We start from the raw sequence: 70,696 nt of genomic DNA, 5'->3' as shown, positions 1-70,696 counted from the left end.
TCATTTCAGCATCCGAAAGCTCCTGGTCTGTTCTCAGCGACACCCCTCCTCCAAGTGCATTGACGCCCAAGGCCAGGGGTGGAAGACCAGTCCTTCAGCTGGGTGGAGGAAGTCAGGCTGCCACACATGACCAGGGCTGGAGAATCGGAATGGAGAAGCCCACAGGCTGAAGCATGCCCCCCCCCCAGCCCCCGCAGCCCCAACACGATGGCAGAAGACTTGTTTTCTTAAAAAAAAAAAAAAAAAAAAAAAAAAATCCGAAACTCATGTCAGGGCTCCCCTCACTACAGGTTCATGAAGGTGTCTCTGGATTCATTTACCTGTTGCCTCCTTTCTGTTTTGTCTTTTGGAACTGGGGACGGAACCTACATGCTCCCTCCTGCACACCACCCCTCTGCCCACCACCTTTATGCACCAGTTCCCCAGGACACATATGGATGGCCTCCAAGTTCCCCTGAGAAATAGCCCCGGGAGCCACAGGTGTGAGTGTGATTACACTAGGGCTGGCCCCATGGGGCTGCACCGCCTCAAGGCTCCCTCCAGCTGGCACCAGCTGCCCAGGACCCACCTTCCTGCTGGCACTTTGAATTCCACAGGTCCCTCTTTCCTATGTGGCTCTGCCAGTCTGTGGGGGTCGAGTGACATCTGCTTGCTTTGGTTTGCACCTCCACAGTCGGAGAGAGAGCTCCTGTGGTCTCCCCTGGAGCTCCCTGTGAGCAGCTTCCCCTCCATCTCCTCTTGCAAGGCCCTCTTATCCTTGTTGATTTCTCAGGAACTCCTTGGGTATTCTCAGTTTTTTGCCCAAAGTGTCCTTTCATTACATTGCAACCAAATCTACCCTCCATTCCCCCCTCCAACCTCCCCCCTCTTTTTTCTCCTTCCCTCCCTTCCTTTCTAAAAATTGTACTATAGCTGTGACACACACACACACACACACACACACACACACACACACACACAATAAAGCCCTCCTATAGTATCTTCTACTGATGTTAGAATCTTACTCTAAAATTCGCATCTTGCTGGTGGGGGTGTAGCTCAGTGGTAGGGCACAGTTTAGCTATGCTCAACTAAAATATAGAGAAAGAGAAAGGAAGTTGATTTTATATCCTGCTACTTTGCTGAATTCATTTACTAGTTCTAGAAGTTTTTTGGTGGAGTTTTTGGGGTCTTCTAGGTATAGAACCATATTGTGAGCAAATAGTGCTAATTTGAGTTCTTCTTTTCCTATAGGTATCCCTTTATTTTCTTTCGTGTAATTGCTCTGGCCAGTGTTTCAAGAATTATGCTATATAGAAGTAGCGAAAGAGGGCATTCCTGTCTTGTTCCAGTTTTTAGAGGGAATGCCTTCAATTTTTCTCCATTTAGAATGATGTTGGCCTGGGACTTAGCATAGATAGCCTTTACAATGTTGAGATATGTTTCTGTTATCCCTGGTATTTCTAGTGTTTGAACATGAAGGAATGCTGTATTTTGTCAAATGCTTTTTCTGAGTTTATTGAGATGATCATGTGATTCTTATCTTTAAGTCTATTGATGTGATGAGTTACATTTATTAATTTCCATATGTTGAACCAACCTTGTATCCATGGGATGAATCCCACTTGATCATGGTGTACTATCTCTTTGATATGGTTTTGTATTCGATTTGCCAGAATTTTATTGAGAATTTTTGCATCTATGTTCATTAGAGATATTGGTCTAAAGTTTTCTTTCTTTGATGTGTCTTTACAATGAAAACTACAGAACCCTAAAGAAAGAAATAAAGAAGATTTTAGAAGATGGAAAGATCTATTTTGCTCTAGGATAGGCAGAATTAATATTATCAAAATGACTATACTACCAAAAGCACTATACAGATTTAATGCAATTCTGATCAAAATCCCAATGGCATTCCTCATAGAAATAGAAAAAGCAATCATGAAATTCATCTGAAAAAATAAGAGACCCAGAATAGCTAAAGCAATCCTTAGCAGGAAGAGTGAAGCAGATGGCATCACTATACCAGACCTTAAACTATACTATAGAGCAAGAGTAACAAAAACAGCATGGTTTACTGGCACCAAAAACAGACTGGTAGACCAATGGTACAGAATAAAGGACACAGAGATAAATCCATAAAATTACAATGATTTTATATTAGACAAAGGTGTCAAAAACATGCATTGGAGAAAAGCTAGCCTCTTCAACAAATGGTTCTGGAAAAACTGGAAATCCATATGCAACAAAATGATATTAAACCCCTATCTCTCACCCTGCACAAAACACAACTCAAAGTGGATCAAGGACCTAGGAATTAAACCAGAGACTCTCCGTCTAATAGAAGAATAAGTAGGCCCTAATCTCCATCATGTGGGATTAGGCCCCAACTTCCTTAATAAGACTCCTATAGCACAAGAATTAAAATCAAAAATCAATAAATGGGATAGACTCAAACTAAAAAGTTTCTTCTTAGCAAAAGAAACAATCAGTGAGGTGACTAGAGAGCCTACATCTTGGGAGCAAATTTTACCCCTCACACATCAGATACAGCACTAATCTCTAGGGTATATAAAGAACTCAAAAGCTAAACACCAAAAAAATAAATAACCCAATCAATAAATGGGCCAAACACATTAACAGACACTTCTCAGAAGAGGACATACAATCAATCAACAAAATATATGAAAAAATGTTCATAATCTCTACCAATTAGGGAAATGCAATTCAAAACCACTGTAAGATATCATCTCACTCCAGTCAGAATGGCAGCTATTATGAAGAAAGACAACAATAAGTGTTGGCGAGGATGTGGGGAAAAAGGCACACTCATACACTGCTGATGGGACTGCAAGTTGGTGCAGCCATTATGGAAAGCAGTATGGAGATTCCTTGGAAAACTTGGAATGGAACCACCATTTGACCCAGCTATCCCACTCCTCGGTTTGTACCCAAAGGACTTAGAAACAGCATACTACAGGGACACAGCCACATCAAAGTTTATAGCAGCACAATTCACAATAGCTGAACTGTGGAACCAACCTAGATGCCCTTCAGCAGATGAAGGATTAAAAAAAAATGTGGCATATATACAAAATGGAATATTACTCAGCAATAAAAGAGAATAAAATCATGGCATTTGCAGGTAAATGTATGGTGTTGGAGAAGATAATGCTAAGTGAAGTTAGTCAATCCCAAAAAAACAAATGCCAAATATTTTCTTTGATATAAGGAGGCTGACTCATAGTGGGGTAGGGAGGGGGAGCATGGGAGGAATAGATGAACTCTAGATAGGGCAGAGGGGTGGGAGGGGAAGGGAGGGGGCAGGGGGTCAGCAATGATGGTGGAATGTGATGGACATCATTATCCAAAGGACATGTATGAAGACATTAATTGGTGTGAACATACTTTATATACAAACAGAGATATGAAAAATTGTTCTATATGTGTAATAAGATTGTGATACATTCTGCTGTCATGTGTTTAAAAAATAAAACCAATTAAAAAAAAAAGAAAAAGAAAGAAAGGAAGGTGTGTGGAGCCCACCGTGGTAGCAGCGTTAGGTAGGGAATCTGGGGGTGTTTGCTTGGGTTTGGTGGGTGAGTCCTCCCATCCCATGCAGACCGTTGTCCGTTCTCTCCCCGTGAAGCTGTGGGGACCCTCCGTGGTCTCTTGGATCCCCACGTGCGCCCCTAGCTCTCTGTTCTGTTCCCTGGCTGGATGAACGTTTTTCTTCCTCACCATTGTCACTACTACACCTTGAGAGGGGAAAGCATTCTCTTTTTTTTGACTCAATTCTTTGTGAATTTTTATTCTTGCACAGAAATTTTAGAATAGGTTTATGAAAAAAAAAAACTAGCTGCAATTTTGGTTGAGCCTACCTTGAGTCAATTAATTAGGTTCGAAGGACAGCTTTAAAACAGCAAGGGATGCTGTTCAAGTCTGTACGTCTGCTATCCGGATATTTCTGATTTTGCCCTTCAGTGTCAGATGCTCCACTTTTCTGTGAGTGTCCTGTGCATCCGTTTGTTCATTTTTGGTTCTTACCGATGTTGTGAATTGCATCATGGTATTATTAGGTTGTTTACCTATTGCTATGCTTGATTATTTATGTTCTTACATTTTCTACTTGGCTGTTAATGATGTAGAGAAATGCTACAGGTTTGTTAAAGTTCGTCTTTTCTCTGGGTTCCATGATCTCTTTTAGTTTGGTTCGATTCCATTGTTTTTCTCTGAAGATGACCACTTCTTCTGGAGTGGGGAAACCCCTTACAACTATATCATTCATTTCTTACTTTTCTTTTCCCTCTTTCTTTTGAGTTTCTTGATTGTTTTTTTAAACCTTGGCCAGATCTCCTGCGGCAGAGAGGGGAGGGGACAGACACCTTGCGATGTTCTTCCCTATCTCAAGTTCCAGGCTAGCCTCAGCAAGTTAGTGAGGCTCTGGCTAAAAATAAAAAACAAACAGGGTCATAGATGTGGCTCAGTGGAAAAGCATCCTTAGGTTGAATCCCCAGTACTGCAAAAAACAGAATTTAAAAGTTACTATAAACCTCAGGAGCAAGACTTTCACCAATTTCAGAAATTTCCATTTTTTTGCAAAGTGATTTTATCATAAGCAAGTGTTATGCTTCCTGATATGCTTCTATCGGAATTTTTCAAGTTGCCTTGGTGTCTTTCAAATGCCTTATTTTATATTAAGCCACCTTTGCATTCCTGGTAAGCTCTATCTGATTATGATGTGTACCTAGCGCCCATGGAGGATCCTTTCTGAACTGTATCTGCAGATGTTCAAGTCCCTTATATAAAGCAGCACAGAATTTGTGTCCAACCCCCGACATCCTCCCCTGTACTGTGTGTAAATCATGTCTTGATGACATGTAATACCTAACACAATCCAAGTGCAATGCAAGTAGCTGTTGTACTACATTACCTAGGAAATGCTGACCAGAAAAAGTTCTGTATGTGTCCAGTTCAGATGCGATTTTTTTTTTTTTTCTGAGTATGTTCAGCCTGTGGCTGGTTGAGCCTATGGATGTGGCACCAAAGATAAAGCAGGCCGACTCTGGCATTTATTTTAAATATATGTTGTGAATTGTATCATGGTGTTATACATATTTTAGTTGTTGGTGGACCTTTATTTTATTTATTTGCATGTGGTGCTGAGACTCAAGCCCAGTGCCTCACACATGCTAGGCAAGTGCACTACCACTGAGCCACAATCGCTGCCCTCTGGCATTTATTTTCAAAGGTTTATTTGGGATATTGTATCTACATTCAGTAAAATGATGTCTGATTTATTTCCTTGAATTTTTTTAAAAATCTAGTTTCAAAACCTATATTATCCTGGTTTCATAAAAATGAGTTTTATGGGCAGTTTCTACTCCTTTGCATTTTCAGCAATATCTTTTAAAAGATCAATACTAATCATTCTTTTTAAAGTTTGATAAAATTCACCTATAGAAACATCTGGCCCTGAAACTTGGGGGAAAGACGTCTTTGATTAGCACTTCAAGTTCTTCCAGAACTCTCAGTCCATTCAAGCTTTCTTGTTTTTGTCTTCTTGTGCCAAATACTGACATTTTGTAATTTTTTGAGCTATATGTTCATTTCATCTAAATTTTCAAATCCGTTCGTAGCAGATCCTCATAATAATCTTGTCCTCTCCTCTGTGGCCCTGTGTGGTCACCGTTCCTCCTTTGTAATTATGCATGTTGATTACTTGCATCTGTCCTCTGTCTGTCTATGCAGTGCTGCTCCTCTTATCAATATATTCGAAAAACGGACTTTATTCTCATTACTTTTCCCTATGTTTCTCCTCTCTCTCTCTTTCTCTCTTGCTCTCTCTCCCTCTCTGTGTCTCTCTGTCTCTCTCTTCTCTGTCTCTGTCTTTCTCTTTTTGTCTCTGTGTCTCTGTCTCTCTCTCTGTCTCTGTGTGTGTCTCTCTATGTCTCTCCTCTCTCTCCTGTCTCTCTCTCCCTCTCTGTGTCTCTCTCTGTTTCTCTGTCTCTCTCTCCTCTCTGTCTTTCTCTCTTTGTCTCTGTGTGTCTCTGTCTCTCTGTCTCTGCGTGTGTGTGTCTCTGTCTCTCTCTCTCTGTCTCTCCTCTCTCCTCTCTCTCTCTCTCTCTCTCTCTCTCTCTCTCTCTCTCTCTCTCTCGAGCTGGGGATTGATCACAGGGCCTCTCACATCCTAGGCAAGTGCTCTCCTATGGAGCTACGTCCCCAGTCCCATTTAATTTTTATTCAGCACATAACACCCGCATGATATGTGATGGTCAAATCAGGGGGTGCTCGGCATTCCCCACTCTTCAAACACGTTTTACTTCTATGTGTTGGGGACCGTCCAACTCTCCCGGTTTGCACTACGTGAGCAGTTACTGCAGACTATGGCGACCTGCTGGTCTCTTTCCTCCTGGCTCACTGTGTTTGGATGTGGGGTGTCCCCCACAAGCTCACGTGTGAGACATTGCAAGAAGGTTTGGAGGAGAAATGATGGGGTTACAGCCTGAACCTAGGAGTTAATCCCTGGTGGGTGGACCTGAGTGGCCATGGAGGCAGGTGGGGTGTGGCTGGAGGAGGTGGGCACTGGGGGCGTGGCTGGGGGTGTGTAGATATATATTTGTGTCTGCAGTGGAGACCTCTCTCCTCCTGCTTGCTGATCACCATGTGAGCTGCTTCCTCCTACCATGATGTCCTGCCTCACCTCAGGCCCTGAGAAAGGAGCCGCCTTCTACGGGCTGAGACCTCTGGAACCCTGAGCACCACACAAACTTTCCCGCTTCTCCGCTGTTCTGGCTGAATCCTGCAGTCACAGCCGTGAAAGGGTGACTAAAGCACCCACCTCTGTGGCTGTCATTCCTGTGACACAGAGCTGCGTCCCTGTGCCTGGACCGTGGGACCTGCAGTGAGTCGCTCAGTCTTTCTGGATTACCAGCAGAGCCCCATGACCCTGTGTCCTGGGGCTCCTGGGGACCTCCGCGAGGCAGGGCTTCAGAGGCCCCTGGAAGACGGCAGGTGGCGGTCTTTTTCCCTTCCTCTCCCCAGAGCTCATGAGAATCCCACACCACAGACTCATGGAGCTCTCAGACCTTAACCCAGGGTCCCTGAGGCAAGCCTGTCCTGCCGGGGACTTCTGACAATACCTCAGCACGTAGGTGTGACAACTAGAGGGAGGGGGTGTACCCTGGCATCTAGAGGTGCCATGACCCCGGGGCAGGAGCTGCACACACTCAACCTCCTGCTGAAGATGTGCGAGGCTCAGGACGAGCCCCTGCAGCAGGAACTACCTGGGCCCACAGTCAGCAATGTCAGGTGAAGAAGCCCCTCCCTAAGGGACCCGGGGTCAGACCTGCGCTCCTGGACAAACGGCTCTCGCTTCATTCTGACCCCTCACCTGGAACCTCAGTTTCTTCCTCAGTAAAGTGGACAAAACATCTAGTGGTGAGGATGATACACGGCATGTCATCACAGCCTTCCCTCCCTCCTCCTCCTCCTCCTCCCCTCCCTTCTCCTCCCATCCCTTCCCTCCCTTCCTTCCTTCCTCCCCTCCCTCCCCTCCCTCCCTTCCTCCCCACTCCTCTCCTCCCCCCTCCCTTCTCCTCCCCTCCCTTCTCCTCCCCTCCCCTTCCCTCCCTTCCCTCACTTCCTTCCTTCCTCCCCTCCCTCCCTGCATTCCCTCTTTCCCTCCCTCCCCTCCCTCCCTTCCTCCCCACTCCCCCTTCCTTCCTTCCCTCCCTGCTTTCCCTCCCTCCCCTTCCCTCCCTCCCTGCCTTCCCTCCCTCCCCTCCTCCTTCTCCTCCCCTCCTCTCCCTTCTCTTCCTTCTTTCCCTCCCTCCTTCCCTTCCCTCCCCTCCCCTCCCCTCCCCTTCCCTTCCTTCCCTCCCTCCCTCTCCCCCTCCCTCCCCTCTCTCCCTCCCTCCCTTCCTTCCTCTCCACTCTCATCCCTTCCCCTTCCCTCTCCCCCTTCCCTCCATCCCTCCCTTCCCTCCCTCCCTCCCTTCCCTCCTTCCTTCTTTTCTTTTTGAGACAGGGTCTCACTAAAGTGCGCAGTCTGGCCTCACATTTGCAACCCCCTGCCTCATCTTCCAGATTACCTTCAACTACAGGCGAGCACCCCACGCCTGACTTCTCAATTCAGAATTACTCCATCTCAAACTCACTCTATATTAGAAGATGGTGTGGGAAGAAATGCTGAATCCCTTAGGGACATACTTGGTGGTGCCCCAGTGAGATCTCGGTGGCCCCTAAGAGCTCTCAATTTGACAAGGCCGTGCAACACCCTCCTGAGGTTGCAATGAAGCTGGTGTCTACCTGCAAGGACAAGCATGGCCAGGGTGACCTCCCAAGGGGTCCTCCAGGGTGGAGCCTGCTGTGGTTCAATTCTGTATCATCCTGTTCCACTCCATGCCTGGACGTCCTAGTGGACCATCACTAGTGACTCCTAGTGGACCATGAGCCTGAAGCCCTGGCCATCCAGCCCTGAGGGCTTCACTTTTTAAACAGTACATTCAAGTATTAAAAATGGATGTAAAGAAAAACCCAGCAGACCCTGTAGGTGTAGGCCGACGTGTGATGCGGGCAGCTGACACTTGCCCAGACAGTCTGAGAACAGCACTGCGGCTTCCAAACCAATAGTTCCTCCCTGGCTGGGCTTCAGGGTCCCCTGGAGCTTATTCCAAGCCACCAGCTTCTCCGGGGACTGGAATTCCGTGATCTGCTGAAGCCGCCTGGCTTGAAGTCTTTTGCCTTGACTAATGTATCCCATTTCAAATCCTACAAAATGGCAGGGAACACGATGACCAGGACAATGCCATTGGAAGTCAGACGCAGGAAAGTCCTGGTAAGTGAGGAGCAGGCTCAGGTGCCGCGGGTGAGCCTTCTCAGGAGTGTCCAGGCTGCGGGGGACCAGCCTGCTGTCAGATGGGCACCTCACTCTGGTGGGATGTGGGCTTGGAGCCCTGGTGTGGATCCAGGGGACCGTGGGTAGAATGACTGGCAGCCACGGCTTCACCCTGCACACCCCAGGGTGACACGCTGCAGAAGCAGCAGGAACCTAAAAACACCTGGAAAGGGCTTCCCAGCTCATTTCCCTCAATCCCAGACCTGCACCCAGAGTAGGATTTCTTCAAGACCATCTCCTCGAAGCCCACACTCCAGCTACAGGGAGGTTCTAGGCTCATGGGTACAGACAATGACTGGACGTGCTTCAGCATCAGTGGGAATCGCCAAGCTGAATGGCCAGATCAAACACTGGTGTTGGGATTCTGACTCCCAATCAGTGGCCTCCTGGAAGAGTGGGTGTGTCTGTTGGGGCAATGTGTGTGATTTTTAAAGAAACAGTGTGGCTCCTACTCTTGCAGTACCCAATGACGACTTGAGTTGAGATATGTAGCTCAACTTCCGAAATAAAAGGCGAGGGTGGAACAGGCCTATAATCCCAGGGGAGGGATCATAGGGAGGCTGAGGCTAGAGGTTCACAAATTTGAAACCAGCCTCACCAACTTAGTGAGAACCTGTCTCAAAAATAAAAATAAACAAATAAATAAAAAGGGCTGGGGATGTAGCTCAGTGATAGAGCACCCTGGGTTCAATCCCCAGGACCTCAAAAATAAATAAATAAACAAAACCTAAAATCTAAAACCATATCACAGGAGTCCTTATTTATATAAATAATGAAGTTAAATAAGCAGGGACAAGAACCGAGACTCCCTTACAAGAGAACTTGAAGTGACATCTGTGAATTTCCCCCCTTACAAGATGGAAGGAGGCTGGGCTAGACCTAGTGACCTGCTTCCTGGAAGGGAAGAGAGGAACACAGTGGGGGGACCTGGCAGATGCCACCTTAGCCACGTCATGGAGGTCAGCAGCACAGGGATGGGTCTTGTGGATGTCACAAACTCCGAGTAGGAGGTGACAAGGAGGGCATTTCCTTTCTGTGGTAAACTTTCCCAAAATTCACACCTCGGTCCATTCATTGGACAGTCCCAAGCTGGGGAACGGATGGGAGGCCTTCCTCAAGACTGTCAACAAGAAAGGCTCAGAGACCATCGCAGACCAGAGGACACTGCAGGAACATGGTGTCCTGGAACGGACAGCCACGTGAGTGGAGAAACCGGCGGAACCCAAGGAGAGCCTGCAGCAGTTAGCCGTCACCTGAGACTGCTGGGGTCTTACTTGTGACCACTGTACCACGGTGAGATGTGGCATCAGACGCTGGCCGTGGGGACATCTGGGATATCTAGGACTCTGCGCTATTGTCTTCGTCTGCTCAGGCTGCCGAGGCAGAGTGCCGGCTGTTCTGGACACTGGGGAGCATGAGATCGGGGTGCCAACAAGGTGCATTCTGGTGGGCGCCCTCTTCTTGATGTGCAGATGGTCATTGTCTCCTTGTAACCTCACATGGCAGACAGCGGCGGGGGTGGGTGTCTGTGTCTCCCCCTCTTCTCACAAGGCACTAACTCCTTCATGAGGCTCCACCCTCGTGACCTAATCACCCCCCCAGGCTTCACCACCTAACACCAGCTCACTGGGGATCGGAAGAAGTTTGGGGGGACACAACCATACAACCCATAGCAACTCTGTATGTTTCTAGTTGCTCTGAAAAAAAACATTGAAAATAACAAAGGGACAAACTAAAAGTAAGTAATAAAGTTACAGATCTATAAGATCTATAGATCATGCCAGTAATCACACTAAATGTTAATGGTCTAAACACTCCAATTAAAAGGCAGATTGGTCAGAATGGATGAAAGAGACCCAATGATATACTGTCTAAAAGAGACGCACTTTAATTCTAAAAACAGATTAACTCAAAGTAAGTGGAGGATGACTATAGAAATGTGTAACAAGTACATACATATGTGGATAGGTATGTAGACAAAATATTTTTGTCATTCTTTTAGGATATATGAGGTCACACCATGCACACTTTACTTCAGCCTGGTTTTCTTTCGTCCAGGCAGACTTCTCCAAGCCCCAGATAGAGTGTTAATTCATTATTTTGTTATTAAAAGTATCCATTATTATAATTATTAGTGAATTAATAATTATTAAGAATTATCCATAACTCACTCAACATGGAACCTCTACCCTTCCATTATTCCCATGGTTCATATGATAAGAACTCCCAGGTGCGGGATTCTGGGTCACAGGGGCATTTGTAGTTATAATGCATTTTCCCAGGTCACTGCCCTAAAAGGTTATATTGATCTACACATCCAGCCATTGCACATGTCCCTTCCTCCCTGTGCAAGAAGGAGACCTCCCCTGTTCAACCGGCAAACCATCCTGTCCATAGCGAAGTGGGGCACACAATGTCACTTTGCTGATGTTCTTCCAGCTCCTGCCCAATCTCCCTCATGTCCCAAATCCTAGGAAGAACCTGTTCAAGTTCACTCGGGTCTGGTGCCCTTGCAGAGAAGCATCTAGCCCTCCTGCAGCTTTCCCAAGGAATCTGGTCATCCATTGGATGGGATGACAGACCAAGGCAGGATCCAATGGACAGTGCCCCCTGAGTTCCAGGCTGACTTGGCTCCTGACCACCTCCTTCCCCAGGGCCTCAGACCTACAACAGACAGCACACTCTGATACAGACTGTTCAACCACTTCCTATAATGGTATGAGGACTAATCAATACTATAACATTGTATTGAGGTTCCCAACCAATATTATAATAGTTCCTGGTGCTGCGTCCCTAATCTATTGCACCATGACTGTTCTCAGAGCAGTTGTGGCAAAGCACAAACTGATGGCACCTGCCAATGTCAGCCCCTGCTGTCTCACTTCAATGCTGGGAGCTCCTGTTCTGCCTAATTTAACAAATTGAAATTTGGTGCAGTTTTGCAGCAAGTCAACAAACATGGATTGAGCACCTACTCTCTGCTCAGTGTGAGGCCTGCCTTCCACATAGTGATAATCCCCTTTTATAATGACAAAGAAAAGAAAGATCTTGACATGAACTTGAACTTGTGATCCTTCTGTCGCACCCTCCCAAGTTACTGGGATTGCAGGAGTGTGTCATCATGCTTGGCCTGACATAAACATTTTTTAAAAGTAGTTTTAGTATTAGTTTTTGTATTTTTCCCTCTCTCTCTATATATATATATATTTAGCACTAGATATTGAACCCAGGGCCTCAAGCATATTTACCACTGAGCTACACTCCCCTCCCAGCCTCTTTTATTTTTTTTTTTAAAGAGAGAATTTTTAATATTTATTTTTTAATATTTGGCAGACACAACATCTTTGTCTGTACGTGGTGCTGAGGATTGAACCCAGGCCGCACGCATGCCAGGCGAGCGCACTACCGTTTGAGCCACATCCCCAGCCCATAGCCTCTTTTATTTTTGATGCAAATAGACTTTCATTGATGGACAACATGACCCCAAGCAACTGACAGCTAGTTTCCAAGGCTGTCTTTTTAAAAAAGAAACAAATAAGAAAGACTTTCCTACATTAACAGGACTCAGCATCTTCAGAATTTCAACAATAGTTTTATGAACTTGTACCTAACACCTGGCTTTGCAGCTGCTGGAGGGCATTCTTTGTGGCACTGGGGACCTTGCAGATCTTAGGCAAGCGCTGTACCACTGAGTTACACACTCAGCCCCACTATTTTAAAATAAAAAAGTCAGAAGCCAGGTGCGATTGGTGAACACCTGTAATCCCAGGGGCTCTGGAAGCTGAGGCAGGAGGATTGTGAGTTCAAAGCCAGCCTCAGCAACTTAGGGAGGCCCTAGCAACTCTGTGAGACCCTGTCTCTAAATAAAATGTTACAAAAAGGCTGGGGATGTGGCTCAGTTAAGCACCCCTGGGTGCAATCCCCAGAACTAAAAAATGAATAAATAAATTCATAAATAAATAAAATTTAAAAGTCAGGAAGATGGAGTAGCCAGTCCTGTCCGCCCCACAGGAACTTGACTTTAACTTTTAATGCTCCACCATCAAAAATGGGGTCTAACTGCCTTCCCTTTGAAAAAGGGCTGTGCTTAGTGACTCTATTGGAAGTGACCCTCTGGATTTCCAAGGGAGGCCCAGACACAGAAGGTGATAGAGATTCTACCTGGCCCTTTTCCTCCTTCTCTCTCTCTCTGGGGACATGTGTACATGGACTCCAGCCACCTCAAAGGCACCATGTTGGAGTCCACGTGGAAACACGAACACCGGAGGAGCCCGGCTGTGGAGCCCCAGACACTTGAGCCTTCTCAGCCCCAAGCCAGGCACGCACATGCTGCGGGTGGCCACCCAGCAGATGACGCCAGCCCCCGCCACCGCCTGTGTGTGAGCGACAGCGCAAACCCCCCCGGCGAAGCCCGGAGAACCCCTGCACCACGAGACATGAGAACGTGTTATTTTAAACTGCGAAGTTCTGGAGTGGTTTGTTATACAGCAGTAAATAACTGGAACATTCTGGGCAAAGAAATAAATAGCACAGTGGCCCTGGCCTCGGCACTCAGTCCAGAGGGGGACAGACGCGCGGTTTGAAACAACCCCTGCGCTCCGTGGAGGCATCCAGGCTGGGGAGAGGCCAGGAGAGGACTGGCTCTGACTTCCAGACCTGATCACCAGGGGTCGCGCAGGCTGTATTTTTTTTAAGCTATTTTATTTAATAGCAGCTCTAATCTGCAAAAAAGCTAAGAGACCAGTCACTCCTGAAGATGACCATGTCCAGCTGGCTCATGGCACAGAGTGCCCGCCCCTGTCTTAGGAACAGCCCCACAGCCTGCCCCTCCATTTATGTGCCACTGTGTGCACTGAGATTTTTTAGCACGGGTCCCATTTGCTGCAGAATCTCTTCCAGATACTGCAAACTGGGACACTTGGGAGACTAAATAGTCCGAATCCACACTCTGATCTGAAGGAAGGAGAAAAGGCCAGCACTGTTAGCCACCTGCTCTAAGCCCAGCACGTCACACCGTCTCGCTGCCCCAGGTCAGTCCTGGGAGGCAGGTCCCTTACAGTCCCCCGGCAGGGGCAGGAAGGCAATCTCAGGGACAAGGCCTCCGCCCACGGCCAGCAAAAGACAGGACTGGGATGGGGACCTATGTTTTTGCCCTGACCCTGTTTATGGATTGAATCATGTCCCCCCGAAGATAGTCCTCGGAACCTCAGGATGTGACCTTCTCTGGAAACGGAGTCATGGTGGCTGTAACCACTAAGGTGAGGTCATTCTGCAGCAGGATGGGCCCTTGATCGAGGACAGGAAACCCTTGTGGAAGGAGACCCGAGCAGGGGAGAACAGCCTGTGGAGATGAGGCTAGATGAGGGGAGAAGCCCCACCCAGCGCAGGACCAGGGAGGGCAGCAGCCAGCAGGATTCCCGGAGCACCGCTGAGCACCCTGACCCCTTGCTCTCAGACCTCAGAACTGAGAAGTTTCTGTTGTTGATGTTTTCTGTTGTTGAAGCTCAATGTGGGGTGCAGCTGGCCCCCCACCTCTGGGGGTTCCATATCTGCTGATTCTACCAACTGCAGATGGAAATATATTGATTAAAGTGGCCTTTTACTGAACACATACCTTTTTTTTCCCTTGTCAGTATTCCCTGAGCAATTCAACCATCCACAGAGCATTTTAGTGTGTGATTCTGTAAGAATCTAGACTTGATTGACATGCAAAGGTTACTCTAAGACCCGGGGGAGGGGTTGGTACAGGGGAAGGAACCAGGGCCTCCCACATGAAGCAAGTGCTCCCCCACTGAGCCACATTCCCAGCACTTTATTTGGAAACAATGTCTTGCTGTTTTGTCCAGACTGACCTTTAATTTGCAATCCTCCTGCCTCAGACTCCTGAGTAGCTGGGATCACAGGTGTGGCCACGTGCCTGGATCCAGAATACTTTTCTGAAAAAAGGAGCTGGGATTTGTTGTGGTTCTGTCTGTGTACCACGGGAGTGCCTGCTTGTCCCAGTGATGCTCCACGGGAATAAAAACATTTGCAACTTGTTTAGATTAATCAGGTGGGACTAATTTTTCCTTCTGAACAAGACCTGTCACCAAGGGCAGGCCTTGGAGCCACCAGAACCCTGTGCATAGACCTTTGTGGTGGGGGGTGGCTGGACATCTGTGGTACAGGGAGAAGACGGGAACAAGACAGGAGCCCAAAAACGTGAGAACCACGGGAACAATCCCCTAAAGATGTCACTAGACACAATGACACAAAGGTCACCCGAGAGAAAGAAGTTTAAAATCTAGGTTACCCAGGCCAAATCCAGGGATTCCTACCTCCTGGACTGCCCATTCCTTTTGATACACACACACACACACACACACACATATACACACACACAAAGACAGGGACACAAATGGACATAGACACACAGATGCACAATACAGACAGACACAGACATGCCCAACAATGACACACAGACTTGCATAGATACACATAAGCACACACACACACAGCACATATGCAAATATGCACACGCATACCCATAAAGATACATATGCACATAGCCGGGTGTGGTGGCACATGCCTATAATCCCAATGGCTGGGGAGGCTGAGGCAGGAGGATCACAAGTTCAAAGTCAGCCTCAGCAACATAGTGAGACCCTAAGCAACTTAGCAAGATCCTGCCTCAAAAAAAAATTTAAAAAGACTGGGGCTGGAGCTCAGTAGTTAAGCACCCCTGGGTTCAATCAATCCCCAGTATTAAAAAAAAAAAAATGAAAATAAAGACACACACATCACATACACACCCACCCTTGGATACAGGGACAACAGCAAATCATTGCAAATTGATGTAGAAAATGCTGTTTGTATCACGCCCCGTCCCTGGCGAGGAGCTCTCAGCCGCTCTGGGGCAGCTTTCTTCTCACAACTACCCCCAGGCAGTGGTACTATCCCATTTTGCAGATGGGAAAACTGAGCCCCGAGATGTTAAGCGTTCAGGACTCCATGGCCGGCTGGCTGGCTGGCTGCCCCCTGGGAATGCTCATCCCTCTCCCGAGCTTCAGATCCCGGGCCCTCTTCCCACCTAAAACTCAAAGCCACCCGCACTCCCAAAACACAGTTTAAGGTGTCCAGGGAAAACGGTGACGGACCCAGACCCAGCCCGTCCTTCACCCAGGGAGTGCCCCTTCCTCATCCTCGGGGAGCCCTCCCTCCAGGTCAACACTGGCTAACCCTGGATGTGCACAGAGGTGCCCAGGCTCTGGGGTTCCTGTGCTCATTGATTCAAGCGAGTTCCATTCCGTGGGTGTGAGGCGGGGCCGGACTCTGTGTGTCTGACCAAGTCCACGGCCCTGGGGAGCTGACCAGGGAGTTCAGAAGAGACTGGCAAACACGGCGGATGGTTCCCAGGGGGGGCACCCAGCTCCAGTCCCCGGCCGCCCCCCTGCAGGGCCTGCCGTCCTGGGTTGCTCTTGCCTGGCATAAGTGCCCCTCCTGGCGTGAACTTGGAGGAAACCCTGGCCCCAAGACACTGGCTACGGCCTTCGGTATCGCCTGACCAGAGTGTCCACTTCCAATTCGCTTTACTCTCTCTTTCTTAATCAGTTCCCAGTGATTCAGGGAAGAGTTATTAGGGCTGAACCACGTGAAACTGCCAATTTGTCCAGTAATTTTAAAATAGTAGCATGTGGGTGGGTTGATCAGCTCAACATAATAGTTCCTAGCACTCTGGCGTCCTGACACCAGTGATCTACCAGTGGTGTTCAAACAGGTCAGACCAAAGGCAGCTGGGAATTTGGTAAAAACACAAAGGCCCAGGCCCTGTTCCACCTCAACCATCTGAGCCTCCTGGGGCCTCCCCTACCAGAGTTTGCAGCGCCTGGTGAGCTGCAGGCTGATCCCCTTCATTTGCCTCATGCAATCTCTAGGATAGGCCCAGAGCATGTGCCTAAGAAATTTCTAGAAACTGAACTGTTAAATGCAGTCATTTTTAAACATTAAATTATATGAACTTATAATGAAATAAATCATATTAAAAACATAGATGATACATAGTCAAAACATCACTCCCTGGGCTGGGGACGTGGCTCAGTGGAAAAGTTCCTCCTGCCCAGTGTTTCATCCCCTGGGTTTCATCCCCAGTACTGCAAAATAAATACATCATAAAACCAGGCATCACTTCCTATTTCAGTCTTACCCATGCGCTCAGGGCTACTCATGCCTATCAGGTTGATGTGGTGGAAATAACGTGACCTCTGCCTTTGTGACTTCATGCTGACAGTGTTGACACCACAGAAATCATCACAAATCTCAGGGCTTCTGCCCCCAAATCAGAAGTGAATTGGTGAACTCTGGCCCCAGTTGTTCCCATTTCACAGATGAGGAAAGAGAGGTTTGCAGAGCAAATGACTCTCCCAAGGCCTCCAAGTCACAGAATGACAAGGACGGCTGACTCCAGAATCTGGGGTTAAGCGACTGAGATTTCTGATACACTGCTCTGGGTCTCCTTTCTCCGCTTGTACCAAGTATCTCTGTCCTCCTCCCCAGAAAGCAATCTCCCCCAACCCTGGCCTCCCCTAGAATCCCACCGCCTCTCCCCCAGCAGCCTGCAAAGCAGAACAAAACAAGGCCCAGGCCCCTCCTTGCCTTGGCTCCTGACGGGTCAGGTCCACGCCCAGTCTCCTGCAGGTCCCCCACCAGTGGGCATCCCAACATCTGAGTACAAACATGTCTAAGCACTTAACAAAACAATGGTGGAGGCTCCCAAGGGTGGGAATGCCACTCTGCTCAAACCCCAGAAGAGGAAAGACCTCAGCCAAGGAACTTTCCTGACCCACAGGATCAGAAAAAAATAGACAGAATTCCACAGACAGAGATAATGCTAAATTGAATTCTGTGGTGGGAGTGACAGATGTCATAGAAAATAACATTGAAATGACCGGCTATCAATTAGAAGAGCAAAAGCCAGACTCTTACATCACCTTAGATACTAAAATAAATTCCAAACAGATTAAAGACCCAAATGTAATAAATCAAACCCTAAAACTACTTGAGAGGATCACAGAAAACCAGTGTCATAAACCTCGGGAGCAGGAGACATGATCCAGAGGCCACCAAGAAATAGGCACAGTTTTTGCTCCACAGACACGAGGTGCTCTGCACAGCAAAAGGCCAGAGTTAAGACGATGTCTTTAACAAAGTTCAAAGACAGTGACAGTTTGGGAGAGAATGTTTATAACAGTTCATTTCTTTGGCCTGACTCAAAACTGTAACAATAAGAGAGGGGCCACCGGTCGCCTAGGAAAACAGGAGAGGTGACCTGCAGAGGGAGAGGGGAGAGAGGTCTAGCAGCTGTAAAGAAGAAGAGAAAGGTGCTCAGCGGCCCTATCCACCACGCAACTACAAACATAATGAGCCTCCATTGCCCTCCCGACCCCTCAGCCTGGCACAAGCCCATGACCTACGCCTGCAGAGCCGGGGACAGAGACCAGCCAGATTCCACCTGCAGGGTTCTCAGGCTCCCAGGAACTTGCCCGAGCGAGGGAAGGTGAACAGGATCCAAGCACAAGGATTTTCTTCAAGCATTAACTGTGACACTTGAAAGTCAAAACGGCTTCTATCCAGACATAAGGAAATGGCTCAATAAATCAAAATCCATCTGCACCAAAGGATCCAAAGCTGTGGCTGAACACAGGGGGTTTATGGGCATGCGCTGACAGGGAGGTGTTCTCCTGTGGATCATGACGGAATGCTTCCTGAACACAAACGCATCCAGAGAGGGAGGGAGGGAGGGAGAACATGCTGGACACTCAGACGGTGGCCACCCTGGGGAAAGGCAGTGAGAGAAGGGACGGTGGTCACCTTCTGTGTGGCTTGAGAATTTACACAGGTACCTGTGGCTTATGAAACCCTAAAAGAAAGAATGATAATAAACGTGGAGCTGGGTGAACGCTTGGGGCTCAGGTATGGGGCAGATTTAGATAGGGGTGTAGAGAGAGAGGTTTCAACGAGCTGCTGTTCTCTGCTCCAAAGTCACTGTCTTCAAAACTCAGGAGTCTCTGCTCCCCGCCCCCCCGGGCCCCGAATGAGCTGTAGTTGTGGGTGTCCACCCTGGGGTTGGGTGGACAACCATGAATGGAGACATCACCAGTTTAAGGCCAAATCCACCCATTAGCCTGATCTGGTGACACCTTGGTCTCAACGAGGACACTAGGACTAAATGTCCTCTGGAGGGGAAGAAAGCCAGGGGTCAGACCTTGCTAACGTGCAGGCCGCTGCTAAAGCCCTACTGATTTAGCTCTGGGCCCCGGGATTCAGCTTCTCTCCTGACCTCTCAGTGATCTTCTCCAACCACGGGGGGCGCTTCAGGTGCCCCTCGGCCTGAAGCCTGGACTCTTAAAGACCTCTAGAACCTCTGAAGTCTCCCCTGACCTGCCCCTCTCCTTCCCAGCTAGAACAACAGTGACCATGACAGCCCCTAGCACTGGCTGGGCACACACCCCTCTGGAGCACTGAGCTCCGTTTGTTTACACGTGGCATCTCGTTTAATCCCGGGGTGCCTGGATGTGCTCAGTCGGTCCCGTGTGAGGATATGGGCAGGCCAAGGCCTGCGGGGAGCTCCGTGTCCTGCCTGGTCCTCTACTGGGCCTGGCACCCACTCTCTTGGCTTGTGCCACTGTCCGAATTCCTGTGTCCACGTCTGTCCACCTCCTGGCTGGGAGCTCCTGGCGGGCAGGGGGTATGCCCTGCTTGTCTTTGAACACTTAGCACAGGACCAAGGCGTTGGAGGAAGGAAGGACCAGGCAGGGCAAACCAGCAGAGAGAGAGACAGGGAGAGGAATTCAAAGAGGAATAAGAAAGCAAGGCTCATGAAGGGTCCTGAGCGTGAACCTGAGTCCAGGCAAGGAAGGCAGCCCTGTGGGAAGGGAGAGAAGTGACAAATGGCCGAGCAAGAAATGGTCACATCTGATCATGGACCTTTGTCCCAGTGTTGGCTAAAAACAGTACCGTTCCCAATGGGACTCTGTTCACACACTCCCCGGGCTAAAGTCACATGTAGGCGGAGGACCCAGATGCCAATCCAGCCTCCATTATTTTCTGCCCAAGTCTCCTGGAGCCCAGAATCTTCCATCCTGCAGGCCTTCCTCTGCAGGCGGGGACTGGCAGCTTTGAGTCGGACCAGCTCCTGACTCCCATCCTGAGCCACTCCGCCTGACCCCCGTCCACACACATTCCACATCCTACCAGGCTGGTCCCCTGCCCAGCCTCTTCTCACCTCCTGACCTGAGCTGCAGCACTCCAACCCCGGGCAGGAGCCTCCCCAAAGCCACTCAGCCACCCTGCCCGTCTCCCAGTGCGCTGGGCACCCTGGAAACCCTCTCCCAGCCTTCTATGCTGAACTGGCCCGGGGGGGCCTCACAGCCATGGCCAGTCCCCCTGAGACCTACTCCCTGGACGTGGCCCTCCTCCTCCTTGAGCCTCTGACCTTCATCTAGAACATGCCTGGTGCACATTTAGTATCATCACCCGCACTAAATGGGAAAATGCTCTAGTCACAGGTGGGGTATAGTCCAGGGCTGGGCTTTGGGGTTTTTTTGCAAAGATCTTTTTCAGGCAGCTACCCTCCCAGACGAGGCTCCACCGCGAGCCTATGAGAAGAACATCTGATGCCTCTTCCGCAGGCAAAAATACAGGCTGCTATCAACATCATACTCTTCCACATCACATCCAATCCACTGAAGCCTCCCTCAGCCCTCCCTCTCTAGAGGAAAAGAGGGAAAAGTGCTTTCATGCTCCCAACATCTCTGTAATTTGCCCTAGAGAGAACAAAGGGGCATGAGTTATTAGTTCTGTTTTAAACTTGAAGCAACCATGTCTCCGAGAGATTAAACGGCTCGGCTGTGTCACCGGGCTGGAGGGGCCTCGGGAAGCAGCGCCGAGCCGCCCGCTCCCGACTCCAGACGTGAGCTCTTCCCACCAGCCCGTCCTGCCTGCAAAAGCACTTTTACTGCCGTCTGTCGACAGCCACATAATTTGGACCAAATGCAGACCAACCCCTTAGGACAGTAAAAATAGAGACAGCCTCCGCGATTTTAACGGAATGGGGTCGAAATGATTGAAAATCGCTCATTTCCAATGAGGATCCAAACACAAACAAAAGCCAGCCAGAGAGTGTTCTATCATTCTGGCAACAGAGGCCTCTGGGGACGAGCGTGTGCCGGAGGCCACTGCACGCCAGATCTCTCTACCTTTGCTCTGGAAAGCAACCTCTCCCTGGAAGGCAAGCACACGGTCTTCCTGGGCAGCCGTGAGGAAGCCCCGTGTTGCAAAGAAGTGGCACCCTTGAGGCCAGCGGCCACTGCTGCAAAGACCCGCCCACCCTTCGTGGCTGGCTGCTGGTCAGTCCCTGAAGATGCTGGTCACTATCCAAATGACCCCTCTACTTGGAAGCCCTCAGCTTGGCGTGGCCTGGAAACCGTTGCTAGCGTGGGGAAGGCTTTGTCCCCGAGCACTGAACACAAGAGCAGGCAGCGAGAAGGCTGCACGTGCCAGGGACGTTCCCGCAGGGCTGGCTTTTGCAATTCTGAAAAGACAGCAGTTTATCTGGTCAGGCCTGTGACCTTCCAGAGAGAGACAGAGGGAGTGCGAGATGGGAGAAAGCAGAACTTCCTGAAAGAAAAGGACCCACGTTGGACGTCCAAGGATTTCCCCCACCAAGAGGGGGCAGAAGTGATGGTGGTACGGAGGGCAGCCTCCGGAGCAGGGGCAGTGTTTCCACAGGGCCACCCTGACTCTCCTGGCTGGCACACCTCCACTCCCTGCCTCCAGCTCCTTATCAATAACATGGAACATCCACTTGTCCCCACTTACAGAGCGAGGATGAAGGAGGCCCAGACACATTGCTATGGGATGTGACACCATGATACTCAACATGGCCGCAGACACCAGCAGCATTGTTCAGTAGAAGTCACAGAAAGCCTAATGAGAGGTCCTTAGATGGCAGAAGTCCTGCTGGGCGGTGTGGGTTAAGGAAACAGGAACAGTCAGCGGTGGCTCAGGAAATCCAACATCTGGTAGGTCAAACCTGTCAAGCTGCTGGTTCCATTGGCAAAGTCAATCAAAGGGGGCATCATGGACTGAACTGTGTTCCCCACAAAATTCATAGGTCAAAGCCCTAATGCTGTATGGGACTGTATCTGGAGACAGGACCTTGAAAGAGGTGATTAAGGCCAAATGAGGTCACTAGGGCCCTAACTCAACAGCAGTGGTATCTTTATGAGAAGAGGAAGGCCCAAAGCGCCATTACACAGAGGAGACACCCGGGGGACACAGTGAGAAAGGGTCCATCAACAAGCTAAGAGACCAAACCTAGCAACACCTTGCACTTGAACTCCCAGCCTTCAGAACTGTAAGGAAATTGACTTCTGTTGTCGAAGCCTCCCAGACTGTGGTATCAGCCCAAGACCAACACAGAGAGCCAGTCCCAACTGTCACTTCCCTTGAAGAAACGGTGGTAAGGGTAATGCAATATTATCTCTGCCCAGATGAAGCAAATTAAGCTCAGAAAGGGTAGGGAGTTGGCTCAAGGTCACCAAGCCCATCCCTAGTACAGTAAGGACTCCTGCCAGGCCTGCCTTTCCCAAGGGTTTGAACAGAGACACTTCCTCTTGACCCAAAAGGGGTATGATTCTACAATATGATCAAAAGAAACCTGCAGAGAAAAAGAATCAAACACTTCTCAAAAGGAGAAATACAAATGGCCAAGAAATATATGAGAAGATGTTCCCATCTCTAGCAATTAGGGAAATGCAAATCTAAACCACCCTGAGATTTCCTCCCATTCCCGCCAGAATGGCAATGATCAAGAATACAAACAATAGTAAGTGCTGGCGAGGATGTGGGGGAGAGGTATCTTCAGATAGTGTTGGTGGGATTAGGACATATTAGGACAGTCACTCTGGAAAGCAGTACGGAGATTCTTCAACAAACTAGGGATGGAACCCACATATGACCCAGCTATCCCATTCCTCAGCATATTTCCAAAAGATTTAAAATCAGCATATACAGCTGTATCAATGTGTGTAGCAGCTCAATAATTCACAATAGCCAAACTAGGAAGCTAACCTAAGCCCTTCAACAGATGAATGGATAAAGAAACCGTGGGACTTATACACGATGGTGCGCACTCAGCCATCAAAAAGAACGAAATGATGGCCGTGGCTGGTACATGGACGGAACTGGAGACTATCAAGCTGAGTGAAATCAGTCAGACCCAGAAAGTCAAAAGTCGAATGTTTTCTGATTTGCAGAAGGAAACTAGTCTGAATGAAATAAGAGGGGGGAAAAAGAAAGAGGGAGAGAAACAGGGTGGAGAGAATTCCAGCAGGATGAAAGAAAGATCAGGAGTAGAACAGGACTGGAGGGGAGGGAGGAGGGATGGGTTAAGGGAAAAGCGGTGGGATGAATCTGAACCAGCTTTCCCATGTACACATATGAACTTACTACAGTGAAGCTCACCATTATGTATATCCACAAGACGCTTATTTTAAAAAAAGAAAAAGAATCCTGCACAGAGGTGGAGGAGGGTGGTGGCAATAGATACTTGAAGCAGAGATGTTCTCTTGAGGCACCAGAATCTCACAGTCATTGGCAAAATGAACCTGACTTATTTTGGGAGGGGACTTTATGGTAGTGTAGGTATGTAAAACCTCTAACCTGATATATATTTTTGGGTTCTCCATATATATATTGGGGATTGAACCCAGCAGTGCTTTACCACTGAGCCACATCCCCAGCCCTTTTAATTTTTATTTTGAGAGAGGGTCTTGCTAAGTTTCTTAGGCCCTTGCTAAGTTGCTAAAGTTGGCCTCGAATCTGCAATCCTCCTGCCTCAGCCTCCTGAGTCGCTGGGATTACAGGCGTACACCACCGTGCTGCCCCCAGCTTCAAGAGTCCTGACATACTGTTTGAAACACCAAGAAATTAAGTCAAAGTCTCTGAGACCTGAGAAAGGCTGGAGTGGTCCAAGAAGCCTGACTGGAGAAAGGGGCATCCAGAGGACTCGGTCACCAGGAAAGGCATGTGTTTGAGCCTTCTCCCGATGCTGAAACTGGTACACTGCCGTATTCGGGGAAAGCAGCTAAACCCCTGAATGTGTCCAGTGCTTGGACAAGTGTCTTTCTTCTGCTCTTCCTTTTGTGCCTATGTGACCTTAGGAGAGCAGCCTGATCTCTCCAGTCCAACTCCCTCCTCCTTAAATAAACAAGGAAGGCAAGCCAGGCACAGTGGCACATGCCTGTGATCCCAGCAACTCTGGAGGCTGAGGCAGGAGGATCTCACGTTCAAAACCAGCCTTAGCGAAGCTCTGAGCAACTTAGAGAGACCCTGTCCCAAAATTAAAAAAAAAAAAAAAAAAAGGTCTGGGGACTTTTGGCTTAGTGGTTAAGCACCCTGGGTTCAATCCTTAGAACCCAAAATAAAAATAACGAGGAGGACAGTGCCTGCACACTCTCACACATCATGGTGGTTGTAGGGACACAGCTGCAGAAGGGGCTTGGGGACAGCTGTCAGAGGCTGTCCACCTGCCCAGGCCAGAGTCCATGGGGAAGACTGGAGGGTGCGAGGTTGGAGAAGAAGCTGGAGCATGAGGAGCACAACATGCCAACCGCCCAAGAATCACAGAACCTGGAAAGCCACTTTGATGAACCTGGCTGCCAGGCCACAAATCACTGCATTTTCAAATCTTTCCAAAAGCAGACACTCCTGTCTACAGAGGCTCTGAGCCACCTGTTGGCCTGGCCTTCCCTGGCAGCAAATGCACAGGATGCCCAGAGATGATCATGAGAGATGCCCCTCGGGCCTCCCTGGGTCTGCAGCTGACAGTGGCCCTGAACGCCTTGTCAGCATGACTGGCCACCTCCTGGGCCATCTTCCTGGGGTAGGAAACTATTCCATAGATCTGAAAATTTGAAAATGAGCTGGCTTTAAAATAGTGACCTGTGTACCCAAACTGTGCCAGACAGTGGATCCCTCAAGCCCCCGCCTGTGGCTCCTGCCAGTCTGCACAGTGGCCTCTCCCCCAGACTCTGCTTCCCAGCCCCAAACTGTGGCTTGAGCTCTTCCCTCTGCCTGAAAGGCTCACCCACCCTCACCAGGGCCCCAGCCATCCAGCTCCCGGGGCCTGGATGGCTGGGGCCCTGGGTAGATCCCTGCTCTGCTCTGCTCAGCCACAGCATTTCATGGGGTTCCCCTCAACCTCAGCACCAGGCATTTAGGATTTGGATCCTCCCAATTCACATGCCTGAGGGCCAGCACTGCCCTGTTGGCATCTGTGGCCAACGCAGCACTCAATGGGGCTTGGCAAGTGATGGATGAAGGGAGGGACTGACTCTCACACAGAAACGGGGGCCCTGATGGCCAGGTGGTCTCCTCTGTGGAGTTGTCTCCCTCCTGGTCTCCTAGGTAATGCCATGTGTCTTAGAACTTCCTGAATCCTCTTTTATGTTGTACTGAGATAGCTCCTTCTATATGCAAACTCTGTCACCAAAACAGCAGGTCCCAGGATCAAGCACCACATTGCATTCCTCCATATCCAATTTTATATCCACCCTCCATCCCCAGGGTCTTCGAGCCCTCACCAGGGGCCTGGCACTCCACCAAGGCCTCAGAGAGAAGAAATAGGAAGACAGAAAATTCAGCTCCATCCTCTATTAGCAATAGCCTCCATTTCTGGCTTAGACTCTAAAACTTCAGTCCAGGAGTTGGCAAGCATTTTCCGTGAAAGGAGAGATAGGAAATAATGTGTGGGCCATGCGTCTCCAATGCAATGGGAAAGCAAGCACAGACAATCTGTCATAAACAGGCATGGGCATCTTCCAATAAAACTTTATTAGCAAAGCAGGAGACGGGACAGACTGGTCCTCAGGTTGCAGGCTGTCAACTCCCACTTTGGAGAATTATGTGAGAAGACATCTAATCTCCAGAACATACTCTACAGTTCCCCAATCTTGCCCCAGCTCCTCGGACCCCAAGCTCCATCCCAGATCTTGGTTCCATGTTATCATTTACCACCATCTGAGGTTATAAACTTATCTACTCATTCAGTGACTGCTTCCCCAACAGAATGTAAAACTCTATAAAAACAGGCTGTGCATCCAGCATCTAGAATAGCATCTGTAACAGATGAGGCACCTTTTTAATATTTGTGGACTGGAGACTGTTATTATTATTACCATCACTGTAAGGTTGTCAAGAAATATTTTGCTTCATTATGTGCTTATGATTATTTTTCTGTATTGACATATCTACTGTGATTAACGATTTATGTTTGCAAAATTCCAAGTAATTTTCATGTACTGCTGGAAATCAGAACTTTAGACTTTGACCACAAACTAGCTGTAATTCCTTTTTGGAAAGGAAGGGTCTGAAGCTCAAAGGTCACATTGCTTGCCTGTGACCAGGCAGGGATTCCAGCCCAGACCTGGCCAGGCCTTATTAAGGGAGGCAGTCTGGCAGGGTAGAAAGTGCACCAGGCTTGGCGTCCAACAACCAGTCTTACTTGATTGGAGACATTGTTTCCCCTTCTGCAAAATGGTGAGAACACTGCCAACTGAAGGGCTGGGAATGTGGCTCAGTGGTGGAGTGCCTGCCTAGCATGTACCATGCTGAGTCCATTCCCAGCAAGGCAAATAGTAAAATAACAATGCCAACCTCGCTCATGCACAGACAGATTGAGTAAAATGCACATAATAAAGCATTTACGACAGTGGTGGAACACCGGAGTGCAGGCCTGAAATCCCGCCACTTGGGAGGCTGAAAGCAGGAGGATCGCAAGTTCAAGGCCAGCAATTTAGGAAGACCCTTAGCAACTTAACAAGACCCTGTCTCAAAATAAATACAAGGATGTGGCTCTGTAATAAAGTTCCCCTGAGTTCAATCCCCAGTGCCACAAAAACAAACCAAAAAACAACAGTGCTGGACTCAACAAATCTATCTATGGGAGCGATTATTTTTATGTAGCAAAGGTGATGGGAGCCTCCAGTTGCCTCATCAGGCTGTAGAGCAGATTAGACAAGGACACACCCAGGAGAAGGATTGTGAAACTGTCCATCCCCAAACAGATGTTAGGATACATTAGTTATAAACTCCAAGCATTGGAGAAAATATTTCCTATCTTTAAAAATACACACACACACACAAACGCACATATACACGCACACACAGTCTGCAGCTGCAGCTGTGTGGCAGGGCACTTGCAGGCCCTGAGATCTCTTCCGAACCTTGACTGCAATCAAGGAAAAAGTTAAGTCCCTCTCTGCTCACATCTGTATCTGCATCCAGTTTCCCCAGGGACAAGAACAGAGGCAAATACGAGGGGCACTCCTCAGGCGGAGATTGAAGGGACCCGGTCTCCATTTCAGCCATTCATGGAGGAAGCTCTTGCAGCAAAAAGTAGATTCAAATCTAAAAAGAAAGCCCTAAGACAGACAAGCACCTCCCGGCCCCTGGTGCCTGCACCAGGGGAGGGGGCGACCTCTCTGAAGGTGCCAAGTATCCCGGGAACCATGTGAGCCCCGGTGATGTTTAGAACGTGGGGGATCAATGCCCACACACTACCGTCCACCCTGCCCACTTCAGTAGAAGGTGATTTGCTTGGTTTCAGATTTAAATATTTATTCCTCAAATACCAAACGGCGTTGAACATGCGCACGCCCTAATATCCCAGCCATCTGGCCTTCGGGATGTCTTTAGATGAAGCGACCATCCTCAGGGAGCGAGCGCTGGGTCTTCTGTCCGCCCCTAACAGCCCCTGGCTGTTTCCTGGAAAAGGCCTTTTTCTTTTTCTGCTCCCTTGGTTAGCATTTCGAGGATTTTCAAAGGAGGATTCACCACCCGCATCATCTGGATAGAAGTGCTTGTCTTCTTGCCTTACAGGGTTGTGTCAATAACTTGTTTGGCATAACATTCAAAGACACACTGACCCATGAGCTGGTCAGGCTCTGCCCTGCCTGCGTGATTCAGACCATGGTGCCTGGCGGGCTGTCTGCAGCAAGCCCTTCACCAGGCCATAAGGGCCTCTGAAACTGCTGGGCCCCCCCAAGGCCAAGGGTGAAAAACAGCTTGTCAATGCGTCAATTTCCATGAAGCCCTGTGGATGCAAGAGATCCCTGCCACCGTGCCATGAATGGCCTGGTTGTGACGCTGCACCTGTGGTCACAACCACATCTCTCCCTGATCAATGCAGGGTTTTTCTCTAAAATATTCTAAGTTTTAGAATATTTCTGTTCCCTTCCCCAAAAAAGAAAAAAAAAATAAGCAAGTTACCCCATCCTAGTTGAGAGAGTCGGGAAGAAGGAAATGGCTCTGGGGAAAGAAGGAGCGAGGCCGGCCTGGCTTCAGCAGGGAAAATCTGTCTCCTGCCGCAGGAGGCTTTTTCTGGGTCGTCCTGGCTGATCCCATCATAGGGCGGAAGCACCTCCTAGGCCCAGCGTTATAGGTCTGGTAAATCAGCCAGGAAGTGACATGGACACTTTTAAACTCTGTGCATCATGGCTAAAATTATCTCAGTGATTACAGCTTCTATAAATCAGTTTCGGTTAAGGAGGGGGGCACGGGCACTTGGCAAAATGCAATCCACTCAATTAAACTCGGCGCTTGATACGGTCAGCAGACTCCGAGGACCTCAAAATTAGAAAAACAGAAGGTCTAAGTGGGAGGAACCCCTGGGGAAAGGGAGGGCTGGTAGAGGGACTTTTAAGATCGTCTCTCACTGACGCTTCCCAGGGCTGGACACTTGGGAACAGATGAGGGCTGCTGGAATTCAAAAATTATAGACCCACTTTCAAACACCTCAACCCGCTGCAGTCCCCCTGCTTGTTCTGTGGGCCATTTGGACAGCAGAGACAATAGCGTTCTATTTTTTCCCAGATTTAAAACCAAGCCATTATGATCAGCAGAGACCTTTTGTATTGTCACAGGACTCTAGGGACAGTCCTTGGAGATGCCCTTCATCCCTTCAACAAATGAGAGGTCCCAATAGCTGACAGATTCAGCCAGATCCATTTCTTCCAGTACTTTCAAGGGGCTCTGCATGGGTTGCTGGGATTTGTTTTGGCTTTACTTTTGAAAAACTTCAAGGTCATTTCACAAAACTTGGAAATCAAATCCAAACCCACTCCAACTATTCTCCTTGTTCCCTCTAAACCCTGTCGTCCTCAAGCTCTGGGGCAGAATGCAGGTTATTCTGTCTGGGTCCACGCCAGCCACGGCAGGTAATTGCATTAGACTCTGCTCTGTGGTCAGGCATAAGCCCCTGAGCCAACAACAATTAAAAACAAGGGACATTCCTTAATTCCTAATTCCAACCTACTTATGCAGGTCATTATCCAGCTGCTGGGAGATAATGGATGTGTCAGACACTCAGCTGGGTTCCCTCTTAATCGCTAAAGCTCTACCCCCGCCTATTTTGCAGGTGAGGAAGGAGACTGACAGAAACACAGAACTTAACCTGTTGCAGGTGACTGGGCCAGGATGTGACCCCATCTGTAAAGCTTGTAGACTTGTGGCTTTAAAGTCCAGCCACCCAGCTTTACTGGCCTTAACGGTACCCTGTTCTCTCTTCTTGGCCGCCAAGTTCACCTCATAAGGGTGGGGCTTTGAGTTTTTACGTGCCCTTAATTTCACTTAGGCAGGAAGCTCAAGGTTACAGAAGGCCAGCCTAGGAAGGGCTCTGGCTCTCTGGATGGCAGTCTTGATGCTTGGGCCATTTTACTTGAGTCACTGGAAACTTCATACACTTTGGAAAAAGAGCTCCCCATCACCCTAGCTCCTGGCCACCAAATGTTGCCTCTGAGCAATGAAAACAAGAGAATCTGCTTGATTCCGTCCCATTCATGCCCCTGAAGAGGATATCCTTCAAGTGATTGATAGAACTCTTGGTTCAAAGTTTACTCAAGGCGTGGTGACCCACCCTCATCCCAGGAGGCTGAGGAAGGAGGATCACAGGTTCAAGACCAGCCCAGGCAAGTTAGGGAGACCCTGACTCAAAGTAAACTAAAATAAGGGCTGGGGATGAAGCTCAGTGATAGAGCACTTGCCTAGGACGTGTGAGGCCCTGGGTTCAATCTCATACTGAAAAAAACAATTCAAATATCAATAAAACACAATTTGATCAAAGGACTGAAACTGAAATCAGCTCTTTGTGGACACTGTTTATGCAGCAATTGTTTTTGGGTCCTGTCCCCCAGCTTGTGCCCTGCTACTGCCAAGAACCAAGAGAGATGGAGGAAGACGGTAGGAATCTGAAGACTCCCAGCTCCTTCCAAGCAGGGCCCACTTGGCTCAGGTGGCCAGGGACACCTGGAAGCCATTACTCTAGACCTCACATCGCTGCAAGAAGTATGTGGGAAGTCTGCTGGGCCCTGGGGGTCCGGGGCCTGCTCTGCCAATTACTATTTATTCTTGCTGAGCCTCCAATTCCCACCTGGAAAATGGGCTGCAGCTCCCCGCTCCTGAGAGCCTGAGAGTGGAAGTGTGGCATGTAAAGTGCTAGAGCGTCACTACTGCTCTTCACTAGAGTCTGTGAGGCGGGGCAGTTACACTCACTCTTGTAGTCATTTGCTGTTGGTGAACGTTCTAACTGGGTGAGAGCCCCACCCACATCCCCTTGCAAATCACAAGGTCCAGGAGCCTTGCAGGTCACAGTTCTCATTTTGCTTCTTGGTGTTAGTCTTGTGCCTCAGTTTGCTCAACTACGGAATGGGCAGAACACCTTCAGTGGACAGGATGAGAGGTCACGTGAATCTGAAACCTCTTAAGCCAGGCTGACTGGCCTACACCCTGCCCGAGGACACATACCACTTTCCAACAGTGTGACCCGAATTCCCTCTGAAGAAAATTACGAGGCCCGAGTGCCTTCTGCTCCATGACCCCAGCTGGCCCTCCTGCCACCAAGAGCCAGTCTAAGATAGAGATTTGAACCCCACAGCTGCCTGGGGCATGCACAAGGTAGGTGGGTGGACTATAATTAGACCATGCTGACATTTCCCTCTTCACTCCAGACGTTTATTATGTTTATTTCCTGTGAGCTGGGCCAATCCTGAAGCGTCTGCAGGGGACTCCAGGCATGGAGACGTGGACAGTGAGGGAGAGTTCTCTTGTCACCTTGGGCCTGCTCCGGGACAAGCTGGGAGCTTGCCCCCCCCCCTCTATTCAGGCTCTTGGTCCCCCTCTATTCCACTCATGGCTTATCTCCCCTGGACCATTTGCCTTAGACCTCTTTCCAGAATACATGCAAATTTTCTTTAAAATGAAAAATTCCCTTTTATAGGGAAAAGCCACACAGGAGTTTAGAGTTCTACAGAAGGCAACTCTCTCAGGGTGAAATGACACTGCTCACTTCTCTCCTGCCTTAAAATGTTCCAGATATCCCTGCTGGCTGATCCCTCTTCAAAGGTAGAGAGAACACCCTCCAGGAACATCAGCTATCAATGACTGGGAGCAATGGCAGGCACTGCTGTCTCACCCTGAAGTCTGCTGTCTAAGGAGGTATACCAACAGCCATTTCAAGATGCATTTGAAACCAAACAGGACAGTTTCTTTGAATATTTCTCACAAGAACTGTTATTAGTGGAAACATTTCCAATTATGGTATAAGACTCACTGAGGCAAAGGCCATGTTCCCGCTTTATTTCTTATGAGCTGTTGTTAATGTCCTTAACTTTTCAAACCTTTAACATGTTCATCTGTAAAATGGTGACATTACCCATCTTAGAGTTCTTGAAGATAAAATTAGATGATGTACATACATCTGGAAGTATTGGAGCTGACTTCTACAAAGCATGCTCACATTTTCTAAATTAAGTAGTCATGTTGAAAAGAGTCCCTTATACCTAAGTAAGTAGTGTCCACAAGGACCCTGGGAAGCAGGTTCTATTACTATGCCCATTTTACAGTTGTGGAATATGGGGGTCAGGGAGGTTAAGCAGTGTGCCCAAAGTCACAAATTGATGCATTCTTGACCCTTGCCACTGCCCTTTTCCTCTGCCTAGGGATACTGCTTGTGGAAAAGGCAGTATTGGAGAGGAGCACTCCAAGCTTTCCGAGGGCTAGTTCATATGCTCCAGGGGTCACATTTGCAAACCCACAAGATATGAAAAAAAAAAGTGCTGTTTGTAAACAAAGTTCCTTTTGGTAGCTGTTCAATTAGCCAGCATGCAAGCCTTGCCCCTTCCCTTGTAGGGACCTTGATCTGAACATGGAGGAGGCTCAGCAAGAACAAGCTCCCTGCTCCGCGCACAGGCGGGTTGAGGAGCCCAAGAGGGCTCTAACCCCAGGTTTCCTCTTGGGTAAGTGAGCAGAATAAAATTCAACATATTAAAAGCTATCCCTTCTGGCCTTGGCCCTCACTCCATGCCCTGAATGGCCTGCGGAGTGATCTACTCTTTATCCCTAGCTCAGGGGCTCTAGGAGACCTCTCCAGTCTTTGGTTAACTGGAGACCACACGTAGCCAGTTCGCTGGAGTTCCTTATTCCAGCCCCGGTGGGTGGAAGGTAGATAGTTCCAGAAGAAAAGAGCAGCATGGGGGTGGGGACCGGTACTGCCACTTCAAAGCAACCCTCTCCCGGTGCCCTCCTAGACTGACTGAGAGAGCATCCCTCAGCCCTGGCCACTCAGCCGCCCAGGGAAAAGGGTGCCTATGTCCGGTTACTTGGTCTCCTGGCAGAGGTCCTCCTGGCTGCCGTGGGGCTACAGTGCCAACTAGGGCTGCGGGGAGGAAACTCCTTCCCTGGTCAGAGGGGCATTTGGGGTGGAAGGACAGCGGGAGCAGTCGTGGAAGATCAAGGAAAGCACCCAGGAGAAGAGGCATGTCCGCTGCCTAACTCAGCGGGTGGACTGGCCATCTTTGGTCTGAGATTTCACAGAAATAGGACTAGGGCTCTGGAGAAGCTTCCATCCCTTAGCCCTGGCTTCTACAGAGAAGGAAGGTGTGCCCCTTCTCCGAGCAGGAGGTGGGAGCAAGGAGCAAGAACCCTGGCAGACCCTCACATCTCATCCGCAAGGCCCCACTTCACCCCTTCCTGGAGAACTAGGGTCGAGTCTTCCATCCCATCCCAATCCATCCCTCGGTGAGCACCCCCCCCCCGAGTTTTTCTTGTTCCTTCCTTTTGACAGGTCAAAGCTGCTCAATTTTTCTGTAGACCCTACAAACTAAATGGGTTTCTCGGCCTGGGACTGATGGTGGTGGTGGTACGAAATACAGACTGGCCCATCTACATCACCGTCACTTTATTGTATTGTCACCGTTAACTTAACTATAAATACTACAGTGGGGAGCAAAATGCAGGCGGCCTCTGACCGTGCGGGGCTGCGAGAACCCGCGCGCCTGCCAGTCCCCAGGCGCCGACCCTCCCGGCTCTGTACACTATTTACAGCTCCTCGTTCCTCTTTCTGGACCCCCTCCCGCAAGGCAGCGCGTGTGCAAGAAGTAGCATCGTCTGTCTGTGCAAGTCCTTGAGTCAGGCAACGGCCATCCCGCGGCCGTCAGCTGTCCGAGTCCAAATCGCTTTTACCTTCCTCTTCCCTCTTCTCCGGCGACGCCTTCGACGACGTCTTGTTCCACTTCTCAGCGTTTTCCGACTCCTCGGATGAGGACCGCTTCTGCCGCCTCCATTTGGCGCGGCGATTCTTAAACCAGACCTGTTGTGCATGTGAGCACAAAACAACAGTTAAGGGGCGCTTGCCCCACCGCCAGCACACCCGGGGCTCCGTGTGGCCGCGGGATGATCGGGCGTGGAATCACGAGCGGGACACCGCGCTCACACCAACAAAAGGAGCCGAGCCACTAGCTCCGGCTTCCGCGTTTTCTCCCGACTTCCTGGGCCTAAAGCGCCCTCCAGCCTCCAGGCGGCCACCGGGAAGTTTTTAAAGTTTAGGGAGCTTGGAGGAGGGCCGGGCCAACCCGCCTGGGGCCAACCCGCCTGGGGCCCTGCTCCCTGGGAAGGACCACTAGACACCGCCGGCGGGTTGGGCGCCTACCTCCACTTTCTCCTCTCGGAGATGCACCTTCCGGGCCAGCTGCTCGCGCGTGCCCACGTCCGGGTACTTGGTCTCCTGGAAGAGGTTCTCCAGCGCTTCGAGCTGTTCGTCGGTGAAGATGGTGCGGTGCCGCCGCTTCCGCCGGCAGTGCAGCTGGTTGAGGAGCTGCAGCTCGGTGCGCGACAGCGTGCCCACGTTCATGTAGGGCAGCATCTGGTGCGGCACCGGCGACACCAGCACCGAGCCTGGGCCCTCGTAGCCTGCGGCAAGCGGGGCGCACAGTCAGCGTCCTCCCTCGTCGCAGCGCGCACGCCCGCCGGCCAGCCCGCAATCCTCTCCCACTTAAAAAACAGCTACAAAGGGGTCGAGGTGCCGGAAAATGGGAGGAATCATCGCCCCTCAAGCCCCAGAGCCAGTCGGGGAATTTAAAAAACCTAACTTTCCCCACGGCAGACACTAAATTATGGCCTGGGCGTGGAATCCTAACCCGGACACTACGCGAGTTACTTTCGCTAACTCGCGAAAAGTTTGCAGTAAGGCGCGTGCAAACTCCGCCAAAAGAGATGGGGGTCTGCAAGAGGAAAAGTTTGTGCAAGGTGACCAAAGCAAGCGCCACCATCCCAGGGACTAACGACAGCGCTAGGTGGCGAAGGCCCGAGCAAGCGCGACCATACCTGAGGGCGTCGGGACGCAGGAGCACTGCTGGGCGCCCAGCGGCTGCACGGCCCCGCAGCAGGCCGGGCCCACGGGCGCCGCCTGCACGTGCAGCTGCCCGTAGAAGTAGTTGTTGTAGCCTAGGCGGGAGCCGCCGACCGCGGCCGGGAGGCCCGCGCCGCCAGGGGCCACCGGGCGCGGGTAGAAGGCGCCGTAGTCCGAGGAGGTGCCTCCGCTGGCGCCGTAGAGCGAGTCCCCGTGCAGGGCCGGGAAGACGACCGGAGCCGCGGCGCTGGGCGCCACCGGCAGCACCGAGTCCTTGCAGCGCGGCCGGGCGGCCAGGATGTTGTCGATGCTGAACATGCTGGCGGGCATCCCCGAGACCCGCGCCGGGACCAGAGGGCAGCGGGGACACGCAGAGCAAAATGCCTCAAAGTGGGGGTGTCCACTCTCCTCCTACGGCCGACCAAACCGAAAGAGAGCGCCGGCGAGCGTGCAGCCCCGCGCCCCTCCCCGCCCCCTGCGTCCGCTCGCCCTCCTCCCGCCCGCCCCTCGCTGCAGCGCTCACTGAACTCAACCCGCGGGTAGGACGAGCTCGGACCAGCTGAACCTCTTGTTGGTTTTATACCGAGTCGACGTCATCCTGGATTTAGTTCCTGGTAATATGCAGATGACAAACAGAACCAGATTTGGCCTTTTCTTCTCCTTTGGGTGGGGGGAGGTTTTCCAGGGGAGGGGGAGAGGTGCCAAGGGGAGGGGGTGACAGAGCCTGAGAAGAGATTGTGGATTGAGAATTAATGAAATTAACCTAATCTTTTCCATTCGGCAGCCCCGCGGCGGGCGGGTCGAGCTGGGCGGGCGGCCTAATTGCCCTGGTTAATCTCATTAATTCCATTGTACTGCCGCAGTTAACAACTCCCTCCGCCCGACCTCTCCGCCCCCACCTTTTTTTCTCAGATTGGGTCCTATTATTGGGTGCGATTTCCTCTGCCTTTAGCTCAAATTCATTGTGGCCGGTTTTACTTTGGGGCTACTTCTTTCGGAATTTGTTTTGTTTTAGAAAATGTGAGTGTGTCCTTCCTAAAGTAGGATTGAAAATCCCGCTACTCCTTGGGCCTCCGTGTACGAACGGCTTAATTTCAACTCCTCTCTTTTTTAATCTTTAAAGTTCTCTTCCCAATCAGCTGGTTAATTCCCACCCCCCCACCCCAGCCTTTTGTTTTTGCAAAAGTCAAAATTTGTAAAGCAAAAACAATGAAAGAAAAGGTGCATTGTATTTTCTAAAATATTCTCTCTCTCTCTCTCTCTCTCTCTCTCTCTCTCTCTCTCTCTCTCTCTCTCTCTGTCTCTCTCTCTCTCAGACACTTTGGGTCAGAAAACTACCATGACAGTCCCTAAGTCCTTACACAACGAAGACCGAATTCAGCCACTATTTAAAATTCAAGAGTAGCCCTCAGAGCCGATGCTTCCAGCTGCCCCCTGTGTGGGTGTCGGTAGGTTTTGTGCTTTTCCTTGTTGATTCTTATTTTTAGAAGTGGGGTGTCCTCCTCCCCTGTTTTGGGTTTTCAATCCAGATTGGAGCCTTTGGGGCTTCTCAGTCTTCTTCCGGAACATTTTCCCCTTGGACCTGCTCACTCCCTAAATGACAGGCCCCTTAACTTCAGCCTGGCAGGCCCAGGCTGGGTTCCCCGGGTCCCGGGGGCCTGTACCAAGGCCCTCCCTGCTTGCCAAAGGCGGCCGCAGTGCCTTGCGGGTTTCTCCGCACAGCACGGCCGCCGCTGGAGCCGCGGGAGGCGCAGCCAGTCCACTCTGCGCGCAGGCTGTTGAGCGCTCTTCGAGAAGGTAGGCGACAGTGTGCGCGGAACGAAAGCAGCGCCTGAGGTCCTGCGGCCTGGGCGCAAGCCCCTGGACTCCAAAGCCGTCTTTCTTCGGGCCTTTGCGCCAGCAACGCCAGCCATTCCAGGGGGAAGGGCCAGCACCGACTGAGACAGGAGACCGCCCTGGGCCGGGAGGGCAGACCCCGCCAGAGTCCCGAAGGAAGGCCGGCCGTCTTTAACTCCTACCCATTTTTTCGCCTTTAACTCCTACCCGATTTTTCTGGAACTGATTAGCCAGGGGTTCCCGAAAAGTTGTCTAAAATCACCTCAGTAAGACTAAGTCAGCTACGCTGCCTCTTCCCAAGCACCCGGGGAAAGGCCACTTGTCAATTCCTTTCCCAAGTCAAAGAGCCGCTGAGTGGAGCTTCGGTAGTGCGGGGGCGCAGAACTCGGCAATGCGCTGGGGCCGCGGAAGGAGGGCTGGCGCGCGCTTCTGCGCCTAGTTCCCCGGAGTTGAAGCTCCACATCCTAACGCCCACCGGCTCGTGTGGTCGGGAGACTTGGTTCTTTGCTGTGCAAACTAGAGGTGGTTGGGAGAGATTAAGGCCGGATGGAAATGGGTCTCGATTTGGGGAAGCCATAGATTTAAAAATAATAATTATAACCTCCCAGGAAGGAGAGTGACCCTCTCTTTCAGAGGTCAGGTCTACGGTAAGAAAACCTGCCTTCGCTCTCCTACTAACCAGGGAGGGAAGCAGATTTTCCATTCTGAGAGACAGCGAATGGGTCACTAGGTCCCAGAGCACACATACTGCCGCCAGCCTTTCTCAGGTTCCGTTGTACAGGGCAATGGATGGAAGAAAACTGGAGGCTGCAATTTCAACAGTGAATTTATCTGCATTTGTGCTGGTTGCTGGGCGGGCGAACTTTGCCGGGGTGCGTCTTTTAAGATCTTTGCCTGCATCAGGGGGAGGCAGAAGCAAAGTAGGACTCTACAGCCAGATTCCTAGTCCTTTAGTTGTCGTGAAGAGTGCTCAAATCAGGACCCCCAACAAAACCTCAGTCTCAGACCTACAAACGGGCCTCCAAGTATTTAAAAGTGTAGAACCAACTCGCTGGCCAAGTCCACCCCTCCTGTCTTCTTCCTCTTGATTCTTGTCCTTAATGATCAGGTTGAACAAAATCCTAGATTGTGCTTCACTTTCCTGAAGCCCTCTGGCTAACTACCCAACCACTAGAAGGAAGAGTATCCAGTCTGAACATCAGAGTTGGAATGAATGGAGACACTTTGTAAATTGCCCCTCTTTTGGAGGCCTCGAGATTTTAATTGATCGAACCTAATCCAACATTCATTGAGTCCCTTACAACCTTAATATTAGGAAGGTAACTGGCCCAAGGAGGTTGGGGATGGACTAAAGGACATTTTCTTGTTCTTTTCATGGGACAAAGGAGTGTGCTGTCTCCACCCCTGCCCCCAGCATTAGGGCAGGGTCTCTGAATCAGTTGAGTCTAAGATAAGAGCGAATTTGCAAGCTCTATCCTCTAATGGAGGAGAACTTCAGGGAAGAGGTCACAGGGACCCAGAGCCACACAGGACTCACTCTGCCACCTCTCACGCAGCTCACCCCTGCGTGGCGCACCTCCCCCACCTGGATGCCCCTCAATCTGTGGTCCTTCCTCTTTGTCCGCGGGGAGGCAGACGCCAGAAAGGCGTCTTCTTGGCCCGGTACCGCACCTCCTCTGAGGAGGAAAACCCACAAGTGTCCACAACGCGCCAATCTTGCCCTTCATTGCCTGGCGCAATTGGAATAACAAATGCAACGCAAGCAAATGGTCCCCCTCGTGTTGCTAAGCGATTGTTTGTCGGCCCCACACGCACGGCTCAGCATGGGAGGACCCGGAGCGTCCAGCGGCAGCCGGGAGCGCTTCGGTGGGAAAGGCAGTAAACACGCCGCTGATTTTCCCTATTATCACCCAAACACGATTTCACACAAAGCAATCACCACGCAGAAGTCTATGAAAATGTGTTTGTTGAGGAGTCATCCGCCCCGGTAATAGCCCTCATTTTAAAAATATTAAAGAATAGATCAGTGGATTCCACATGCGTAAGGTATATTTGCTGTTTGGCCTCTGTGGAAGGCGTCTTGCGCTGCGGTCATCGCTAAATTGATTCAAAGAGTGTAGATTAAATTGCTTCTCTGATTTAAAACAGAGTACTCAAGTTTGGAGCGTGTGCCTGGGCATATCTCCGCGCCCCGAGATATTTTCATCGTGGAAAAAGCTGTCCCCTTTCTCTTTACACCCCACTCCCCACAGCTGTATTTTAAAATGCATACCCGGCCCCAACTTCTTAGGATTCGTTTCTTAATTCACTCTCTCGCCTGATCACAAAGCAGAGTTTATAATCCGATGCATGTAAGTAAGATTTTTCTTATCTAGTGCAAAAAGCTGGCGTGTCCTTTCCAAAGATAACCTAGCCCTCCAGGCTGCACGGAGGTCAGAGGAATTAGGAACAATTCTAATGTCTCTGTAGGTCCCCAGCGCGCAGCAAGGAGACCTCAGTAGTTTTCACAGCGCAAATTGGTATTCTCGTTGGTGTTTAGGCTTTTTTTTTAAAAAAAAATCTAATGTTTCAAAATTGGTGCGCCAAACAAGCACTACGGTTCTGCTAGTCCCTGAAGGACCCCTCCGATAGCTCTAGCCATATTCCCGGGAGGCTGGTCCCCAGTGGTGCTGACCCACCCGCGTAGCCTCCACCCTTGCAGTCTCTGCCCGCTAAAGCTAACCAGCGACGTATTTGTGCTGGGTCTCTTGCATTCACCTAAACATAGGGAACTTACCAGATGATTTTTGATAGAAGTTTTGAAACATTCTAAAGAAAAACACCCGAAACCCTAAGAACAAGCCCATCAAGGTGTTAGGGAAAGCACGTAACCCTGGGAGAGAAGAGGGTGTCGAAAAATGACGTGTTCCCAAGGCCTCAAGGGGGAAAAAAATAGCTTCAGTTTTCCTGGGTTGCAGAAATCCACTTTCAAAGTTTGTTTCAAAGTGACTGCACCGTTGCTTTTGCAAATCGCAGAATGCAAATGATGATAATTTGTTCTCAGAGGAACTTTCTCTTGAAATGATTAAGCAAAGTCAGTCATTTGAAAATTAGAGCGAAGGCACAGACGGTCCTGAAGCCCCTTGCTAACCGATATCAGCTTCTAAAGTTTTCATTCATGTAAACCTCATTAATGAAGATCTTTTATTTAAACGTCAAGGGGATTTGAAATTTAGAGTAAATTATGAAGCTTGTATGTCTAGCCAAGTCATGGGTCAAATGCATTTGTGAAAAACTGCTAAAAGAGCATATGGTTTTGAATTTTTCTACAATGACTAGTGTTTAAATAAATTGCTTGTACTGCTTAACTTCATGTGTAATTTTGACAGAAATTGGCCTATAGCCTTTTGATATGTAAACATTTCAGTCTTTTATGCGGCATAAAAAAGACACTTGCTTTTTAGGACAGCTCAGGCAGTCACCCTGTAATTCAGAAAGCCGGCACCTACCATTACATTCTTGCTAGATTTCAACTTTCAAGTGGCAGCCTCAGGGAAAAAAAAAAAAGAAAAAAAGAAAAGAAAAGAAAGAAAGAGGATATTTCAAAAGCAATGTCCATTTGGGATTAAAAGCTGCAAATGAGGTGAGAATGTGCCACTTACTATCTGAAAGAAATGGATAAACCATAGTTATTAAAGAACATTTCTGTCACTTTTCTTTAAGCCAGCTCATCCAAGGGGACACTTAAGCAGGGTTCAGGGACTGACGGGCATGTCATTAAATGCTTGTCTTAGGGTGTTGCTGATCAGTCCAACATACAAATAGGTGTTAAAAATCTAGGTATCATTTCAGAATGTTACCAGCGAAATGGCTTCATATCACAGACCTATTGAGATGCAAACATCAGTCTCAGAGGAGAATCATCCGGGGCACACATCAGTGATCTGAGCCATGCGTGGATCTTTCTTGGTGGAAGGTGGTTGCTACTGGTGTTGCACAGTTGGGGCAGAGGGTGCAGTTCAGAGCCCTCTGGGCTCCCACAGTTTCTGAAAAAAAAAAAAAAAAGCATATAAATTTGTGTAAACCCATTGGTTACTAATGTATTTGTCTCCCCCAAATAAGTGCTAGCATGAGAACTGGATGCCTTCACCCAGGGGGAGACAGCAGACCCGTGCGTGTGAGCAGGGACGGCATGTTCACTTCCTGCAGCATGTGCACTTCCAGGCAGCAGGCCTGGATCCTTTCCAGCTGCTCTGAGGTCGTGCCCATGTTTGTTGTGTCAGTCTTGTCAAGTGCAGACTTTCTTTCGAGTGACACGGTCCCTTTGTGAAGTTTTGGAGGAACTGGGGAAAAGAACTCTCACAAGGCGGGGGGAGACCCTCATTTTTCTCATTTTTTCTTTTGCATAGTTGAGTGGCCTGACTTAACAAATTGAAATCCTCTTTCTAAAAAAAGACCTTGCTGGGACGAATCTAATTAAGGAGGAAAAAAAAAAGAGAGAGAGACTCTAGGAAAGACAGGAGGGGGAGGAGGTGTTTTACGTATGGTTCTCAAGCATTCCAACTCATCCAGTTGTGGTCAACAACCCCAAAAGGGAAGGACCCATTTCATGACATAAAAGAAAGTTCTAGGCTTTTTGTTTTGTCTTTTTTTTTTCCTCCCCTAAATATTCAATACTCTAGCCTAACCTTTTAAGTCTATTTCAAAATGAATTAGGGTAAAAAATTGGGGGGTGTTACCTGTAGATTTTAAATTCTTGGAAAAATGAATTAGAACTGCTTAACTTTGAGAAACTTGACCCCCACAGTGTGTTAGGGGTCAAAGTAAGCTGGGCAAGGGAAGTGTTTTGGATAAAAGAAAGACACTCAGTACTTTGAAAATATTTTGGAATGTTGAGTTTGTTTGGTTTCTTTTTAGCAAAAGAATATTATGAAGCAAAACTGAAAATTATAGCAAAATCTAGCCATGGTTACAGGTAACCGTTAGGTGTCCAGAAAAGTTAACATCTGGAGATATGGGTAGTATATTCTTTATTCTTTTTTTTTTGGATGGTGCTGGGATGGAACCCAGGGCCTCACACATGCTACCAATGGCTTATAGCCCCAGCCCAGTGTACTCATTTTTAAAAATGGGACTTGATGAAATGGTTATTTGCTGGTGCAGCATCTCAAGACTTCTCGGGGTATAATTTACATCAGGTAGCATTATTGATGCTTTGGATACATCACAATGAAAAGACTCATAAGCACATCCTCCCTCAGCACATTCTGTCCTCAGTATTCCAGCATCTCTGTAGAGCTCGGTTTTCAATAGTTTCATGACCTCCTAGAGGGACACTTCCCTGGGCCCTGACTACATTTTAAAGAGGCAACTGCCCTGCTTTGTGTGTGTGTGTGTGCAGAATCCCAAACTTCAGAAGCAGGAGTCAGGCCAGTAGTGGGAAATGGGGCCACCTTCAGAGGCCACAGGTACTTCACCTGCCCCATCCCACCATCACAGGACTGGGACTGGGACTCCGTGTTAGGCTGGCCTCACCATCTGCAGAGGAGGCTGGCCCCCTCCCAGCATTTCTGGGTAATTCTGGCCAGTTCCTTCCCACTTAGGCCTGATGGGAAAGAGGAGGAGGAGGTGCTCAGAAACAACCTCGTCTTCCAGTTTGTTTGATTCATGTTGGGGTTTCATTGTCTTTTTTTTACCCAGGTATCATGAAGTTTGGAATATGCCTAGGTGCACGTGTGCACACACACTCTCTCTCTCACACACACACGCTCCCTCAACTCCATACTCCTTCATTGTGTACAGTGGCTTGGTTCATTGTTTCTGAGCCTGTCAACCCCAACACCAGCTCCGTGGCTGCCTCCTCTGGAGAGTTCATGTTTGTTACCTTATTAGGGTTGTTTACCTATAACCCAAGGGCAAAAACTGAATGTTCCCTGACCTACCCTCTGGATTTGGTTTCATTTAGCTGTAAAATTCTTTCTGCGGACCAGAATTTCTTGGGTTTAAAAATCACAAGTGTCTGTCACCCATATCATGGGTTGTTGGTGATTTGTGTATTACAAGGGAAAGTCATCTGTTTATAGCAAGGACAGCTTGGGGAATTCAATATACTGTATGAGCAAAACCTACGACAGGCAGGGCACAGTGGCACATGCCTGTGATTCCAGTGACTCTGGAGGCTGAGGAGGGAAGATTGTGAGTTCAAAGCCAGCCTCAGCAAAAGTGAGGCGCTAAGCAACTCATTGAGACCCCGTCTCTAAATAAAATATAAAAAAGGGCTGAGGATGTGGCTTGGTGGTTAAGCACCCCTGGGTTCAATCCCTGTACCAAAAAAACCACATAGTACAGTTCAACTAAAAAGAACCCCTCTTGTCTACACGATACCATGCACATGCAGGCTTTTTTATTTTTATTTTATTTTTTTAAATAGCTCTCTACACTTTTATTCCCCTCTTGTGAACTTTGTGGGTAAAGTCATTTCAACACTGCCTGGTAGGTCAGTATACTATTTGCATGTGAAATGGGGACATCAATACCTGTTTGTGCCAAACTAGTGAGGATACTTCCTCTGAATCTTTAGAGTTCTGCAAGTGTTTGTATTTGAAAGTATCTCCAGTCAGCTTAGAGATGGGAACATAAGTTTTTGATGATGCTTTCCACATTCTGATTTAAGCCGTGGCCATTCTTTTTTCCAAAACCCTCAGAAAGCAGCTTTCCAAGTTAAACTAGGCTAGAGTGATCAAGTGAACGTTTGACTTGAAATAATTTTTAAAATAACTGGCTCACCATTCAAGTGCTTCTATGAGGCGGAGGGGGCAGCAAAAAGAGCTGCTTTTCAAAGCCCTCTGCCTGCCAGAGGTATTCCGCACTTCCGATCAAAGATGGATATTGAATATGTGTGGCGAATGCATACCACTCCGTGTTGCAGGGAAATTCTTTATTGAATATTTCTCGCTCACAAAGCTGGAGTCACTGTAAAATCTCGCTCCTTGGATCCGTGTCGGGTCTGACCTCGTCTTCCAGCATACTAACAAATTGCCTTTTTATTGGTTTGGGTTCTGAATGAGACACAGCGTCTGCATACTGCAGCAAGAAACAGTAGCATCTACCATCGAGGGTGCGTCGTGACCATGGCTGAATTAGTCCACACCACTGGTCCCTTTATAGAAAATATAGCAGATGGACTTGGCATTAAGTTCTGAAAGTCTGGTCAAAAGGGAGGGAGAAGGAAAGGACCTTGTGCTCAGTGGATGGTCATGATACTCAGGGAAGCTGGGCCTTGTTACTGTCTCCTGCTGCAGGTAAGGACGTCAAGACCAGGCAGAGGTGGCTGCTCAGCAGGTTGAGGCCTGGATTTGAACTTGAGTCTATTTGGCTCCCCTTAGCTGTAATACTAAACAGATTCTTGAAAAGCACCGAGATGCCCCATTCCTCAATCTGTCTGGCACTCAATTACCCTTTCTGCCTGCTCTGCCATCATCTCCCATCGGGGCTCTGGCCACGCGGTGCTTCCTGTTTTGTGCTGCTCAGCCTCTGGGCCTTTGCTAGCTCTGCAGGCAGACCTGGAAGGATTGCAAGGGCCTTCTGTGGTCCAGGAGGAGCCCGCCTAGAGTCAGAGGCATCTGAGCCAGGACCCTGCGGGGGTGGCCCGTTGAGCATCTGATTCAGCCCCGCATTCCCACCAGCTGACCGCAGGCCTTGGCACCAGGAGCAGGCTGAGGAACTAGTTTGAGGAAAGTGCAGATTCCCCTCCTGCTCCCCAAGTTCCAGGCCAAAGGCTATTAGCAGCAGAGCGTTAATGAAACACAGTGGGCGCTCTCCTGAGAGAGAGGGCGGGCCTGCTCTGTGCATTTGTCAGCCAGGCAGCTCCCGGGGACTGTGAGTAGAGGAGTGGGTCACCTGCAGGTCCTCAGTCACACCTGTGCACACATGCAGACAACAGCTGCCTTCAAACCCGAGGCCCCACTCGTCCCCAGGGAGTGTCCCACAGTTCTCCAGGTGGATCCTCAGTGAAGAGAGCTGGAGGACTCACCATTCCTGCTTGGGCCCTGTCCCCTTCCTTTTTCCATCGGTGACATGGAGAAGTAGCCAGGGAACAAAAGAAGTGCCCTCCTGGGTTAGATACCTGCCATTCCCCAGCAGGAATTTGATCACTGGCCTTATTTGGGGGTGGCACCCCCCCATCACCTACTCAGGTGGACCAGGGGAGAAAGGGAGGAAAGGTTGGTACCGGGGGGTCCAGTGCCCCCTGGGAGCTTCAGGAGCAGGGCTGCCCTACTCCTAGCTACTGCCCACTCCATGATGTCTCTCTCCTGGCCTGGAACAGTTGGAAAAGGTGGACTCTTAGAGACCTTAGCAATGACATCTACTTCAAGTGGGTCCTCCTCCTCTTGTAGAGGGTCTGTTTTGAGACTATGGTACCCATCTCCCTTTGTCAAAGCAAGTCCAGAAGTGCTCATTGCTTGGTCCAGTGAAAGAATGTTCCCAGTGGCAGAACTAGCCATTCACCCAGTGAGAGAAAGACCCGGGGCTCCAGGGAGCTCAGCCATCTCTGGAGCCAGAGCTCCCCGTTCCCATGGCAGCACCCCCTGGGAGAGTAACCTGAGCGGTGACTCCCACGGGTGACATGCTGGCCAGCAGGACAGGCTTTGCTCCCAGACCAATTTCCCTCTCTGACGCTCTGGAGCTGTGTGAGCTGGAAGTTCCCTGAGCCTCAGTCTTCTCCTCTGTGAAATGGGAGGTCTGCCTTGCTTCTTGGGCTACCCATACCAGGCACAATAGTAAGAGCATGGTAAGAGCTCCCTAAATAGCTGCCTTTGTTTTTACAAGCTTAAGGCCCTTAGTCATTTTAGGACTTGTACCACAAAGGCCCACAGCTCTGGCTTAGAAGGAAGTTGGAGTCTCCTGCTACCTGCATAACAAAAGGCTCAAATCCCACCCAGGAGAATTTCCAAGGAAAACACCACTTCACCTTGGAATTGTGAAGTACTACTTCACTCTAGTACTTCACTTAGTTCCCAGATTAGAGCCATAGGGGCCTCAGGGTGTTTTCCAGGAACGCAGCTTTGCTGATGAAGAAACTCAGGGCCAGAGAAGTCCAGTGACTTGCTCAAGGGCTCAGAGCTGGAGATGTTAGCGTTGACATGCTTTGCCCGGCCTCCTGGCAGCCCTGCAGTCAGGTCCACCAGACCCCCTCCTGGCCTGCCTCAGCTTTGGCCTGCTGCTCCTTCTAAAAGCAAGCCACTCTGCTTTGGTAAGAAGCGAGAGGGTTCCATGGTGCATATCTGGAAACCAAGGGTCAGGCACTTGGGAGGCTGGGGGTCCTGAGCAAGCTATGCCCCCTCCCAAGGTGGAGGTCACTCCTCAGCCCAGCCCTGCCTTCCTCTGCTCTCCACACCCTCCTCTCCTCTTCTCCACCCTCTGCCCCAAGCCTGGGCTTGGCAGAGATCAACCTGCTCAGGGTTAAGATTCAAGATTCCCCCAAGAACATCTCCCTGGAAATCCTGCTCCTACCATGCGCAGATCTGGAAGGATATCCATGGTAACGTGGCTTGAAATTTATTTATTTTTTTAAAGGATACAATTTAAATGTGCCTCAGTAGGGTATTAATTAAATAAACCATATAATGGGAAACCCCACCACAGCCACTGAAGGAGTCAGGCCATCTTATTATACGCACTGATGTGGAAAGATCACCAAGACATATGCTTGGTGACAACCACATTCTAGCACAGTGTGATCATGCGTGCGTATTTGTATGTATCCCTGTTCTCGTTCATGTGACGTGGGCTCATAAATATAAATGAGTTACTATTTGGAAGGCCATGAGAATAATGCTTGGCTCATAGTAAGTCCCATATTGTGTTGGAGAAATAAACTCAAATACGAGAGGAAAAAGTGTCGTGTCTATTGGATTCACAGCAGTGGGCACCAGTTGTCAGGGGGGCCTGGGACTGGGGCTGATGATGAAGGGGGGCTGAGCACCCTGTATCTCTAATGCTCTACCTTGGCACAGAAACACCCCATTCATGTTTTACTTGTGAAATTTAAATTAAATATACCTCCAAGCCTAAAAAGTCCTCTCCAAAATAAGGAACGCCTTTCCTTCTCCACACAGGCAGCGTGAGAGAACGAGCGCCAGGGGTCAAACAAATAACCTGGAGTCAGGGGCCCACCTGCCCGGCCTCATTTCCTCCACTCGCACCTCATCCCAGCAAACAGTGCCTGGAAATGAGTCTCCTTGCTGATGACTGGCTCCCCTGGGCTCCTGGATAGCAGCTGGGGCTGCGGGAGGGGGGGCTGCCCCCGTGGACAAGTCATGGTTTTAAAGTCTTAAGACCAACCAGATCAGGTTTCAAGCCTTGTCCTTTAAGTGGGTGACAACTTCTTGTCTCTTCAATGGAATCCCAATCTTTACCTTAAGTCCCTTTCAATGCTTGAGAAGCACATGAGGTGTTTGTGAGCATAATGACAAATATTTTCATTGCCGGGTACGGTGGTGCCCACCTGTCATCCTAGCCACTCGGGAGGCTGAGGCAGGAGGATCGCAAGTTCAAATCCAGCCTCGGCCACTTAGCGAGACCCTGTCTCGAAATAGAACATAAAAAGGTCTGGGAATGTGACTCAGTGGTTAAACACCCCTGGGTTCAATCCCCAGTACCAAGGAAAATAAATAAATAAATATGATCATCTTTGTGTCTCGGCACCACTAAACAATGCCTGACATGTTGTAGTTATATAGTGTATGATTACGAAACTGGACTAAAAATAGTTTGTAAGGAGTTAAAATAATAACAAAAGCTATTAAGGTCTACCTCGGGCCTTATCATGCAGGCACTTTACCACTGAGCTCTGTCCCTGGCTGGCCTTGCTGTTTCCAATTGTGAGACTGCCAGTTTGATCTTTCAGCCGGGTATACTGGCACATGCCTGTCATCCCAGGGACTCTCAAGGCTGAGGCAGGAGGATCGCAACTTCCAGGCCAGCCTCAGCGTTAAGTGAGGCTCTCGGCAATTGCTTGAGACCCTGTCTCAAAATAAAAATTAAAGGGGCTGGGGATGTGGCTCAGGGGTGGTAAAGCACCCCCGGATTCAACCCCCTTTAGCCCCCTTCCCCCAAATCGATCTTTCGAGTTCATGTTCACAGCGCATCCCACCAGCGGATTGTGCTCTCCTTTGGTGTGTCAGGCTTGGTGCTCCCTCCTAGAGAAGAGCATGGCGAGTGTGAAAAAGTCCCTGACCCACGGAGCTTACACTTGAACGAGGGGGAGGGTCGGAACACACCTGTGCTCAGGCAGGCAGGCCCCTGGGTGTTCAAAGGCAGATTTCCCAGTGCCCCCTTCTAAGAACCGAGTCATTCTGTGGACCCTCCATTTGATTCAGAAGATTAACCCTTTCGAGGAAGAAAGTGAAAAGATAAGGAGGCTCTGGTGCATTAATAGCGTGAATGTTGTGCTGTCGTCAACATTTGTATGTGAGGAAATGAGGCCCCAGGACAGGAAGCCAGGACCCAGGTGTATGAAGCAGCCGAGCTAGAGTGCGGCCCGGGTCTGCTGGATCCCGGGGCCTGAGTTCTTTTCCTTGTTTCCCTTTTTTTCAGGGCCTCAAGCTTTCTGGGCAAGTCCTCTAGCCCGAGCCGCGTCCCCAGCCCTGCTGTGTTCTTTTCACTCAAGCCGTAGCCAGTTGAGGAAGCGATGCAGCACAAGGACCATTTCCAGACAGGGCTGTCAAGTGGGCGAGGCTCGCCTGTGTTCAGCTGGACAAGTTCCGGTCACCTCCCCTGCCTCAGTTTTTTGCATCTGTAAAATGGGGTCAATAGTGGGGTCCTGTGGGGGGTTGTAAGGACCGACGGATGTGACCGTGGGGCTCAGCCAATGACGCTGCATGGAGAGGCATGGATCTGCTTCACGAAAGTCAGACTGGAAGGTGACGCCAGAGGGAAACGAGGAGTGTTGCTTGTGTTTAATGTCACGCCCACGGCAGACTCGGAGGGGACTCTCCTGTGGCTACATAAGCCTGAAAACCTCTTTATGTAAATGTGGTGATGCTGCAGTGCTTCAGGACTGTGTTTTCTACGCAGACACTCGTGGATTCTCAAGGTAGGGCTTGGCAAATCAGAAACCAAGGTTAAGGGACCTGCATGACATAGGGCTGTCCCTGAAGCCAGGGTTGGGACTGGTCCATGTCTGGCTCCTGGCCAGGTGTGTAGGTATCTCCCCTGCTGCCTCCTAGGCCATTCTAACGTTCGTTCTCTCTCTCTCTCTCTCTCTCTCTCTCTCTCTCTCTCCAGTTCTAGGGCTTGAACCCAAGGGTCTTCTCCCACTGAGCTGTATATCGCCCAGCCCTTTTTATTTATTTTGAGGCAGGGTCTCTCTAAATTACTGAGACTGGCTTCAAATTTGTGATCCTCCTGCTTCAGACTCCCAAACCACTGGGATTTTAGGCATAGGCCATCATACTGGCAAGAGAAACTGAGCCAGGTACAGAGGCACACACTTACAATCCCAGCAACTTGGGAGGCTAAGGCAAAAGGGTCACAAGGTGCAGGCCAGGCTTGGCAACTTAGCAAGACCCTGTCTCAAAATAAAAAATAAAAAGAACTGCTGGGCCTGCAATCCCAGCAACTTTGAGAGGCTGAGGCAGGAGGATCGAAAGTTCAAAGCCAGCCTTAGCAACTTAGTGATGCCCTAAGCGACTTAGTGAGAGCCTGTCTCAAAATAAATAAAAAGGGCTAGGGATGTAGCTTAGTGGTGAAACACCCCCTGGGTTCAATTCCCAGTACCAAAAAATAAACCCAAATGAAACCTGGCATCAACCATTCCTGGTTCAAGTGAGAAATAGTATCTAGCATAATCAGGAAGCCAGGGAGACTCATTTGGACTGGTGAGGTATTTTCCCCAAGCCTTTTCAAGTTAACAGAGTGAAGAACTACAAATTTGGGGCCCTGGGGTGCAGTGTCATGGTCGAGTGCTCCCCTGGCATACCGGGAATCCCTGGGTTCCATCCAAGTATGAAAGAGCAGAGAGAGAGAGAGAGAGAAAGAAAGGGAATTTTAACATAAAATATAACATGAGTCTGTGCTGAAGCTTTTAATTCTAAGTTAGGAGATATTTAACCTTTTCAAACTTAGATGTCTATCTCTGTTTCCTACACCAAGAATCCTGGCTCCCAATGATAAGGGAGGATAAGCTGATGAGTCCAGTGCTAGTAAATAAACACAGCTGACGTTTACCCAGGGAGTTGGAAGTGCCAGGCCCACCTGATCTCACAACACACCTAGCCTCACTTATTATCCTTATCTCCCTGGGGAACTGGAGACAGAGAAGTTGAAGAAGTTGCCCCAGGCCACACAGCTAGTTAAGGACAAAGCCAAGGTGTAGTCTCAGGCCCTTGGCCCCAGGGCAAGCTGCCCCGTACCTGCCTCCAGTACCATTTTCCCTTGCTCAGGACAGGGGCCAGGGGAAGGAGCTGGGGCCTCTAGGCTAAAGCAAGAGTAGAGCTAAAAGGCCAAGTGGACAGTGCAGGGCTGGGGAGACCAGGAAGGCTCCCTGATGGCCCAGGGCTCATCGTGTGGGCTGTGCAGATGAGGACAGGGATCCCGTTACACACCAGAAGGCTCAGCCTACCCTGGGCTCTGCTAAGGTGAGCCTAAGCGGGCCAGGGACCTGATCTGGGCTGTCTCACGCCAGCCGTCTTTAAGTGTGAACTAGAACTTGAAGGTGAACTGCTGCATGCCTGTGAGTGAAACTCAGGTGAAACAGTCCTGCACCAGCAGAGGACTGGACCAGGCGAGGCTGGCCCTGCCTGGGCCACCTTGATGAGAGGCAAGGGCCCCTGGAGACCGCCAGTGTCCTCCCGTCTGTTGATAAAGAGGAAATCAGGCGAGAGAGAGGGAGACACAGACGGAGATGTTCCCAGGCTCTCGAAGCTACTAGATGGTAGAATTGGGCCTGGACTTCAAGGTGCTGACTCAGCTTAGGGCCTTTTTTTCAGTATTTTTTTTTTTTTTTTTTTTTTGGTACTGGCCATTGAACCCAGGGGCACTTAACCACTGAGCCACATCCCCAGCCCTTTTTATTTTTTATTTTTATTTTGAGACAGGGTCTCACTGAGTTGCTGAGGGCCTTGCTAAGTTGCTGGGGCTGGCTTTGAACTTGCAATCCTCCTGCCTCAGCCTCCAGAGCCTCTGGGATTACAGGCCTGTGCCACTGCATTTGGCTCTTTCAGGTTTTGCAGCCCAAGAACCATGCAGCCAACGGGGTGTGTGCCTGAGTTTCTTGGGGCTGCTGTACTGAGGTACGGCAGGCTGGGTGGTTTCCGGGGGCCTCAGGCATCCTTAGGCTCAGAGCATGGAACCTTCAGATGCCCCAGTGGGCAGCCTGACCCCAACGTTCCCAACCCCCCTTGCCCTGTACTTACTGGGTGTCCCTGCCTTTCTCCCTTCCCTGTCTCCTCTTCTTCACTGGACTTATTACCTGAAAGCATGTTATGTCCCCTAGTTATATGCCACGTCCCACCACTGTGGGCACCACAAGATGTTGCTGTTTTGCTCTCCGGCATGCCTAGAATTGTGCCTGACACACAGCAGGTGCCCAGCAAATAGTCGCTGAATGCACAAATGGTGCACCTCTCTGCTCACAGGGTGCTGTGCCGGGCGGCTTTGGAACTGCATTCAAGCACAAACGCTGCCACCGTCTACGCTCCCGTGCAGTCCCCAAGAAGGGCCCTAGGTGAGGCTGCAGAGATGCTGGTCCACAGCCCAGCACAATTCTACTCCCACGCTGATCAGCCCTGTGACCACAAAAGGCTTCCCAGAAGCCATCCAGTCCAACCCCTCTGATTGACAGATGGAAAAATTGAGGTTTGGTGAGCAAGACCCCCAATGGCAGCCCAGTCACCCGCTGGCAGACGGCAGCTCGAGCTCAGACCCCTGGCTCGGATCCCACTCTTTTCTGTCACATCTCCTGTGGCCTGGGTACTGCAGTGGCCAAGGGCATGTTAACAGACCCGATTTGTGCTGTCCTGCGCTGTCCCAACCAGCCGACCTTGAGCACCGAGTTCAGCCCAGGGACCTAGTTATTCTAGCTGTTCACTCAGCATGTGTCCCCCATGAATAATCCAGGCAAGACTTGAGGGGACGCGAGTGATGGGGAGAGGCTAGGGCAGGGACCCTGGCAAGGAGGCTAGAGATGGGCTGTGGGAGCTGGAAGAGATGGAGGGGAGAGTGAGGGCACCCACGCCCACGGTGAGGGTGAGGGAACAGTCCCCACCCCAGGACCAAGTGAGTGCGCAGGTAGGAGATGGAGCTCCCTGTTCAGGTGCCTGGATAGCGAGTGGCATCTCACACAGACAAGAGTAGAGAAGGGGGGTCGGGAGCAGCCCGGTGGTAGAGGGACCTGGGTTCCCTCCTCAGCAGCAGATGACATTTCTGAGAGAAAAACCTGCTGATGCAAAGGTAGCATACCAGAAAGGGGCCAGGAGTCCCCTGGGGACTGGGCCAGGCTGGGGTTGGGGTCAGATGGGGAGAGGTCAGAGGCGGAGGGTGGACTGTGGGGGAAAGGTGGAAGGGAGTTGCAATTTTTACCTAAGGGCTTTAAAAAGGGGTTAAATGGTTCCACTTTCTAGGAGGGAAAGGAGGCCCTTGGGATGGGAGGAGGCGGACCACTCTTAGGAGCAAAGGACCGAGCTGAGGTCCAAGAGAAAGGTCCATTCTCCTTCTCCGGAACTCACTCTAGGTCTTAGCCGGGGAGCCCAAGAGCCAGCCCCAGCTCTGTCCTCTCCGTGGGAACAGGATTCCTGGAAACCAGCCCAGTGGGGCAGACCAGGGCAGAACTGGTGGGACCTTCAGCCTGGATTTCAGAGATAACGGACAACCCAGCTGCACTGGCATTGGGGACAAGGACAGCACTGGTGAGTGTTTTGGAAGAGGCTTAATTAATTTCCTGACCGACCAAGATAATTTCACTCTTACCGCAAGGACTTCGCACCGCTGACCCCTCCCGGGGCGCTAAGGCAGGAGTGTGCAGGAGGCCCCCTCTCTCCTCCGCCCAGAGGCCCTGCGCAGATTCCACTAGAAAAGGCCTGTTCTATTTCTTTTCTTTCTTTGTTCTTTGTTTTGTTAGGGATTGAACCCAGAGGTTCGATCTCTACCTCTGCGCTATACCTCCAGCCCTTTTTAATTTTGCTTTGAGACAGGGCCTTGCTGAGTTCTGTACAATTTTAAGAAGCACAGATAAAACCAAGAAAATTTAAAAAGTTTATAAGTAAAGGATAAAATATACTCCAGACAAATAATAATGACCATCCAATAAAAGAACTTCTCATGGGAAAAAAATATGTTAAAGAGAGCCCGGCCCAGAGGCCCGGGCGGAAGGATCTCTGGAGCAATACGGAGAGACTGCATTGCAAAAGCAGCAACCACCAAAAGATAAAGGGCGTCAAGTTCAATGAGTCCGATTCACCAGTTAGACATGGCGTTATAAACTCTGTATTCATTTTTACAAAACTGGAAATAACTACAGAAAGAAGTGGTTTAAATCTACTGATAGGATGAGCACAGGGTTGCACACACCCATAATCCCAGCTACTTGGGAGGCTGAGGCAGGAGGATCACACGTTGGAGGGCAGCGAGGGCAACTTTACTAGACCCAGTCTCAAAATTAAAAAAAAGGGCCACACGCGGTGGTGCACATCTGCAATCCCAGGGACTCTGGAGGCTGAAGCAGGAGGATCCTAAATGCAAAGCCAGCCTCAGCAACTTAGTGATATCCTAAGCAACTTCGACCGTCTCTAAGTAGAAAATAAAAAAGCATCGGGGATCTAACTCACTGGTTAAGCACCCCTGGGTTTAGTCCCTGGTACCAAAAAATAGATAGGGGTGGAGTAGCTCAGAGGTAGAGCACTACTGGGGTCAATCCCTAGTACCTCAATAAATACCTTCTCTTTAGAAAATAGAGATTTTTTTTTTTTTTAATTAAGAGTGTTTATCATTACTATTGCCCTATCGTATCCAGGGCAATAAAGCAAGGAGAGGATGTAAATAATATAATGGTTGGTAAAGAAGGAATAAAACTGCCATTATTCAGAGCAGATATGATCATTTACATAAGAAATCCAAAGCATCTGCAAATAATCAAGATTAGTGAGAGTTCAGCAAAGTAGCGGGTACAAAGTCAGTAAGAAAAAACCGCTAGCTGCCTCTGCGCATGGATCGTGCAATTGGAGGGCTTCAGAGATTAGCGCAGCCCTGCGGCCAGGACGATGCGCACGGTCATGAAGTGGTTCCTGTGAGAGAAAGAAGAAAAGTGCGTTTCTATACACCAGCGACAAGCGGTTAGCCATGTAACTTACAAAATAGTATATATCATTTATAATAGCAAGAAAAGATAAAAGGCTTCTAGGGATTTTTTTTCCTCGATACTGAGGATTGAACCCAGGACTAGTACCATGGAGCCACGTTCCCAGCTCATTTTAGTTTTTACCTCGAGTTGGGGGTCTCACTAAATTGCCGAAGCCGGCCTTGAGCTGAATCCTCCTGCCTCAGCCTCCAGAGTCACTGGGATTATTGGAATGCGCTACCGTGCCTGGCACAGGATGATTCTTTTTAAACATGGAAGACCTTTGTGAAGAAAATAGAGAAACATTTTCAGTTCCTGGCTAGGAAGACTTGCTATGTTAGCAATCTCAAATATCTCCAAATTGAGCTATAGACTTAACACAAATTCAGTCCAAATCCTAACTGGAATGTTCAAGAAACTCAACAGGCTGAGTCTGAAATTTGTACGGAAGAACAAAGACCCAAGAAGAGCCAGAACATTCCTGGAGAAGCATGAAGTGGGGCGATTTGCCCAGAAGATTTTGGAACTCCTTGCAGAGGTCTTTGGATTATGGTGGTATGTTGGCACAGAGAAACTGACCGGGGAAGCAGGGTCCAGAGCTCAGAAGCAACCCCAGCACATTAGCCAACTTAGGGGCAGTCCAGGGTGCTGGAGGCAGGAGCAGCTGGTCACGGAAGGTGCTAGGACTTTTTTTTTTTTTTTTTTTTTTTTCCGTATTAGGGATTGAATCCAGAGGCTCTTATCCCCAGCCCTTTTTGTTTTTATTTTGTGACAGTCTCTTGCTAATTGATTAGGACCTCACTAAATTGCTGGGGCTGGCTTTGAACTTGACATCCTCCTGCCTCAGCCTTCAAAACTGTTGGGATTACAGGCATGCACCGCCACGCCCACTTCAAAGCTTTAAAGAAAGTATAAGGTCATAATATTAGGACCTCCAATAAAGAGGTATTTTTCTAAGTAGGAAAATCATGGGAGCTAAGATTGGTGAATATAGCAACAGAAAATTAGGAACTATTGAACAAATCCAGCTTCCACCAAATGAACCACCAACCAGGAGAAGGCAGTAGCCACATTCAAACCAAAGATTATGATCCAGGACACACAGACAGTTCCTGCCATCCAGACAGAAGACAGACAGAACCACAGGACAATTTTTTTGAGGGGATGGGTACCGGGGATTGAGCTCAGGGGCGCTCAACCACTGGGCCACATCCTCAGTCCTATTTTGTATTTTATTTAGAGACAGGGTCTCACTGAGTTGCTGAATACCTCTCTTTTGCTGAGACTGGCTTTGAACATTCGATCCTCCTGCTTCATCCTCCTGAGCTGCTGGGATTACAGGCCTGCACCATGGCGACTAGCTCAGAACAATTTTGATATTAAAAGAGATCCTAACATGGGCATGGTAATCCTTGTAACTGGGAGGCTGAGGCAGGAGGACTACAAATTCAAGGCCAGCCTCAGCAACTAAGTGAGGCCCTGTCTCAGAATAAAAATTAAAAGGGCTGGGGATGTGGCTCAGTTATAGAGTACCCAGGGTTCAGTCCCTAGTACTGCAAAAGAAAGAAAGAGGGAGAGAAGAAGGAAGGATCCTTCAATCCTTCAAGTGGAAACAGAGAGATACTTTTGTTTTTTTAATAGTCTCTGGGTTTTGTAAAGAAACGGGGACAGCAGGGAGGTAGCTAAATATTAGAACCCTTAGCTGGTTTTCTTTTCCTTTTTTTCTTTTTAAATCGTGGTACTTGGGATTGAGCCCAGGGGCACTCCACTACTGAGCCACATCCGCAGCCCATTGTTAAAATTTTAATTTTGAGACAGGGTTTCTCACTAAATTGTGGAGAATGGCTTCAAATTCATGATCCTTCTGCCTCAGACTCCAGAGTGTCTGGGATTATGGGCAGGGGAGCAGTGCACCAGGGGGCTCACCCAGAATTTTTATTTTTTTGGTACCAGGAATTGAACCTGGGGTGCTTAACCAATGAGCCACATCCCCAGCCCGTTTGGTATTTTATTTAGAAACAAGGTCTCACTGAGTTGCTTAAGGCTTCACTAAGTTGCCAAGTGCTTCCAACTTGCGATCCTCCTGCCTCAGCCTCTGGAGCAGCTGGACTAACAGCAGGGTCTGCTGTGTCCGCTGTGTCCCTGTGTCCGGGTCACCTAGCATTCTTGAGTATGGGTGGTTTACTGGAAATGGGTGGATTACTTAAGATAAGCCCAAAAGTGTTTTGTAAATAGGAAAATAAAAATTCTAGTTTTATGATTACCCTCTAGATAAAGGAATGGGATTAAGATATGGGTAAAGGCTCTTCCAAACAAATGGAGATTTTATCAGTGGAGGTGAGGCCCATCCCAGTGAGTTCTGCTGCACCAGGTAGCTTGCTCTGGCGGTGAGGTGAAAGCCCCCAGAAAGAAGTGGCCCGTGAGTCCCCAAGGCAGGACTTTTATAATCCCACACCTGCCAGCCTGCAGGCTGAGATGGCAGAGAAGCAGGCTGGGAAGTCGGGGAGCAGGGCGTCAGTTTCTGTCTCCTACTGCTTTGGGAGGCATCTCAGGCGGAGTTTTAGTCCTTTCCTGTCCCTGAGTCTCCTCTGCTGTCCTCTTCTTCCTGGGATTCTCCTTCCCACCCCTATTAGCTAGCAGTTTCCAGGAATATCATGATTTCCAAGCCCCAAATGGGTTTGCAGATGAATCCATCAGAAAGCATCCGCTCTGGGGAGACGGTGTATCTTTGTTGTTTTGGCATTGCTGGGGACTGAACCCAGGGCACTTTACCAATGTGGACATCCCCTCCAGAGTTGCGGGGATTACAGGCATGTGCCACCATGTCCCGTGAGAGGGGTTGTGTACTTGGCTGGAGGTCACAAGTTTGTAGGGGCGGGAGTGCATGTTCTCTGTGGATCAGTTCAGGTTCCACAGCATAGGGAGCAGGGATCCGGTTTGAGTCCACCCCTCACCAGCGTTCAGACCCCAGACGGGTCCTCTGAGGGCTAGGAGATTCGACTGCTGTCATATGTGAACCGAGGCTAACGGCTAACACTAGGGCATTTTTGGTACCAGGGAGTGAACCCAGGGCAGTTAACCACTGAGTCACATCCCCAGCCCTTTTTATATTTTATTTTGAGACCAGGTCTCACTGAGTTGCTTAGGGCCTCACTAAATTGCTGAGGCTGGCTTTGAACTTTTGATCCTCCTGCCTCAGCCTCCTGAGCCCTGGGATGCAAAGTTTCTAGTGGATAAAAATTCCTAGAGAGCTGAGCCCAGTTTATGAGGATTAAATTAGTTAATTCATGTAAAACTCTCAAGGGTTGGGCCTGGCATGGGTGGCTGCTATCTCAGTGATTGTCATTATTCTTGTTGTCATTGATGATGGTGATCCTAGGATCATCCAGAGTGGAGATAAACCCCTCCTTTGAGCACCTCAGAGCACGCACCTGGTCCGTGTGAACAGGTCATTCACCATCTGAACCAGAGTTTCACCCCTACACAAACTGCTGGGAGCCATCAGCTACTTGGCTGATGGCTCCCAGCAACAAACCCCTTCCAACCCATATATGTTTTTGAGGGGAAAAAATTAGATCTTTTTATAAAAATCTGAATATCCTGCTGCCCTTAAAAAACTAGGTCTGGTGGCCCTGGGCACCTGTAGGTGACAATCAGCCATCTCTTTATTGCTAGCACATGTGGGTCTCCCCTACCAGCCTCAGTCGGGGGGTGTCACTTGCTGGTCCCATAGCATTACGGCTTGTGACTCCTGTTGGAAGTGCCCCAGGAACACGCAAGAGAGCATGAATTGCATGGGTCTGAGAAGAGTAAGCAGGATTCTAAGGGAAGTGACATTTTAGCAGGTCCTTTTTTTTTTTTTTTAATATTATGAGACAACATATGTACTTAAAATATAAAAGGCATACCATAATCTAAATAATAATAAGAAATGCACACCCATTTACCTCCTATCCAGATGGAGAAGTTGAACACCGGCAGGAACTCAGCCTTGTACCAGTGAGGTCCCTGGGCTGCCAGACCGGCCTCACCTGGGGCTGCTGGACATACAGGGTCTCTACCCCCATCACCAAGTGACATGCACACCTTGGGCCTGGAGAAGGGCTGCCTTTGAGGTCCCATGTGCAATTCTCACTTGTGCCTCTGCGCCCCCCATTCCAGAAGATTCTCTGTCCAGTTCACGGTTAGCTTTCCCCCTGTGTGGGGGTCCCCCCAGTCCGTGGTCAGTTTCAGAACTCCGCATGAACCTGGCTTCCTAAAGAAGGGTGGTGTTTGTTGCAAGCTGGGTGCTGACTCCACGATCCTGGACAAGACCATCCAGCCCCCCTGCGGGCTCCCTGGGGACATTAGGGAGGGCAGGCACCCCTGGAAACCCCACCCCTCCCCACGGGGCATCTGGAGGGGCTGCCCTGTGTTGTCTGCGTTTTCTGTTTGTAAGCTCAGGAGCAGGCCAAAGACGGCCTGGGGGATGACAAGAGCGTCTCCCCTGGACCTGGACTCTGCTAGGGAGAGCAGGGACTTCACCAGCACTAGGCCAAGAGCAAAGCCAGGCCGGGCTGTGCTTGCCACTACAGCAGTGTGACCTGGGGTCGTAGGATGGCACAGCCGGTTCAGATTGGGCCACTGAGACTCAGCTTCCCTGCCATTTCCTCCTCTCCTGCTGGGCTCCGCCTGGTGGAGCCATCTCCTTCCCTCCCCTCCCCTCCCCAATACTGGGCGGGGCAGGCCTCACAGATGGGAGGAGGCATCACAGAGCAACACTCCAGCCCTTTTAATTTTTTATTTTGAGGTCGGATTTCACTAAGTTGCCCAAACTGGCCTCCAACCTGTGGTCCTCCTGCTTCAGCTTCTGGGGTCACTGGGATGACAGGTATGTGCCACAGGTCAGGCTCTAGCTTCTCTGAACGTCCTTTTGCTAAATCAATAAAAGTCCAAAAAGTAAATAAAAGACAGAAATGGCACCAAAAAAAAAAAAAAAGAAAGAAAGAAAAGAAAGTTCCTTTGCTGTAAATGAGTGGGAAAATCAGCAGCTTGACCTTGGCCTGTCTCTCACCCCAGGGCCAGGTGTTTGGACAACAAAGAAGCTTAGCAGGGCAGGGCCCTGAGGAAGCCACCCATCTTGGGGGACATGTGGCCGTGGGTGAGCGGGTGCCTTCTTTTCCTGGGGCAGCTGTGACAAAGAACCACACATCAGGCAGCTTAGAACAACAGCCATCTCCTCTCCTGTCCTGGAGGCTGAATCTGTGAAATCAAGGCCCTGGGAGGCCGGGCTCTCTCGGAACTGGGCAGGAGCTTCCCTTGCCTCTCCTGGTCCATGGTGGGTGACAGTCCTTGGTGGTCCTTGGCTGGTGGCTGTGTCACTCTGGTCTCCGCCTCCTTCTGGTGTGGCCTTCCCTCCTGTGTCTCTTCTTGTCTTCCTGTGAGGACATACAGGGTCTCTAATGGACTTAGAAACCCTAATCCAGTCTGACGGCATCTTGACTAGTAGCATCTACAAAGATCCTGTTTGCAAACAGGGTCACGTTCCTTGGGTCCAAGTGAACTTGAATTTGGGGGCAACACCTTACCCCTCTATTATGGTGAGGCTGGATCTCAGGGGTGAGGTGGAGAAGAGGGCAGGAGATGACCAGAAAGCAGGGCAAGGGCTGGGACTCCAAGCCTCCCTCCCTGTCCCGACTTGATTTTTGGCACCGAGGATTTAAAAGGAGCCCCATGCTATGGAGATGTAGGGGTTTGTGACCCACCCCAGCTCCACATGTCTCTGGGTCTCGGATCAACATCCCAGTCTTCCAGGCTTATGCCAGCCCTCCACCCCCCCTCCCCTGGGGACAGTCTCTGCCTAGTACTGGTGACTTTACCACCCAGCCCTCAGCTCACCTGGCTCTGGCTTGTCCTCACCTGCAGGTGCATCTTTCTCCTTGTTCTCAGGAGCACCTGGCCAGGGCCACCTCTCATCCACTTCTGCATCCCTTCCAGTCAGGATGGGACTTGGAATAAAGTTAGATTTAGCCTTAATGAATCTGTCAGAATTGTTTTCCAAAGAGATACTTTCTTTTCTGCATTTCTTCTGTCTTTCTTTTTTTGAGCTGGGGATAGAACCCAGGGTGCTCAGCCACTGATCCACATCCCCACATTCCCACATGCCCAGGCCTTTTTTACTTTTTATCTGGAGACAGGTACTCCCTAAGTGGCTGAGGCTGGCCTTGAACTTGCAATCCTCTTGCCTCAGCCTCTTTTCTGCATTTCTGTGAGAATAATAATTTTTCCAGTTCACAGATTCTTTATGATCCCTCCCTAAAGTCACAAAGTAAAACTTCCTTCTAAATATGCTGCTGTCTCTTAGCGGTCACAAGAAGGGCGGTGCCTCTGAAGAGCTGCGCACCCCATGTCCCGTGTCCCGGGCCGATCCCATGGGCCTTGCCTTCCTTCCAGCAGCCCACGTCCAGCCGCCTGCTGAGGCCGGTTTGCAGCTCTCCTTTGATGACAGGTCCCGCATTTCCAAGACAAGGCACGGTCATAAAATCAACTGTCCGCAGCCATTTAGGTCTAGGCATGGTTAATGCCAAAACTGGCTTCCAAATTGACAGTTAATGAGGGAAAATGACGAGAGGGGTGTGTTAACAGATGCAGACTCAGGGTAATAAACAGGCCATTAAAACCAGGTAGTAAACAGCTTGCCAAGGACCATTTATGAATTTATTTTTCTGAAGGGGGAAAAAATTAACCAACAAGTCATGTCCCTTTGGTGACCAGGTCCAACCAGCAGCAGGAAGAAGTCAGATTCTTGGAGAGTCAGAGAGATCCTAGGAGAGCCCTCGGGCTGGGGGTCCAAGTGGATGGGAAGGCTGGGGTCTGGGTAGTGGGCTGGCTGTGGACGCTCCTGGATGGCACTGGTGTCCCAGCTGCTTCTCATGCCCTTGGAGGTGGGTGTAGGCTGAGACCAGTCCTGGCTCTGCCTCTGGTTAATGCTGTCACCTGGAAGACATATGCTGATTTCCCAGGTCCTCCTGCAAAGGCAGGGATAGACCCCACTTCTCTGTGGGATCTTGTACAGAGTTTATTTTTATTTTATTTTATTTATTTCTTTGGTACTGGGGATTGAATCCAGGGATGCTTAGTAGCCACAGAGCCACATTCCCAGCCCTTTTGATTTTCTGTTTTGACACAGGGTTTTCACTAAGTTGCTGAGGCTGGCTTTGAACTTGCGATCCTCCTCCCTCAACCTCCCAAGTTGCTGAGGTTACAGGCATGCACTACCACACCCAGCTGTGCTAAATTGACTTGTACTCCTCACACCCCAATATTCATGTCCTTCCTAGAACCTCTGAATGTGGGTTTATTTGGAAACAGTCTTTGCAGTTGTAATCAGGGAAGGTGAGGTGATGCTGGAGCTGGGCCTTCATCCAGCATGACTGGTGGCCTTAGGGGAAGGGCCGAGGCACGGGTAGGGTGCACGGGATGACAGAGACTGGAGCGCTGCAGGCACGTGCTGCCACTTCCAATAGCCAAGAAGAGGTGGGAAGGATCCGCCTGGGCCATCAGGGGCCATGGCCCAGCGGAGACCTGGAATGCAGACCTCCGGCCTCCAGAAGCGCACATTTCTGTTGTCTTAAGTCATGGCGGCAGAGAGTAGCAGTTTGTTACAGCCACCCCAGGAAGTGCGCCCAGCCTCTGCACTAAAGTCCTCCACCTGTGTGTGTCCCCAGATTAAAGGGATTTCTGGGGGGGCCAGGCATGAAGCAGTCGCATAAGCCAGGGACTCTCAATCAGGGCTCATCTTGCCTCAGGGACAAGTACAACAGTTCTGGTTGTCACAGTGAAGGCATGGGAGGGGTAAGAGCTGTGATATGCCTGGCATCTAGTAGGTAGAGGCCAGGGAGGCTGCCAAACATCCCAGAATGCTCAGGAGAGCCCCAAGCACAAACAATTACCAGGACTGAAGTACCAGTAGTGCAGAAGTGGAGAGCCCCCGGCGTATGTGAATTTTTTGAAGGGGTGCTGGGGATTAACCACTGAGCAACCTCCCCAGCCCTTTTTGTATTTTATTTAGAGACAGGGTCTCGCTAAGTTGCTTAGGGCCTTGCTAAATTGCTGAGCCTGCCTTGGTCTCCTGAGCCACTGGGATTACAGGTATGCGCCACCCCACCCAGCTGGCACATGTGAGTTGAGACTCTAAACCCAGATCTGTGCCTTATCACAATCAACCCCAGAGCCCCACCCACAGATACCACAGTTATCAGAGGCTGAAAAGCTGCAGGATGATCAACTCGACAGTGTGAAGTGATCTAATCTTTCCAGGCAACCCCTCCCCTGAGTCATGTATATGAATGTGATCAGGGCCAACTTATCAGGGTTTGCATCGTGTCCACCTACAGGTCAACAGAGTTAGCCTGGCACTAATCTGCTTGAGGACCAACACATTAGATTCAATAAGTATAAAGACCCCGAGATTCAACAGCTGAAAGCCACTTGCGGGGTTGTGCGCCTCTCACCTGTCCTCTGATGCTGACAGGTGAGTCTCTGGGTCCCTCTAGCTCTGGTCCACAGGGATGCAGCCATTCCCACCAGGCAACTGTGCTGGGCCCCTGCAGGCCCTGGGAAGGTGCCATAAGAGCACACGAGGGGTGTGGGTATTAAAAGGCCTAGTTAAGGTAGATTAGATCGTTTTATATTGCTGAGCTGGATCATTCTATAATAATATAGGGAATTGGGAAGGTCACCCCTGGTTGGTCCCAGGGTGTCAAAACTAGTGGTGTCTCCTATGGCTCCTGCTTCTCCTTTACCACCCCCTGCACTCCACTTTTCAGTGAGTGTCAGGCAGACAATTAAATTCCAGGCTCTGGCTTCAAATTTTAGGAGCTGTGAAAGCCAAAGTCCTTCACTTAGGGGCTGTCACCATGGCCCAAACCCTCCGGAACCATGGGAGGATGGGCGAGAGGAGTGGACAGGCACAAGGCGCAGCTGTAGGACAGGCTTCAGAAGCCCCCAGATCCCTGCCTGTACCAGCACCCCTGTGGCAGAAGCCAGATGCTCACCCCCCGCCCCCAACCCCCCCAAAATAAAGGCTTTGGGAAGTAGACCAACAGTGCAGGGTGGTCAGTGGCTGGGTCTCTCTGAGCCTCAGTTTGTGCAGCTGTGAAATGGAAATAAGGCTTTCCTCATAAACTAGAAGAGGCCCTCGGCAGAGGGTCCGGGCTTTACACTCCCTTCTTTCTTTCTCCAGCCGCTGTCTGTCCTGCCAGAAATCAGGGCCTGGCCAGGAGCACAGCTGGACCCACTGGGTGCCCATCATGGACACCCAGAGGCCACCTGACCTGTGTCTGGAGCATATCCAGGCTCAGGTTTCAGGGTACCGCCTGGAGGCCATGGTGCCAACATCCTGATTCTCCCGGGGAAGCCTGAACCTGGTGGGAAAGTGCCTCCCACCTCAGGGTCTCCTGAAGGGGCAGCGCAGGTCCAGCAAGTTCCTCTTTTCCTTACACGTGGCTGCCAACTTTGTTCAGCCAGAGCTGTGACCTCTAGAACCAGGCCCTGCAGAGGGACCTACAAAGATGAAGATTCCGTGCCTCCCTAACCATCCACAGTGGCAAGAGAAGTCCGAGTCGTTTGGACCTCTTTGGGTGGGGGTCTTTGTATATGTGATTAAGTCGTGAATCTTAAGATTATCCAGGTGGACCTAAGTCCAATGACCAGGTGTCTTTCTAGGAGATGGAGGAAGAAAGAGGAGATGGCCATGTGCTATTGCAGACAGAGCTTGGAGCCACGAGGCCACAAGGATTCTCCCTGGGGCCTCCAGAGGGAGCCCAGCTCTGCCGACACCTGAACTTGGGACTTCCTGCTGTAGAACTGTGAGAAAATAAGTTCCTCTTGTTTTAAGCCACCAAGTCTTTTAAAATTGTAGTTTGAGACAGGGTCTTGCTAAGTTGCCCAGGCTGGCATTGAACTTGACTTGTGATCCTCCAGCCTCAGCCTCCTGAGTAACTGGGATGACAGGTGTGTGCAGCGTGCTGAGCCCAGGGCTCTTAGGTCATCCTCTGTGGGTCTTAGAACGTGGAGGGGCGATCAGCTGTTTTATCCCTGTTCTTCCTCACACACTAGAATGGAACCTCCCTGGGGACAGGGAGCAGCCTGGGTGGTACTGAGGCGGAGCTCAGTCACAGTGGAGGAAGGCTGGGGTGTGGCTCAGGACCTGAGTGCTCACCCGGCAGGCGTGGGGCCCTGGGCTCCGTGCCAGCCTGCAGAAAAGTAAAAATAAGAAAGCAAGTTGGCGGAATGGTCAGGTGGCTCTGTGTCTCCCACCAGACTTGGAGCTTTCTGGGGACAGCCTCTGTGCCAGGACCCCAGGGTCTAGCAGGGATCAAGACTGAGCCTGCAGAAACCATGTCCTCAAAGCAACAGTGGAAACAAAAATAGGGGGTGGCAGGAGCCCCCTGGAAAGTCTTCCTAGGACTGCACCCCCTTTCTGGGCTTGACGTACGTGAATAAAGATGCCCTTAATGGCAAAATGCAGAGATGTCGTCACCAAGCCAGAGAGCCTGAAAATGGAATGTGGGTCCCCTGTGCTTCTGCTCAGGAGAGATGGTGCAGCCACCCCGGGGGACAAGGCTGTTGTGTGTCCCATGAGCAGTTCCACCAGGGAGTCCACAGCCCCTGGGACACATAGGGTGCAAAGGAACCTGCGTTTCCCATCAAGCCAGCACCCCCATTGGTCACTTTGGCCTGAAGGACAGTCCCCATTGTTCTCTTGGGTCCACGGGTTTCACATTTTGAAATCTCTCTGTGAATCCAGGGAGGGGCCAGGCACCCCGGGCTTGTCACCCTGGGGTCTGGGTCAGGGAATGGGGCTCAGATGGGGCAGGGTCATATGTGGCTGGAGGTCTCCCCCACCTCCTCACAGCGCTCTCTTCAGAGGTCATTTCCCACACTCGGGCACATCCTTCTGTCAGTGCCCTTGTTAGGACTCCCCACTGACTCAGGACCTTACTCAGGTTACTGTTGGGCCCCATGTGGCTTCTGCTCATCCTTCCTGGCCACCCCTTTCCTTCCTCCCCTGGCTGGGCTCCCTGGGACCCGGTGTGCAGCCGGGTATCCAGGGGCCTGCACCCACTCTCCTCCCTGACTCCTCCAGCTCAGGAATCACTCCGTCCAGGGAGCTGCTCCGACCCTCCAGGCCGATGGAGTGACTTTCCTCCTACTTACACAGCCAGACCCCTGAGGCCACCCCCAGGGCAGGTGGAGGTGGAGGTGAACCACCCTTCACACAGATGGAGGGGCTGCCGGGTTGGGACACTGGGAGCAAATGGATGCATACACAGCAGGGGCGGGGGCTCGCTGAAGGTTCTAGAAAGAAGAGGCAGAGACTTGGGCAAAGCTCGGAGGATGGGGTGGGGGTGAGATTCCAGGGCTAGCGATGGAGGGGAGCTGTTTCTACCAACAGAGGGCTGCACCCGTGGCCCTGCCCAGCTGGCCCAGCAGTAAGGGAGCAGGAGCAAACCAACAAGAAGCCACAGGTGGGGGGAGAAGGCTGGTGACACCATCTATGCAAATCAGCACAGGGCATCAGGAAGGGGAACAAATGAGGAGTGACCTGAGGACCAGAGGAGAAAACCTAGCACAGAGGAGTAGAGTATCTCAGGTCACGGTATCGGAGTCACTGCCTGGAGTGGCTTTAAGTTTTCTTATTTTTTAAAATGGTGGCATCTTGCTAAGTTGCTCAAGCTGGCCTCAAACTCGCCATCCTCCTATTCTAAGCCTCCCAAGTAGCTGGGCTTACTGGTGCAGGCCCCTCATCTGGTGGTTTTGCATTTTCAAACTCAGGGGCAGGGGGTTTAGACACTTGCTTAGCATGTATGAGGCCCTGGGTTCCATCCTAGCACCTAAAAAAAAACAAAGAAAAACAATAACAACAAAATCCTGAGATGCTCCGGCCCTCCCCCACCTCAGATAGTCTAATTTAGGTCTGTGGGGAGGTGTGAGCTCTGGTCCCATCCCAGTTTTGCTGTGTGACCTTGGGCCAGTCACTTCCATATTCCAGGCCTCAGTTACAGGGGTATGGAATCGTCCAGCCCGAGTGGACTGGGCTGGCCTCCAGGCTCTGCCACCCGCATGGCTAGCTCACCTAGGCCCCAGAGGCAGCAGAGGAAGCTTGATGACCAGCGGTGACCGTCCATTGCCCAACCCCTGACATCCCTCAGCTTTTTGCAGTTTGCAAAGTGATGAGATCCAGTCCCCTGCCCAGAGGCACTGACTGCCCTCCAGGTCAGCCTATGAATTGATGTTCTCCTGGCACTAAGGGAGGGCCTCTCTGGAGCTAGGTCTGGGGGATAGGACCATGGTCCTTCGGGCTCATTATTCCTCCTGTTGTCACTGTTGATAAGCCACCACTGGTGCCCCTAGAGATTAGGGAACTTGCCCACATTCACATGGGCAGCTTCTCCCTTCCTGGCATCTCTGTCAGCACTGGACACCTCCACCCCCAGGCCAACTAGCTCCCCATCCCGCGGCCGGCTCTGTTGTCCTCGGTTACCTTCTGAGAAGACTCTCCCTTTCCACGGTCGCCAACTTCTCACGGTATCTGCCGCACTCCTGCGTCTGTCTCCCTGTCTCTGGGTTACACTCCTCCTGCCTCCAACCGCAGGTGCCCTGAGGACTCTAAGAGGCCCCCCACCCCCGCCCCGGGCACCTGGCCATCTCCATGAACTCAGCCATGGTGCTCTAAGCCTGGCTGGCTGGTTGCTGGCAAAACTCTGAGCTCAACCCTTGGAGCGACGCATCACCCTGGCAGACTGCAAATTGAGAGCCCCTGTGAGGTGCCCTGGAATCCATTCCCTTCCCACCTTCCTGATGCTGCTGTTGGTTAGAGGTGTTGATCCTGAGCCTCAGGCCACTGGGGACAGGAGCAGGTAGGTCTAGACTTGAATCCAGGTTGGTGTGAGTCCGAAGCCCAAGTGCTCAAGCTGACCATTCCATGAGAGGGTCAAAGCAATGGTGAGGAGCATATTGTGCTTTAAACCTGTGTGTGTGTGATTTTTAATACTTTCCATCCCCCAAGCCACAGCTTCTCCCACAGTCATGCTGCGGTGTCCCCACTGATGTTCTCAGAGGCCACTACAAAGAGCAGCCTCATGTTGGAAGCACAGTATTGAGTCACCCAGCCCTTGGACCCTGGTATTCATCTGAGTCAGGCCAAGTTGTAAGTTTCCAAAGCACTGAGACGCTCCTTGGTTGTCATGGCCACCCCTGGGGACAGAGCCTGCAGCCTTCAGAGCTGGGGTTGCCCCCTGCATTGCGTGTGTGTGTGTGTGTGTGTGTGTGTGTACACATGTGCATGTGTGTACAGTGGAATACTGGGGTCTGAGCCCAGGGGCATTTTATCACTGAGCCACATCCCCAGCCTTTTTTACTTTTAATTTTGAGACAGGGTCTCCCTAAGTTGCTGAAACTGGCTTCAAAGTTGGGATCCTCCTGCCTCAGTGTCTCAAATCACTGGGATTATAGGTGATCACCAGTGTTCCTGGACTGCATTGTATTTCTATGTTCGTGTGTGTGTGTGTGTGTGTGTGTGTGTGTGTGTGTGTGGTGGGGCTAAGGATAGGGCCCAGAGCTTTGCACGTACCACACAAATGCTCTATTACTGAGCCACACCCCCAGCCCTTCCCCAGGTATTTACTTAGAATCTAGGCTCTGTGAGTAGAGCCAGGAGCGTGGCTGATGATGTTCAGCCCTCTTGCAGGTGACAAACGGTGGGAGAAAACATATTACAAAGGAAAGATAGTTTCTGAGTGTGATAACATTTGAAAAGAATCCAACATACATGACATAATGATGCATATGGGAAGAAACTGGGCCAGGCACAGTGGCGCACACCTGTCATCCAAGTGGCTGGGAAGGCTGAGGCAGGAGGATCACAAGTTCAAAGCCAGCCTAAGCAACTTAGGGATGCCCTGAGCAACTAAACAAGACTTGGTCTTAAAAAGGGCTGAGGATATGGCTCATTGGTTAAGCACCCCTGGGTTCAATCCCTTGTATCAAAAAGAAAAAACAAGTGGTTGTAGATGGCTTCCTGGAGGAGGTGACATTTAAAGGTGCAAAGGAGCAAGTCAGGTGAAGGAATCAGGGAGGCCAGAGCAAAGGGCCTGAGGGCAGGAGGCAGGAGGAGGCCAGTGCAAAGGGACAAGGTGACTGGGTTTTGGCAGGGAGGGGAGAAAGGCAGGCAGGAGCCTGGTCACTCTGAGCCTTGAGAGTCATGTTAAGTGTTTGGATTTTGTTTGAGGTGGACGCATTCATCTTACTAAGTAGCCACAAATGCATGACTCTGAGTGCTCATTACTTGCGTCATTACTCAGGGTTGTTTTTGCAGCAGGCAAGTCGAATGGATGAGGTTCTCCTTCCATAACAGGAGGAGGTTTGTTTCCTGCTTGCTAAAGTAGTGGTTCCCTAGGCCACACACACACACACACACACACACACACACACTCACTCACTCACTCAGGAACACAGAAATGCAGTGCAGGTCCAAGCACACTGGTGATCACCTATAATCCCAGCGATCTGAGACACTGAGCTCCTCTTCCATGATGCAGACGGGCCTGACCACCGGTGAGAACTGGGACTAAGGAAACCAGGGGACCATGCTCAAAAAAAGTAGCACACTCTGCCTGCTACTTTTGCTCGAGTAACGGGCCTTTTGTCTCTGACCCCAGAATCTTCTGTCTTTCCATCTGTTCCTCTTAGTAGACATGAAACAGAGATGTTAATTTGTTAGCCTGAAAGCACAGCGAATCCTCAGAAGGCTTTTGGAAGGTGTCTGTGTGTGTGTGTTTGGCACAGAGCAGGCAGGTAGAGGGCACAAGTGGAAAGGAGGCAGGGAAGCCAGTCAGAAGGCTCCTGCAGAGGTCCAGATGGAAGAAGGTGGATCAGCCTAGAATGCGAGCCGGGGAAGTGGAGGGCAGCAGGTTGATCTGGGATTTACTCTGGAGGTAGAGTTGTCAGTTCTTGCAAAGGATGTAAGAGATGAGGGAGGGAGGACTGGGGGTAACCCCTGGGAGTGTGGATTGAGCAGCTATGTGGATAGTTGGGCCACCAGTGAGATGGGGAAGATGGAGGAGGAGCTGTGTCTGATGGACTCTGTTTTGGCCGTAGGAAGTCTGAGATCCCCACGGGGTATTTGAGGAGGCTTTGAGGGTCTGGAGCTTGTGGGGAGGCCTGGGACAGAGATGTGGAGTTGGTGACATGGAAAACCACATGCTGGTATATTGGCCCCACCCAGCTAGGAGCTAGCCCATTTGCGTGTTCTACAGAACCTCCTAAGCTTTCCAAGTGGAACCAACAGCTAGAGCTGGAGGCCCCTTTCTGGTCCCGGTGGCCATCCATGTTCTCACGTCCAATGTCACTTAGTACAGAGAGAGGCTCTGGAGCCAAATAGCCAGCCTTCAGGATGCTGAACTCTGAGCCTCACCCACTGCTCTTAGTGCGCCAATGAGCAGATCGCTCAGCTGCTTTACTCTCCAGCTGTCAATCTGCTATAACAAGGGTATTGGTGCCCACCTCTGGGTTGTCACGGGTATTAAACGCAATAGCTCATACTCTTTAGTACCATGCTGACCATAATAAGCACTGTCCACATTAGTTGCTATTACTGCTGGGGACTGAATTCTTTTCCCCAAAAGACGTCTATATTGAAGCCCTTACCCCAATACCTTAGCACGTGACTGTATTTGGAGGTACCATTAAAGAGATAATTTGGGTTGAAATGAGGCCACTCAGGTGGACCCTAATCCAATATAAGTGGTGTTTTTATAAGAGAAGAGATTAGGGGCAGCCTGGGTGTTCACGCACAGAGCAAAGGCCACAGGAGGACACAGTGAGAAGACACATCTGTAGGCCAAGGAGACAGGAGGCAGGGTTTGGGTTTGGGGGTCCCCAGAAGCTCCTGTATGGATGCAGGAATGCTCAGAGTGAAATGAGTAGGTTGCTGGATGCATGACCTACTTAGTTCTTCCTAGTCTGAATGGACTGACCGGGTGGTAACTATAGGCAGGCGGGGCATGGCCGGAGGAGGTGGGTCACTGGGGGCTACCCTGACAGGGTTAGTCTTCCTGCAGCCCCCTCCCAGCTCTCTCTTTTCTGGCTGTCTGGAATGGAGCAGTGCCCTCGGCCATGCCCTTTCACTTTGCGTCCAGAGCCTTGGAGTCGGCCATCTGTGGACTGAGACTTCTAAAACCATGAGCCCTAAATAAAAATTTTTCTCCTTCAAGTTGTTCTTGTGGTACCTGGAACATTGCTGCACATTTGTAATTCCAATGTCTCTGTCTCAAAATAAAAAATAAAAAGGGCTAGGGAGGTAACTTAGTAGTAAAATGTCCCTGGGTTCCATTCCCAGTAACCCTCACCCCTCACCCCGCCCCGCCCCCCCCCCCCCAAAAAAAGTTCTTGTTGGGTATTCTGGTCACAGTGACACAAAGCTGGCAAAAATCCACAGGAAACCAAGCCTGCCTGTACCTTGATCTTGAATCTCCTTCCTCCTGAATGATGAGAAATCAATCTGTGGTACCTGTTACGAGGACCTGAGCAGACCAGCCCTCAGTCCCTTCCTCCAGTTGGTGATCTCTGTCTCTACTCTGGGTCAGCCGCTGGGCCAGGCTCTGAGGACAAAGTAGTAAACAAAACCAAGCCTCTGTCTTCATGGAGCTTGTATTCTGATGAGGGGGACAGATAGTGGACAAAGAATCAAATGGAAAACAGCGAAACAGGGTATCCTGGGGACAGTGCTGTGCCACCAAGGACCTGTTCTTCAGAATAGTAAGCCTCGTTCCCCCATCCTCTGGGGAATGTTGGCTGTCAGTGACTTTCAGGCAAGTCTCTCTGCTAAAGGCCCTCAACTGGCTGGTTTATGTGGTGATATAAAGGTGGTACCTCGGGCTGGGGATGTGGCTCAAGCGGTAGCGTG

The 70,696-nt window shown here is 50.2% G+C and overlaps 1 protein-coding gene and 1 long non-coding RNA gene across 2 annotated transcripts; one reads left to right on the top strand and one right to left on the bottom strand.

The window, feature by feature from the left end:
* Positions 1–33,134: 33,134 nt before the first annotated feature.
* Positions 33,135–35,048, bottom strand: Gsc (goosecoid homeobox). The gene is made up of 3 exons (XM_076849709.2): positions 34,574–35,048; positions 33,900–34,159; positions 33,135–33,560 (listed from the first exon to the last, which is right to left on the bottom strand). The coding sequence occupies exons 1-3, from the start codon at positions 34,926–34,928 to the stop codon at positions 33,405–33,407; spliced, it is 771 nt and encodes a 256-aa protein (XP_076705824.1). The 5' UTR covers positions 34,929–35,048; the 3' UTR covers positions 33,135–33,404.
* Positions 35,042–65,158, top strand: LOC143395018 (uncharacterized). The gene is made up of 7 exons (XR_013090728.2): positions 35,042–35,212; positions 35,915–36,046; positions 48,012–48,510; positions 51,053–51,141; positions 52,147–52,321; positions 62,124–62,260; positions 63,454–65,158. It is a non-coding gene; the product is annotated as an uncharacterized LOC143395018 (long non-coding RNA).
* The last annotated feature ends 5,538 nt before the right edge of the window (positions 65,159–70,696 follow it).

This window comes from Callospermophilus lateralis, chromosome 3 (assembly GCF_048772815.1).
Source record: "Callospermophilus lateralis isolate mCalLat2 chromosome 3, mCalLat2.hap1, whole genome shotgun sequence".
NCBI classification, from domain to species: Eukaryota; Metazoa; Chordata; class Mammalia; order Rodentia; family Sciuridae; genus Callospermophilus; species Callospermophilus lateralis.
This window is presented reverse-complemented; position numbering and strand designations above follow the sequence as displayed.

What these genes read in the sequence shown, in the direction of transcription:
- Gsc (XM_076849709.2), bottom strand. Translation starts at nt 34,928, where the DNA reads ATGCCCGCCAGCATGTTCAGCATCGACAACATCCTGGCCGCCCGGCCG. An exon ending in CTGCGTCCCGACGCCCTCAG is followed by an intron (nt 34,160 to 34,573) that starts GTATGGTCGCGC and finishes CGCTTGCCGCAG; the next exon opens with GCTACGAGGGCCCAGGCTCG. An exon ending in TCCGAGAGGAGAAAGTGGAG is followed by an intron (nt 33,561 to 33,899) that starts GTAGGCGCCCAA and finishes CATGCACAACAG; the next exon opens with GTCTGGTTTAAGAATCGCCG.